Raw genomic sequence first — 72,089 nt, forward strand, 5'->3', positions numbered from 1 at the left:
AAATAATAGCAACAGCAGCAACAACAACAACAAAAACTGTTATAAATTGACAGCCCCCTGAAGGCCATTCATCAGGGCTAAAAGGAAGCAGAGAAAATGCCTTTTTTATTGTAGATAGCAATTAACACACCTTTTCAGTTTGTTCCAGTTTAGGAGGATGGAGGCTGTTTGCCATGCGTGAGAGAAAAAAGGTTCATTACCTCTGTCCTGAAATTCTGGCTGAATACTGTTTATTTTTATTTTATTTTTATTTTTTGATATACAGCTTTCTAGGCATCTCAAATACTTTTCCTGAAGGCTTGGAAAAAAGGGTGACACCTCAAATAATGTACATCTAATATCATACTTCAGAAAGACTTTTTCTTTACTGTTTAGGATCACTATGCGTTTATGGGATCTTCTAGTGGTATTACATGGGGAAGACTGATTTCATGCATCTCTGGCATTTTGTTCTTATTGTCTTTAACCGCTGCTGGTTGCAAATGTTCAATTTTCAATGAAAATATTTTTAATATCTGCCGGAGTGGATGCAATGTGAAGCTGAAAATCTGTTTCTCTTCAGAGATTGTGCTCCAAAAGCTCCCTGAATCAAGCAGAAAATCTCAGTTGACTCTATGCATTTTTTTTTTTAAGACTTGTTCAAAGGTGATTTCCTTGCACTGGTACTTTCTGGGGGTTTGTATTACAGTATCAGTGAGGCAATACAGGCTGAGTGTAAGCTGAAGGAAAGTGAGTTTGCAGAGGTGTATTTTTGATGCATGTTGCAGTGTGTGAGCTATCAGCTCTAGACATGGTGTGGCACTCCGTGTAGATCATTTAGGCTTGCTGGGTACAGGTGAAGTGCTGCTAGAATCCACAGCACTGTTCCTAGGTATAAGGGGCAAGGGGGTATTTTTGAGATTTTATTCAGTAACAGAAATATTGTACCAACTCAAGTGGTAGAAAGGACATTATGCATTTTTGATACATTTTGAGACATTTCTTACTGAAAACTTGTACTCAAATTAATGAGAAAAGTGAGATATGAAAATTTGACATGGATAGATAGATATCATGGACCAGTGTAGTGAGGAGGGATAAATCTATCAAAAAATAAAGTGCAAATGCAACCTGGTTTAGATTTTTTAAATTATCATTCTTATTTATTTATTTATTTATTTATTTATTTATTTTTACTGTGCAGGTAAGAAACTGGAGAAGAGACAGACCAGATATTACATAGCTGTCTGGGTTTGGGAGGTCTGTGAAGATGCTGAGCATACTGGGTAAAAGTATTGTATTATGGAAAGCATAGGACAAAACTCAATTAAAAAGGTCACGTGTGCTGTTCATTAGCATTTTCAAGCTCTTTCTCCTGTTCAAACAACAGCTATGCAAATAGAACAGGCACATGAATTTAAAATCTGCCTATGCTGCCTATTTTCTTTGCTCCTATCCTTTTAAGTGCCTATAAATAATAATACAAACTAAGGCATTATGGTCCAATGCTGTATCTGGAACACACTTCAAATAATGAAGTTTTTGGAGAAGCTCCTACTGTTATTAGAGATAGCTTTGTAGTTTGGTCAGTACCCATTCTGGTAGATTGCATGTGAGCCACAATCACAGTCAATGATGGACTTTTACAGTTCTATAGTTAAAAGGCTATCTTTTCATGTTGACTATTTTTAAATTCATGATCAGGTTAGAGGTCCTAGTCTTAGTTCAGAAAATGACATTCTTTACAGAACTCGGCAAATAATTTTAATATAAATTAGGTAAGGCAAGCTTATTAATCATTTAAGACTGTCAGAATTTGAACTTATTTTGGAATATATTGAGTTTAACTTTAGAAAACAGCTTTATTATGTTGTAGGTTGACTAAGCCTAAAACACTATCTTGAGTTAACAACCTAGAGAGTAATGCATATAGGGCTTGCAAAGGCTCATAAACTCCTCAGCTAATTTAGCAGGAGGCTCTATCTTCCAACCTTATTAACAATAAAATATTTTAAATAAACTCCAACAAAATGATTGCAGGGTTTCTTCTACTACCTTATGGCTGTTGTCACACGGCAACTATTAAAGTAATGTTATTTTAATGGGAATATATATGTACACACATAGCAGTCAGATGCTTTATTGTACAAGCACAATTATACATGCCTTTTGGTACAGAGGTCACAATTACTGAGGCAGTATTTGCCAGCTGTTGCACACAGCATTTTCTGTGAAACTGCATGTTTGCCCAGCAATCAGAACTGGCTAAAATGCAAAAGTAAAGGTGCTTGTACATAAGGTGAACACATCCATTGTTACTGTGAGCAGTAGAGTTACTGCAGTTGCAGTCTTACTAACAGAGAGGAGAAGGATAGATGCCTGCCTGTTTCTAGGAGCTCCTGTCTGCCAGTTTAGCGACAGCACTTCTGTGGTGATTGAATGTGATACCCCACTTTAAAATCAAATCAGAACAACAGGAAGCAACTTCTGCAGGTGCCTTACTACATGTAGATAACTACCTTAGAATAGAAGCCTGACTTCTGGGTAGCTACTTTTAAATTCAACCCCACCTGTAAGAATTGTACAGGCATGACAGGGATGTTCTAGATGGGGTGTAAAAAGCAATGAGAATCCCCACCCTTGGTTTACTGACTGTGCTGGTGTTAATGCGGCCAGGATGCTCTTGGCTTTCATTGCTACCAGGCCTGAGCTGGCACACCCTTGTCTCCGTGTCCACCAGGACGTAATGGCTGGTTTCCACAGTGCTGCAGCCTGAGTCATTGCCAGGGCTTCTTCCCTTCCAGGAGTGGGACTTGGTCTTGGTCCTTGAATTTCACGAGGTTTCTGTTAGGCTTTTCCTCTAGCCTCTGCAGGTGCCTCTAAATGGAGGCCCTGCCCTTCAGTGGATCGACTGCTCCCCCCAGCACTGCCCCAATTTGGTGTCATGTACAAGCTTGATGAGAGTAGCCTCCGTGGCTTCCTTCAGGTCATTGATGAAGATGTGAAGGAGGACAGAAGCCAGGACAGGCCTCGAATGTATTCTACTTGCTACCTCCAGGTAGAGCATGACCCACCAAGACCTGCCCTCTCAGCCTGCCCACCCCACTGGTTTTCCATCCATGTAGCTGTCTATGCATCCAGCATAATGCAATGTATAAACTTAAACGTGTTGCTGCTTTGGGGGAGAGCGTCAAAAGCTGTGCTGAAGTTGAGGTCAATGCCATCCATTGCTCTCTCTGTCCATAAAATCAATTCATTTTACATTAGGAGGTGCTCAGGTTGCTCACACATGACTTAATCCTGGTAAATCTGCACTGCCTCTTCTCAGTGCCTTGTCCTTCATGCGCCCAGGAATGTGTTCCAAAAGCACTTGATCCACTAACCCTCTTTATTTTTATTTACTTCAGTTTACTTACGTTAGGTACAGTTTTTTTTAATCAATCTATTGGTACTGAACTTAGTGCACATATCAAGACAACCAAGGGTTCTTTGTATTCTTATCAGTCACTTGAACCAAACATATTCCTTCATAAAACTGAAATCAAGTCTTTTGTTGGATGCTGTGAACATGATTTGGCTTAGCAGATGATGACACTTTTATTTTCAAATTCCATTGAAGGGTTAAAGTGATTTTTGATGCATTTCAGTTGGAAATCGGGCAGTTCTGCTCAGCAATAAAAATCATTACTTTCAAAGTCTCAGATTTATTGATACCATGTTCCCTGGGGTACTCTTTCATCTGACATTTCACACTGTCATTGTGCAAATCAAATCAATCTGCATGTATTACTCAAAAAACAGTATGTTTTTGACTTTCCATACGCTGTGGTGCTCACCTGTATGTTTATATTATACATCGCATATACTATATTCATGTATACTATGTTTAGTAGTAAACTCATTCTGAATTTATGAAATTTAGAGATCCTAACGTTTTCCTGTGAATAAATCAGATGATCTCTGCTCCATGTAGTATCTCCTTGGTGTGGTACATTATCTGGAATCACATTAAAGAAAAATCCTACCTGCAGATTTATGTTATTTTTGTAGATTTTGCAGACTTCAGGGTATTTTGGATGTGCCCTGCATTACCAGGATGTCATACTGGCCAGTCCTTCTAAAGCAGGGCATTAGTAGTAATGCAGCAGAGTGTGATTTGGCAAACATATGCACTCCAAGACTCTCCAGGTCCCTGATTCATCCCCAACTCTCTACTCTCTTCTTAATGTGGGCTAAAGCAGGCAATTTATTTCTGAAATGTCTGCCCCATCAACGGGACCTTTAGTTTCCCACCTGGTGCTCTTTGTTGCTGGTAAGTTGCTGGAGGCAGTGAACTGTCAAGAGCTGTTCACATATATCTGAGGAACGTGGAAACTGGATCCTAATGACTTTGCAGTTTAATGAAATTATTATATATATATATATGTATGAGGCAAGAGAGATAGGACTTGAAAGATTTTTTTTCAGTGCTTGTATTACTGTGCAGCTAGAGGAGAAAAAACAAAAAAAAAAAACAAAACCAACAGTGATGTTGGGTTTTGGGTTTTGACTGCTAACTGCTTCTAGCTACTCGATCACCAAAGGTCCACAAGCACCTGTAACAAATGCTTTACGTGTGTGTTCAGTCATTTAATGCTAACTAAATTTTTGACTGTTTGTTTTGTCTTATCTGAATGCAGGACATATTTGTCCTTGATGACTACTGCTTATACAGTAAGTGACGATAACAAGTGCCTGAGGAGACAGATAGGAAACAAATCTCTATTATCACAGCCATTATCACAGGATGGCCATACTGCTTGTTTTCAGTGGAATGTGGAGACTCAGATGGAAGCTGCTAAGTCTCAATCATGATTTTTGTGGTTTTACTGAAAACAGATTTGTCCTGTCTTCTCTAGCACTTAATCCAATATCTGTGTCAATTGGCAAAATACCCATTGGCAAAAAATCATCATCAGGCAGTGGTTATGTGATTTGCATATAGTTCTGATCTGCTTGTTTAGTCTATAGACTCAGTAAAGAGTTGATATATTTAACATGGATTCTGCTACACTGTGTGCAACTAAAAAGAGAAGTGGAAAAAACAGATGAAAATCCTGGAAAATATTTTCTTGGAACATTGGAAGGAATAATGTGGGAGTCAAGGTGGAAAATCCCTGGTCTAACAGGATTTTCTCTCTGATTTAAATTTCTCTCTTTGTAAATTTTGTCTTTTATTTTAACTGTCTTTTTCTCATCAAAGTATTTTATCTTCTTAGATATAGAATATTCTGTCACAGTCACGAACACTTCATTTAAAAGCTCAAAGTGAAAAACAGAGGCCTGGATTAAGGAAAAATCAACTTAAACTTGGAATTGTGGAATGTCTGGGGGTGATTTTCTGGAATTAGGTAATGGCTTCTACTTGAAAATAATGAAAATATTATGATATATCACTGATTGCAATTGTTGATTATTATTTGATTATTATTATTTACGATTACACAACTTTGACTGACATTTTAGACCTTTTTCAGTGGAGTGTGTGTCAGCTAGAAGTCAAATGGCTTCTGTCAGGTATCTCTGTTTTCTCTTAGAATGTCATACAGAGCATTAATAGTTCTGCACTGGAAGGAATTTATTAATAAATATAAGGACATCTGCAATACCCAGGATCCTAGCTTAACATGACTGAAGGCTGAAATCTTTGAGCAGGAGAAACACACAAGGAGAGTGTGCACATTTTAGTATGATTAAGGTCATAAACTGAAACTGAGTAAATTCAAAAATTTTCTGTCTGCATTTGGAGTCATGCTTAAACAGGTAAATACACAGTTTAGAAAACAGATCTCCATTTGTGTGTTCCTGTGTTTGTACTGATGGATGAAGTCCAGTTTTCATTTCAATTCTGAGAATGAATTGTGATGTATATGAATTTATCTGTGAAATCAGGTTGGCTTGAGTGAACAGTCTATAGGTAGAAACATTTTCAACACTGCAGAATTTTTTTTGGAGGTGATTCTTGATTTTAAAACTGTGTAACTGCTACTCTTGGCAAGACTATTCATAAAAAAAAAATCAATTAAGCAGAAAATCAAGCTCAGTGCTTTACTAATATCTTTCATAAAACCTAAAATGATATTAACTATTGCTTATGTTCATCTACAGTGTACCTAGTTTCTGTGTCAGCATACATATATTTTAATTGTGTCCTTTTTCAAAATAGAAACTGTCACACTTAAGTATCTATTGCAGTGGTACACGCTTCTTTTTGTGACACTTCATGATACTGGATACCTAACTCCTTCATTTCAGTCATATATTTGAATATGCATTTTGTTATGTAAAATACTTTTATTTGCAAGAAACACAGAGAGAGAGCCCTGAAGAATCAGTAGTTGTGCTAGAGTACAGTAGTTTGCATCTGATGTCTTCTGCTTTAATGATGTACAAATTTGGACGTCCATCTCTACTCATGAGATGGAAAGATAATCATTGGAGTACCCAGCAGCATTTGGCTGAGAAAGGGCTCCCCATGAAGGGGTTTAGTGATCTTTATAAAGTCAAGAGCAGGAAGAATTGACAGGTTGTTGTGAGGGAAGAAAATAGAGATTTTCACTTCTTCTCATTGTTTTATGTAAAGTTTCAATAGTTCATCATTTTTGTCTTGCACAAACAAAAAGTGAAGGATAAGGGAACCTCTAAGGGTTAATTAGGGTACATATGAATAGTTCAATATTCAGGTACAGAAGCATATGCATTAGAGAGGGTGCTTAATATTAAAAGGAAAAATACCTGGAAATAGTTTGTTTTAAATATATGTAAAAACTGACTCATTGCAGCATAATTTCAGTTTTAAAGTCAATTGATTTAAATATATTTTGGTATGGGAGTAATGCAAGCGTGAATCAGTCCCATAATTATTTTGGGAAAAAAATATTATTCCAGTAGTTCTGGAGAAATAAGTTTTTATATAAAAGTCATTATTGTTTAGGGAGAAAAACCCAACATCATACATACCTTTCTTCATGCTTATAAATGAATTCCATTTTACATATGCAGAAATATTATTTTTTAGGTTTCTTTAGGGAAGGATTATTTTCCCTGTAAATAGCAGATGTCTCAAAGAAGTAACAGAGTTCTGACACGCTGTTATGTGACAATCAAAAAAAAAAAACAAAACCAAAACCAACCAACAACGCAAAACAACCCACTGATTATTGTAATAAATAAAGAGGGACTGAAGGTTTTAAAAGCTTATTTCATAGTATGTCTGAAATTAACTTATTAAAAAATGTAAGATATTTGCCACCGCCTTTGACAACTGAAACTTGATCAAAAAGAAAGACTCAAGTTCTTAGCATTTTCTTATGCCAAAGAAGACAGGGCAATACTTTGATGGGTGTAAGTTAATCTAACATGTGACACTGGATGCTAGTGAAGAAAAAAATTTAGCAGTTATATTATCTGGAATCGAATCAGTGGCTTTACTGTATCTTGTATGGAAATTGTTTGAGACTGTGAAATCAAAATATTTTAAGAACTTGTTGCCAGACTTTATGAAGGTGCATAAATATCATTAATAGATATGTGTAGTTCCTTAATTAGCTCAAGAATCTACATAAATATGTGGTAATGTATCTTAAAATCTTAAAGACTTGAAATATTTACTTATTTTTTTTGTTTATATTGTCTGAGATGGGTAAGCATTAGCCAAAGCAGAAAAGTAGAGAAGGAAATATTGCAAATATATTCACGTAGCACAGGGAAATATTGAAATACCGATGAGGTGTGACCTCTGCAGCTCTTGTCAGTTAAGTATTCTTACTGAGTATCCATGCATAAATGTACTCTTCCTCTGTTTTTATTAAAACCATCACTTAGTGTGAAAAGACAGATGTTTCAGGAAGAATGAGGAAAAATACATGACTAATTGGGACCAGAATCTATTTGAAGTTTATGTAAAACTCTACAGTACCAAAGAACTGTGTTCTGTTTGCCACAGAGAAAGTTTTTTTTTTTTTTGGCAACATTTTAAAGAGTTATCTCTGGTTGCAGGAAATACTCAATTGTAGTCAAACTTAGTACTTTTCAATATTTTTATAAACGATCTGGATGTAGGAATAGAGGGTATTTTGAGCAAGTTTGCTGATGACACCAAACTTGGAGGAGTTGTGGACTCAAATGAGGGCGTAAAGGCCTTGCAGAGGGATCTGGACAGGTTGGAGAGCTGGGCGATCACCAACCGCATGAAGTTCAATAAGAGCAAGTGCCGGGTCCTGCACCTGGGACGGGGAAACCCTGGCTGCATGTACAGACTGGGCGATGAGACGCTGGAAAGCAGCCTAGAAGAGAGGGATCTGGGGGTCGTGGTAGACAGCAAGTTGAATATGAGCCAGCAATGTGCCCTGGCAGCCAGGAGGGCCAATCGTATCCTGGGGTGCATCAAGCACGGCATCGCTAGTAGGTCAAGGGAGGTGATTGTCCCGCTCTACTCTGCGCTGGTGCGGCCTCACCTCGAGTACTGTGTGCAGTTCTGGGCACCACAGTATAAAAAGGACATGAAACTGTTGGAAAGTGTCCAGAGGAGGGCTACGAAGATGGTGAAAGGCCTTGAGGGGAAGACGTACGAGGAACGGCTGAGGTCACTGGGCCTGTTCAGCCTGGAGAAGAGGAGGCTGAGGGGGGACCTCATCACAGTCTACAACTTCCTCGTAAGGGGGTGTCAAGAGGCAGGAGACCTTTTCTCCATTAACACCAGTGACAGGACCCGCGGGAACGGGGTTAAGCTGAGGCAGGGGAAATTTAGGCTGGACGTCAGGAGGGGGTTCTTCACAGAGAGGGTGGTTGCACACTGGAACAGGCTCCCCAGGGAAGTGGTCACTGCACCGAGCCTGTCTGAATTTAAGAAGAGATTGGACTGTGAACTTAGGCACATGGTCTGAACTTTTGGGTAGACCTGTGCGGTGTCAAGAGTTGGACTTGATGATCCTTAAGGGTCCCTTCCAACTCAGGATATTCTATGATTCTATGATTCTATGATTAGTATTTACGTCTGACACATTGCTGTCCAGATATCAGCAGGTCAGGCTAAAAAAATTGGGCCACTATTGTCTGGTTCACAGGTTTTCTGAAATTCCAGTGTGAAAAGGCTTGGGAATTGATGTTCCTGATGTACCCAGAAGACTGGTAGGAGCATTAGTGTGGCATTATGTATAGTGTTGTGGTGGTTTTACCCTGCTAGGGAGCCAAACTCTATCACAACCACTCTCTCACTGCCACTCTGCAAAGAAAAAAGGGGAGAAAATACAATGGAAGGGGCTTAAGAACTTGAATTCTTTCAGGCTCAGTGCCGTGACCGCTTCCCTGGGAAGCCTGTTCCAGTGCTCAACCACCCTCTTGGTGAAGAACCCTTTCCTGATAATAAAGCAGAACTGGAGTATTAAACGGCAGGTGAAGAAATCTGAGAGCAGAAAGAGTGCCAGTGAACAGTTTTATCTAAAGGTATTCAGAGAAGAAGTATTGATAAAGGGCCTGTACAGACAAATAAGATCACTCTGAATCTTCATCTGATGTGAAGAGTCAGATCAACCGCCCCCACACCATGTTGTTAGCCTTTATGGAAGGTGGTTTTTTTTTTTTTTTTTTTTTACACAGCGATGAAAAAGATTATTAAAAAGTAACCTTGTTAGTCTCTGCCTATGCAAATATTTATTAATTCATCAAACTTGCAGACAGCTTTTCATCCCAAAGTGATGAGCATGACCCATTTATATAGCCTCTAATCTCTTTCTCCTGTGGGTCAATGAAATTTTAAACTGTAGCAAATACTTTACTAAGTGACTGTGGGAAAAGTGTAGTAAACTGTTTTTGCTATGGAAACCACTTTTTGAGGATGCTCTAACATTTGCTTGCCTTGTATGACTATGAATAATTCTTTCTGCTTGGTCATAAGTAATGTAAAGAGTGGCAGTTACAGATGAAAGGTTGAAAAAAAAAATCATTAATTCTCATCAAACCAAGAAGTTTGCCAAGGATTTTGGGAGATTTTTTTTTCTCCTCGTTAGCTGCAGTCTCTTGCTCCTTGGATGTTGTCCTTGTGTGAATGAGAGTTTAATCTGTCCTCTTCCAACCCTCTTGTGTGGATCCTGTCAGAGACCTCTTCTAACCCTTTGCCAGGGCAGCCTGATTGTGCTCCAGGGATGTCTGCCAGATTTAATTTCTAGATTTGCATGGCTCTGTGTATTTACAGAGGCTATGAATGAATATTAAATAAGATAAAATTAAGGAAAAGAGAGAAGAATGTAAAGCCAGTGGGATGTTTTATGACTAGCAAGTATAAAGAAGAATATCGAATCCTAAATACTTTTCTACCAGCACTCAACCAACTGAAAACAGGGTGAACAGTGACAGGTTTGAACTTTGTGTGTCTGATGAAAATTCGCTTTCCTTATTCCAAAATGTATTAATACCAAGACAAAAAAATCATTAAGACTCCTTGTGGATTTACACCTATGCATCCTCAGCCTCTCTATAATTCATTTCCGCCATTTAAGTGTACATTTTATGGATTTTAAATTTTGGCTTTAGAAACCTAAATTATGGATGTACCTTTGAGTAGAAAAAGGAATGACAAGATTTATATATAATGGAAAAGCAAATAACTGAGGGCCTGTCTTTCCTTCTCTTCAGCGTTGTTTCCCTGTCCCATCCACCTAAGTTCAAGGCTTTGTACTTTGTCTCATCTGACCTTCAGGTCCTCTTTGAAATCACTAGGCATCCTTCTGTTTACTCTTGTCTACCTGAATTAGTCCAGACTTTCCAGGGCCCCTGACAGAAGATGACTATACCTAAATCAGAGCCTCACAACACTAATATTATACTGAGACTGCCTTTCAAAAAGTACCTCTAATATGCCACAAGCTGTCACAAATAGCAGCAGAATTATAATATGAAGGTCTTATTGCTGTAGGAAATTAAATAAGAAAGAAAACCTGTAAGTGTACCCATTACTTAATGACAGTTTATCAGTTTGATATATACAGTAAACTCTTTTTCTTTTTCTTTTCCTTTTTTTTTTTGCTTTTTTTTTTTTTTTTTTTTTTCCCCGCATTCTATTATATTTTCATTGTCACATTTCTCTTTCTGTTTGAATCTCAGGCCTTAAGATATGTTCTCCCAAGGCTTTAGGAGTTATTGCTTCCCTTTAAAGATGTATATGTAATAATGTAATACCTTTTTGGTATTCTAGTAGGAGATCAGATGCAGTGCTACCTTGGAGAAGAGGCAGTCAGAGACTGGCACTGCTCTGATGCTCCACTCTTGCTTATTTTATTTTCTTATTTTTTATAAAGAGGTGGCTGTTGCCAGCTTTGCTTTCAGGCTGTTGAGCCAAGTATTTAGTCTGTGTTCCTGTCTCCTGTGTTACATCACTGGTAAACAGTACTTTAGATAGTTTAAATTTATGTTAAAAAGAGACTGTTGTATACCAATATAAAAACAAGCAGGAGAGCAGGGAAAGCAGAATGTGGACCCTAGTCAGCAGGTGAGATGATTCTAATGATGATTGTTCAAATGACTGTGCAAATGATCATGAAAAGAATTATCTTTTAGGAGACTTCTCCCATCTAGTGCTGAATTTTTGCTTCTGTTTTGCTTTGTCATTGTTTATTCAAGACGTTGCTCTGCTTCTTTTCTTCTTCACCTCTTGAAAGTGGAGTTTAAGGAGAGTGGACCATGTTTTGTCTGTTTTCTTTTTTTCTGTATGGTACTTGTTCAGACCATCTCTGGTTTGAGGAGTCACTCAGTATAGAACTTCAGAGTGTGGTCTTCCCTCTCCAACTTTACCTTTGTTGATGAGCACTGAAATGGAGATCATTACAGCCAGTAATGTATCATTACTGGATTCTAAGATAGTGCACGTGGAAATGATGGATATGTTTTACAATTCTTGTTATAGGTCCTTTGCAAAATCAGACAGATGTCATTGTTTCACTCATATGCTATGTTTTCAAGGTTTTCTTTTATTTTCTACTTTTAGAAGTAAACAATGGGTGCAAAGGGAAACAAGCAGAGACTCCAACTGTTTTGGTTAATCTTTCTCCTGTGTTAGCTGTCATGGCACTGGTACTAGTTTGAAAACTGTTGATAGGTATGTTGGTTGAACTTCTACAGCTTCTCCTAGATGTCTACTAGACTAGATTCCACTCTTTCCCCCTTTTCTATTGTTTATGAGAGTTCATGAGCTTTCTTCTTTTACCCTTGCAACACTGCTTTAAGAAGAGGTGGGAACCAAAGCAGAGGAGAGACTGCATCTATACCAAGGCTCCAAAACATAGACCTGTCTGACCCAGTTTGAAACTAGCATGGGCTCCTTCAGTATGGAGGTGCATGCAAATGGCACATGGCTTCTGGGTCAACACTCAGGTGAGTGACTTGTGAGCTCCAGACTGCATCAGTTTAAGGACTATAGTACCCAGTATAAAACCTGGTATTAAGCTACAGATGATCCATGGTTTAAGTTACATTCCACTCAGTCCCAAGTGTCTCATCCGTGATCACACAAATGATCATTCATGACAGATGATGTACCTGAAACCAGCTACCTCAAGTCCTAGTCTTGAGCTCTACACACTGGGCCACTGGCCACTTATCCTCTCTTGTATGACACACCCTTGAAAAGTCAATTTTGTCTCTCCAGGTATTTCATGGCATTTATGAAAAAAATAAAATGGTTCTTAATATAAGTGTAGCAATTTTGGCAGATTTGTCTTCCCTTCTAGGTCAGTTTCTTCAGTCCTCTTTGATATTTCTCCTTCCCGCCAATATTTCTAGAAATAATTTTTTTTTTTTTTTGTAAAGCTATTTAAAAAATATCTGTATCTAGTTAAATTACAGTCACATCATTGACAACATCTAAGTCTTAACATGGAAATGAATAGTTGAGGCACAGTACATCATGAATAATTCTTACAATAAACATATTTTTCACCAATTATAAACACTTAGAAAATCTCTCTCTTCTACCTTAATTTACCTGTTGGGATGTACTAGTATAACAGATTGCTTCAAGGACTTATCACTCACTAGTTACACATTAATTCACAAAAAGTTTCCGTTGTTATAAATCTATTAAATTAATTTCCTATGAAATAGCTCTTATCCGTTTCTCCTGTTTTCTCAGCCTTTCATTGTTTATAGTTATGTGAATTGTGTTTAAGTATTAAACAAGGCACTTGATTAAATACACTGAGGAGAGTGACTGAGATGTCATGGGCTAGTCTTTTAAAAAGTGTTTATAATTCAAAATTTGCATATTCATGCCTGTTTCCAAATTTGCATGCACAGATGAGTAACATCCAGATACTTAATCTAATTGTTATGTGAACAAAGAACTATTTCTATTTACACTGTGAATGTATAAAGGCTTAGCTGCAAAACATATCTCTAACTTACAGCCTAAGGTTGGATATTTTGTCCATTGTGCAAATCACAGATACTAGAAAATGTTTCCTCTTCCAGATGCAGCTATTACATTTTTAACGTGATATAGATGTTTGTGGGCTGTGTTAAGAGAGTTAGAGGACAGCTAAAGCCAGTAAGAATGACAAAACTGCTGCAGCTGATTACAAAGATTCTCTGTAAGAAATGAGAAACAGTGAAAGAAAAAGGGAAAACTGTTACACTGGTGAAAGCATATCTACCATACTCAGTTCACTGCATTAGGGATGGGAGTCTTCACAAAGTGAGACTGATTCAGTCTTTTGGTTATTTGAGGGAGGCTTAAGCACATCTCAAGTGCTTTACAGAATTGGGTCCTGGTACAAAGGATGGTTCACACTATAATGTTTAGTAAAATGTGCAGTTAAGAATTGCTTTCAAGAGAGATTTGAATTAATCATGTGTCTTAAATATAAATGGTTTCCTAGAGCAAGGCTCATGTTTCCCACTGAATGACCTAGCACATTTAACTAGTGCCTGGTGCTAGTGCTAGTTTAACACTCAAGTCAATAAAACGAAGATTATAGTAATGTTACCCAGTAGTTGCTTTATATTAGGTATGCAGCTCAAGAAACTTAAGTGTCTATGAGAATTGTTTTGAAAATAAGCTTCCATGTAAAATTAACCTTGGAAAAAAAAATCAAGATGAAGGAACTGCTAAAATAAAATACAAAAAAGAAAATAACCTAACACACTGTATTAAAAGAGAATTATGTCTTTACTATGTCGATTACTATAAATTTTCTAGTAATCATAATGCAATTGTACTTTAATTGCTCTATAATTATGTTCCCATATATGGTCTCAATATGAATTTCCTTTATATGTTTGACAGATTAATTTTATTCATCAAGTGTTAAAATAGTGATTCAAAGTGAAACCTATAAGAAATGATTGTAAGATGATTAAATTATAATTATAGGGATATTATTTGACATAATCAAATTATGGTATATATGCTTTCAGAAAGAGAGTGATATGTATTTGTTCTAAGTCTTATATGCAATTACTCTCTATGTGATTTTCTTGTTAAGGAAGGTGGCAGAACAAATGTTTCTAGCAGTGGAAAGTAGAAGAATAACGGTCTTATAAACAGAGCAGAAAAATTCCACTATAAATTTGATTTTAAAAGGAAGGAAATGTCTTGTCCTATATGCCATTGTATTTTACTTCTATTCCCTTTATTCTGATCACCATAGTTCCTCTAAAATTACTTCAAAGCTTTTGAGATTGATTCTCGTTTCATGAAACTTGGTTCTTACTTGAGTATAATAAGCCAGAAAGATATTTCATTGTGTTTCATATTTTAGATTGGGGGGGCTAAGGGGAAAAGAAGACAAAGATAATGAAAGAGTTGGGCTTTACAACGTAAATATTGAGATCTATTTTTCAGGTGGCATATTTGGCTAGGTGCAGATAAGGCTAAATAAGATAGAGTGTTGACCTCTTCTGTCCTGGGCAAATTATCATCAGTTTTCACACCATTGTGATTGATAGTGGTTCATAACCTCATGGGGTTCATGATGATTCTTCCCACTTTTAGAGTCAGGCTGTATGTGAAAGGGTAAATACTGCTGATCCTTACGGAAACAAAGCCAGGAATGTTATTTCCATATAAATGTTAAAATCATCATGCTATCTACTAGCTCTGTTCCAGTTAAAAAACCAACCAACCAACCAACCAAAATCTTTAATGAACAAGTGGCTCTATTTTTTTCTTCCTTTTTTTTTTTTTTTATCATTAATGCTTCACAGATGGCTGTGGTGCTGCCTGAGTTTATAACGTGTTTTTTTTTTTTTTTTTTTTTTAAATAATAAATGCTGCAAGGGCCATATGTCCCCTCATAACCTTGTCCTTCAAAATTAGAAGTGAATTAGTAATTCAAGGGAGGAGGTTTAATAAAGTGCTTTGGTAGCAAATAATCTATTTAGAGGATGTTTATAATTTAAAAACACCATGCCAGGGATTTTGATACCGCACATCAGCAGGAATAAAAATATTGGATGTGAAAGCAGAAACTGTGCTGACAGAACTGTTAAGATATATGCTTAAAAAAACCAACAAAACAAACAATAACAACAAGAATATTCATTTTCATTATCTGAAGTGCTCTAAAGAACAGAAGCAGAAGTGAGTTACTAAGTGCAATACTGCAGATTCTAGTGGGTGCTCAAATGTGAGTTCTCTGCAATACTATTGTATTCAATGAAAAGTCGCATACAATTCTAACAGCTTGCACTTACAGAAATACACAAGTAAATTTATTGAGAGGAATGAGAGAGGTTAGAAAGCTGTGAAGGACTACTAGTGTGCAACAAAACCCTCTGTCACCTCTTCTGTTGTAGATGAGAAAAAGCTCCCCACTCTCAATGGGTTTGTCCAGGCTGTGAAACCAGTGCTTGCACAAGTGAGAATTAGGTAGCTTTGAGGAGGGAGATAGAAGAGATGCTCTGAAGGTGATGGGAGGAGGTTGTCGTACCTTAAGCCTTGCTATACACTTTCCATAATTACAACTTTACTTGCAAGGCTCTGTTATTCTTTTTAGTCTCCACATGTATCACATTGTACAAACATCTCTATTATGCCTGTGAATTTCACAGGAGAGAGGAGATTGAATGCCACCTGAATGCTCAACTGAAAATTATTTCCAATTGGCTTATACAGGGTGTTGTCAAGTGGCTCGAGAACTGGAGTATCCAGTAGATATATAGGAAAGATGTCTGGTTGAGTAACTTGCATATCATACTAAATATTTTTGTTCTTGATCTGGAAAAGAAACAAAATGGAAATCCCCAGAAACTGCTAAATAATGAAAAGTGGTGAATGTTTGTGAAGAGAGACATGTTTACATTTGCAGAGGTACTTAAAAGCTGAAGAAAGGGCTGGAAAATATATTAAAAAATTAAAGTTCAGGGATGTGAACTTAATATATCTAGAAAATAATGTAGATATTCAGTGGGAGGGAAAAATCAGCAAGACATCAAGGAATGAATTTGAACAGCAATTTTCATTTTATTATGCAGATGAAAGTCTGGAAGAACTCCATTGATTCCTAAGAGTAGCAAATTATACCTTTCTGACACATGAATGTGATTCCTATTGATACATCTGCATTAAACTCTCTTTTATATCTGAGAACAGGGACTGTTGTTGCAGAAGTACAGGTGGTCTGAAATCAGGGGATGGCTGTGCACCAATTTGCAAGCTTAACTGAACCTCTATCTAGCCAAGGTCTTAATTGCGTGTTTAGCTTTAAGCTGGCTGAAGTCCATGACCTTAAATTTAATATTCTGGATGAGAGTCTGTGTGTGGTGTTCACTGTATAGGAAAAGCATGATATATTATCTTGATCTGACCATTTAACAAAGTAGTTTTCCTATCTACACCCACTGGGAAAGTCCACTTGACCTTGGGCAAGTCATTTAAACCATTTGCATCTCCACCCCCAGCATACATGTACACTTTTAAGCTTATACATCTTAATTTTATGTGCTGTTTACTTCATCTGGAAACTCAGATGTCTGTTATGTGTTTGCATGATGTAAGCAGTCTGGACATTGCTGTGCTTTAAATAATAATAACAAGATGGAAAGGACGGACATAAAACCAGAGGTGAGAAAGAAAAGCAATACTTTGGGTGTATGTTGGGCTGTCACTTAAGCAGAAGAGCTTTCATGCTTTGGCTTTGAGAGCAAGGTATTTAGCAGTGTCCATTGCTGATGTGTAATTTTATTTGCTGAGGTGTGTGCCACATAGTGTCACTAGAACGGAGCACTGGACTGCCTCTTTGAAACACCCACAGGCAGTTTGAGTGTATCACACAGCCTCAAGGGTCACTGGCAGCCTGCTGTCTTTAACTGAGCTGCAGATTAGATAGTACCCTCATTACAGTATGTTTAAATTGATATAATATATATATATATTGATATAAATATATGTTTAAATTGATATAATATATATATATATACACACACAATAATACATAATAATACAGTGTATATCACAATTTTGGGGCTGCTTACTATAATCATTTTTTTTTTTTTTTTCTTTTTTTTTTTTGAGGAGTGAAGCAAACACAGTTTGCTGTTCACGGAAAACCTCAAGCTGACAGAAACAAAATAACTGCCTGCATTCTCAGTTATTGTCTCTGAATTATGATCTAAAATGCTGGAGTGCCTTTTCTCCAACTTCCTTCAGTTTTCTTTCCTTGTCTTGGTGATGGAGAAGCTGTAAGTGCAATGCACGCACTCTCACTGATTAAAGCCTTAGAAACGCATGGGTAGCAGTGCTTCAGGGAATGGGTGATATGTTACCTAGTGAGAGATGATTGCCTTGACTTGCCCAACGCCAGCTGCTTCCTGGGTGATAAGGAAGAGGAAGGGTTACACTGATGTGCCAGTGGCATATGGGTGCTCAGAAGGTCCTTGAGAGGTTGCTCTGTTTCACCAGGTGTAAGTACAAACCTGTAGTCTTCATCTGCATATAGCAAGCCACTATCTTGTTAGGAGCTATATGAAAATGCCAGCAGTTGTTGATGTCAGTGTGTGACAGTGGCCTTTGGCACGTTATTGGTGTTCTGGCATTATCATTTCTTGACGATTCAACAGCAGGGGGATTATCAGAGCTTTCCATGATGATTTCTCAGCATGTGTTTTGTTTGGCTTGTGGTGGTGTGGTCTTCACACAACACTTCTGTGTCTTTGTGACAGAGTGAGTTTCTGTGGTTAAAAACATGTAGTACATGATTTCACTTTTCTTTTCTTTGATTTTAAATGTGCTACCTTTTCAGTACTTCATTGTATGAGCTTTAGTAGTCACAGTTCAATATAAATCATCATTGGCCCATGTACATCACACTGCTTTTTTGTATGGCTTATATAAGTCTAAGTTTTGTGGTAGAGTGGTCAAATACAAATAGGTATTGGCACTGGCATATGAAGAGGAAGAGGGCCAGATCTCTCTGTTTTACAGAAATGGATGCTTTTTACAAGGCCTGGGATTTTCCTGACGGGTAAGGAACTGTCAGCATTGAGATGCTGAGATAAGCCTCAGAAACTCTAAGGCATGAGTGTCTAAAAAAAAATAAACACTTTCTCTTTGGATTGGATGAGCTAGAATATTACCTCTCTGCCTTACTGTCATTCTGTCTATGGTTGGGTATCTTCATTCTTGCAACCTGTTGCTTTCTAGGGGCTATTGTCATTTTTTGAAGTTGTATAGATGTTTATTTCTAGTTGCTTTTTTAAATCCTAAAGTGTGTTAACTTCTGTTTTAGTTACATTAAATTTTCACTTCAACGTAAATAAACCAACAAGTTTGAAAAAAAAAAAAGAAGTGACCTGGCCTAGAAGTTCATCAGCTGCCTTTGTTTTGTTTTATTCAAATTCAAATAGAAACTTTACTTAAACAAACAAACAAACAAACAAAAACTTTTCTCAAGTCTAGAATCTCTCAGGAGACTCTAGGAAGCATAGGAAGCATCTCTTTCTTTTTTTACTTTTCCTTTCTTAAGCCCATGCTCCCGTGCCTTCTGGTCAGCACAAAGCAAGTTTATCTCACTGTGGTTTCATGCAAAATGTGTCATTTGCCAGGAACTCCACGCCTGTTGCCATTGAGCTTGCATCCTTTACTCTCCTGCTGAATTTACTCCTTGAACATCTTCTGGCAATGAGACTTTTCAACTTCGCTATTTATAGACTAAAAGTTAAAGTTAATACAATTATATTTAAAGCAAAGCAAAACAAAACAAAACCCTACTGTGTTATCTTCAATTCATATTTATTAGTTTCCCAAGTGACTACATAATCATATTGTCCTTCTGCCTTGTCCTTCTTTCTCCTTCACTTTTCTCTTAACTTAGTTTATAAGCTCTTCTGTACAAGTAGATCCATCTTTACAGACATTCCTGAAGTCTGTGTGCTACTCTATTCTCTATTACCACTAAAAATTGGCTAGGTATGAGAGAATTCCTCTGAGTGCTCCCTAAATAGCCTCCATCGCTGCAACCTTGCACGACAACTCTTCATTATTGCATACAGCCTTGCTGACTAAGCAAGTAAGTATCCTGCCCTTCATGTGTTTGCTGCTGCAGGACTTGGTGATGGCTTTTAGTATGGGCAGGGGAAGACCAGCCAAGAATTGGAGGTGAAATCAATAGAGAAAATAGAAGAGAGATTTGGTCCTGCTCTCATTTCCACAACTTTTTATTATCTGGAATCTTTTTTGCCTCAGATGTTGTTGTTCTTTTTGGCTTGTCATTGTCATTTTCCATTTTGGTCTAAAACTGTCCATGGCTGATCCAAAAGGATGTCATTGTGGTGATTAGTTACAGAGCTTCACAGTCTTGATTACCCAGAAAGACAGTGAGGGCATTTTGCCTGCCTTTTGCCTTCAGTGAAGGTTTGGGCTAGTTGTTGGGTGCTAAGGGAAATGCAAGGCGACAACCCACAGAGAAATCTGTAATTCTGTACCTTTAATGGAAAACTTTTGCTTTAAACTCTGTGCTGCTGCAGGGCTCTCTTGAAGCGTATAGCTCAAAATTCAAAGCTGAAAGTCCCTGCTTCCTCAGAGTTGTGAAAGGATGAAAAAGAAAACAAAGCTGTGGAGGTGGAGGGGATTAGCTCAGGATCACCCAGCAGGTCAGTTGCTGTGCTGGGACTGCCATTGAAATCTGCTGCCTTCTAGATCACTCACCTGCTTGATTGTGCTGCCATGCCCAAAACATCCAGCTATCTGGGTAATATGCGCTTTAAACCCCACGTTGATGGAGAAGGACTGGTTGTCAGGCACCTCTGCATTCCCTAAACTGTACAGCATTGGTTATCTCTCTGTACTGCTTATTTATCTTTGATCATGATTCTGAAAATGTGCAGATCTCAGGCTGCTGGAGAGGAGTGCTCCAAAGTGCTGTCAAGATGACTGCTTTCCATAATTCCACAAACAAAGCCGGAGCAACATAGACTATGCCTCATTCTGCTCCATGGGCCATATAAACTATTTCCATGTCAACAAGGATAGACGTACTTTTTGTTTTTTTGTCTCTAGAAGAACTAGTGCTCTGGTCTGTTGAAATCTTGGTTTTGCTTAGACAAAAATTACCTCCGGACTTAACAGGATAACATATGGTTTCTAAGGATGGTTCACTCTCTTTTATACATTCATCATAGTTTTTTTCATTTTTGGTACTATTTGGTGGCACCCAGCAAACTTCTGAAATGTCTGCACTGCAAGTATGGAAATCATAGTTTCAGGACAGAAAGTATGCTAATTCTTTTCTTCATTATAATTAAGGTAGGACTTGTAAAATACTGAAGGTGGTAGTTATTTGAAAACTGTTTGGGAGTAATTCCATTGTTAGGCTTGGTGGACAATATTCTGCATCCATGGGTACAGATGAAAATTATGTTAGAGAAACAGCTTTTCTTCACTGGATTTCTGGGTCAGGAAGCAAGTGGACGCATCTGCCACTACTCAACCTTTCTGCCATTACCATGATCTTTCTGAAGACTTGAGGGCAAAGCTGTTTGCACATGTTTAATGGAAAGAAACCTTAAATACTGAGAACTTTCAAAGAGTGAGATGCTGTAATACTTACAGACAGGAAGAAAGATCTTAATAGGGAATGTTAAACTGCATACCACCACTGCATACTGTGGAACAGCACATTCAGTTTGAACAAACCCTCATAGCTAGACAATAGATTAAAAATGTGAACATCATCTTTAGAGATTCAGGATTTCCACTCCATTAATTGTGGCCCATCAGAAGGCTGGGCTGGATAGTTTTTAGTTCTGGTGACTTACTTCACATTAATACTTTAGTTTCATTGAGATGTCCAGGACAGCAAAACTTTATAGGTCATCTGATATGTAGTCTGTCAGTGCAGAAATGCACCTGGAGAGCAGTTCAGGTGTGTGCTCTTAAAAATATTTGACACAGATGCATCATCTCAACTATACCATACATCATCTTAACTACAGTATAAGGAATACCTCTGGGACAGTAATTACCTTGCAATCCTCTGTGGTGAGATCTGCTGTAAATGAATAATTCACAGTTGCCAAACATAAGCGAACTCTTCATATTAATTTAGAACTTCTTGTGGATAGGCTTTCTTCTGGAAAGTATCACAAGGGAACAGATCAAGGATAGCTTGAACCTCAGAGAATTTCTGGCTATTAAGAGAACAATCAGGTTCCTTTTTATATTTATGCATTAAGAAACCTAATTTTCTGTTCCTTCATTTAGAGCTTCTTGCCAGACAGATTTTTTTCCCCTGCTTGGGTTATTGGCAAAATATAGTATAAACAAATTAGCACTTTTTCACAGAATCACAGAATTTCTAGGTTGGAAGAGACAAAAGCTTTAATCTTGTTGCTTTTGCCATACCTAATAGTAAAGAATAGGCAAACCAGAGCCATGCAATCTTAATTTTAAACCTCCAACTAATTTAGTCTTCTTGATATTTTTAGCCTTGAAGCAAGTATATTGCTTTTGAAATATTAAATTACATATTTGATTCTATCAATGTTATCTTTTTCATTCACTTTATGTTCTATTGGGAATGGAAGGAGTTTGGCAAAGTTGGTGTTGATTATGTGCTTATTTATAGGAGGTGTATGTATACATGTATATAAAATTTGCACTTAATCTCCAGAGACACTTTAATGGGAAATATCAGGAATCGTTGCTGAATTATATCTTTGCTTTGGAAAAGCCTCTTTATTATCAGCTATAATGCAATATCATCTAGCTCAGTGTTTTACACATTCCAAGTGATGTACAATTACTGTTCAGATTATTGCATCATAAACTTCACAAATTATTAAATTGTATATATTTTTTCCAATATCAAACTGCTTTTGCCAATGTGCATTCATTCGGGCAGGATACATTTTTAATTAAAAAGAAAACTCTCAGAAATAAATAAATAAATGTGGATCAGTTTTATCCATGGTGAGCTGTTGATATTGAATTAAATTCAAGTCAATCTCAAAAGCTAGTACTAATTTACTGAGATCTGCTGAATGATAAGTCATTATGAACGGCAAGCCTGTTGAATTGTTCTCATCTTTTCCATTCATATAGGTTATCCAGAAAACATCAAAGAATAACACACAGCCTGTGAAACAACCACAAGAATGGATGATGTGGTTCATTGGGTATGACGCACCCAAGGACCTCACTCCTGTGATGGATGCCATTCCTGCCTCAGAAAACTATGTGATCAGTTTGTCAAGGGTAAGTTTAATAGCATAGGAACAGTCCAGGTAATATTATTTTAGTTTATTTTTTGAAGGAAAAATAAAGTTGTGACTTCCTCTCTTCCCTACATTCACCTGCCAGCAACTGTGGTCAAACTATAACCACTTCAGACAGAAGATTCAGGATCTGAAAGATGATTAAGTTTCTGCAAGTTTCATGAAAACTAGTGACTTTGCTGAAGCAAGAGGTTGCGACTGTTGTCCTCAGTGCAAAAATTGCCAGGTAAGAGCAATTCTGTTTGGCCTGCCACTTGAATGTTCAACATGAACCTGTTTGCTAGTTGGCATATGTACATAGTTTTAAAATACCTACAGCCAATGCAACATCATGCCAGCTTGCAGCCAGGGAAAGGAAGCATGGGATATGAAGGGAAGGTGGAGAGGGACTAGGAAGAAGCATAGGGTAGATTGGAACTACTACTGTCGTGGCTGAGGAATGGGTGGACTTAACAGGTTTATTGGATATGAAGGGAAACTAACAGCATTGACTCTGATAAATGGGATTTTTGCTGTCAATAATGTGTAAATCCACAGGAAATGTGACACCATTTATTCTACTTGTCTTGGAACAACCTGTTTGTTACCATTAAAAGATTGGACCTTTTTGTTTCATAACTGAGCAGAACGCTTCTGGGCATCTGAGCTGGCCTAGCTGTTACAAGCTGCCTTAGCCTGCCTCTACATTTGCAGTCTGGTGGATTCTTCTTTATCCAGCCTAATTCCAGTTTCAGCTTCTCTGCTGAGTTTGCCTAGAAAGTCTACTGTTTTCCTGCCAGGTCTAAAGGTAAGAATAAGCTTGCCACAGGGAAACTTTTGTTTGAAATAGAAACACAAGAAATTTTTACCAAGATGGGGCATGGTAAATAGACAGGACAAAACATATGTTTTTCTCCTGCATTGCGTCTTGTGTCACAAGGAATTGCACTAAAAAGATTGTAGTGGTTCTGCAGTCCCTTCCTCATGAATTAGGACAGAATTGCAGCACTTCCAACATCTCTGTAATCTTCCCCAAATTCTGTAGTTGGTTGACTTGGTCTTGAAATGCTATTAGCTACTGAAGGGAGTGACTAATTCAGGTGTAACAAGTTATGTGTCTTGAGGAATGGAGCTCCCTGTAAAATACTAGGATATTTCTGGAATTCTTGGATATACTGTAACGGAAGCATGGTCTAATATCTGCTGTGTTTCTCCATCCTGTGGAAACAGGTGAGGGGTTGCAAAGCTGTCTGAATATTTCTGAAATATGTCACAGAAGATATTGATATTTGTAGAAAATGTACAGAGAAGGAATTCCTATTTTATCCCAGAGTAATGAATTCAAGCATTTTTTTTTTTACTATGCTAACTAAAATTGAGATTGTGGAAGAGGTAAATAAAAACGCTGAATGTACTAGAGTCTTTTGCTGTTTTATTTTTTATCAAGAGACTGTTTAATCTGGTCTCCTGAATAGTCCTTCATGTCTTGCCTCATCTTTCTCCAGTATAAATAATGTATTGGGCACATAGAGGTATAAGTGTATTGAACCATTTTCATTTCATGTGGGCAGCAGTGAAGCTTGTAGGCATTTCAATTGAGACATTTAAAAATTGTATGAACACGCTTCTGCTACATGTAGCTAAAACCATTTTGTTTTGCTTTCTGTTACTTCACCCAAGAAAACAATCTGAAAGCATAGTTTGTGTGCAGTCTATTGAGTTCTGATCATGCCTAATAAATAATAATAATCCTAACTGCAAAAAGTCTTTCTACCAGATACACAAATCATCCAGAAATGAGACTCCTACTTCATTGCACTTTATTTATGTCCAGTAGGAGAGAGATTGAGGGAACTTAAATAAATTCATGCTCCATATCAGCTGGTTTATACTAGATTTCTGAGGCAATTTTTGCAGGCAATTCTGCTATAAATTAATGGTTAATTTAATTTGACCTTTTTAAAATGCACATACCATAAGTAACTTTCTTAAACATCTTCCATGAGTTCCTTGATTAAAGAAATGCTACTTGCTTTCTTTTATTTATTTTATTGCTTATTGTGTATTTTCAGAGTTTTATGCAACTCCTTCCCTAATGTAATACAATCGAAATGAAAGTCAGATAACTATCAAATGACTAGGCAGCTCTGAACCCAATGAAAATGAGTAGAGCTTTGTATTATTTAAGTGCTGTAAGACAGATGTCTTCAAGCTGTTGCACGATGTTTTCATTGAGGTTATGGTACAAATCATGTTCCCTCCTATTGCACAGGTTCCTTGTGAGAACATACTGTCTCTTTGTAACTACAACAACCAGTTATATGGAAAACTAAATTTAGGAGTATACTCAATGATTGTCTCACATTTTTTTTTTAAAAGTTAACCAATTATATACCAATCCTAATTGGCAGCCTCAGCAGCCCTACTCTCTGTCTTCCTTAACCTAGCACAGTGAACCCTGCCTTACCCCATGCTAACATGGTCAAGAATTGTATCTTTAATCCTGCATCTCATCAGGGCTGGTGTGGTAGGTTAGCTTCAGCCAGCAATCAAACACCTCTCCAGCTTCTCACCACTCCCCATTCAGCGGGATGGGGGGAGAAAATGGGATGAGTAAACTCATGGTTTGAGATAAAGGACATGAGATTGCTTACAAGTTCCTGTGACAGGCAGAAGAGACTCCACTTGGGGAAAATCAATTTATTGTCAATTAAAATAGGTTCAGTAGTGAGAAGCAATAAGACAAACATTGGAAGCATTATGTACATTAAAGCAACACATTTCCTTCCCCCTTTGCCAGGCTTAACTTCACCTTAGCTTCACCTTAACTTCAAAGTCCTCCACGTTCCCAGCCCATCCCTGAACAGTACAGGACAGGTGGGGAATGTGGGGATGGAGTCAATTCATAATAGCTCCTCTCACCCACTCCCTCATTTTTTCCCTGATCCAGTGTGGTGTCTCCACACAGGCTGTTTATCCTTCAGGATAAATCTGCATCTGTGTGGGCTTTCTGCGGTCCTCAGTTTCCTTCAGGAAGCCTCCACCTGTTCCAGCCTGGGTCCTCCATGGGCTGTGGGGAATCACTGCTGTGGTGCCTGGAGCACCTTTGCCCTCTCCTTCTCTGACCTTGGTGCTCTCAGATGTTTCTCACTTTTTTCCTTCCCTCCTCCTCAATCTGTCCAGCATTTTTTTCCCTTTCTAAGTATGTTTTCCCTGAGGTAACCTTGCTTGGGGCTGATGGAGACAGCTGGAACTGGCATGGGACATACCCACAACTGGTTCAAGAGGCTATTTTTACCTTGGAAATGAGAGTTTCAGAGTCCCATGCTGCCCATGGAGCAGCCAAGCTCTTGTGTTCCTGTCCCCCATCTGTGACCCCACCTTGGGGTGGGAGGGAAAGATGTTTGCTTTCTTTCTCATCTCAGTACCATAGATACAGCTCCAAGGCCATGCAGTGTAGTAAGTAACTGATAGCTAACATTTTCAAAAGTTCTTTAGATAACAAATATCACTTTTATGCAGCCAAGTTGGCATTGAAAAAAGTTCTGAAAAGAGCTGTGGTTATAAACTGCACGTGAGGCTTCTGAATCTCCACTGATTTTTGCTAGAGGTGAGTACTAGTGCAGAGTGCTACTCTGCACGATAAGTGAAATAATCCTTTGTGGAACAAGTTATTGCAGAATTACTAAACCAGTTAACTAAAATGGCAGAGATAAAACTACCAAGTATGTACCTTTGGATAGGTCTCTGTAGTCATCAGTGTTTGTGAGGAGATAGGAAGAAATGTGGTGAGGCCAGAAAGTTGAATATTGTATCACAGCAAGGGGTAAAAAAAAGCAATATTAACCCACAAGGAAGAAACTTTTTTGTTTAAAAGAAGTTAGAAACTGCCTGAAAGAAAAAAGTTAGGATATTATATCCTAGACTCAGCATGGAGGCACTTAAAGAGCATCCTATTAGCATCACAGAAGGAACAGTACGCACACCCCAGAATGTAAAAAGGAAAAAAAAATCGAGGAAGGAGAGAGCCCCTGTAATGTGTTCAAGAGATAAGATACAATAGTTTATTAAAGCTAAAATCTATCCTTTAGAAAGAGACTAGGAGTCCAAACTATTCTAATAAAATGAAAGGGACTTTGGCAGATAAGAGAAGTCAAGCAGGAGTTTGAAGAAGTAATATTCAGATACAAAGACAAGAAATAAGTGATTTAAGGTAATCAGAAGTAATCTGCCTGTGGGGAAAAATGTTGGACTCTTAGACCAGTGGGGCAGAAAGAGGACAGACAAAAATGTGGCAACTTACAGAGTATCTTATGAGTTTTTCTTTATAGAATTAGGGTCTTTCCCCCTCTGAGCTCACAAAAAGCTAAGTGCCACTTCTTGGGAACTCTGACACATCCCATTACAGAATGCAAGGTGTGGATTCTTTTTAGGTAGAAATTTTTAAGTCACATAAGCTTTATTTTGGGGGTGTCATCTTTGGGATATCAAACAAAGATGAATGGATAATAATTTCATGGTTATTTTGCAGGATGATGGGTTGATACATCGGTGGGATGTGGGATGAATTATTTTAACCTACCACCCACCTCCTTAGCTTGAAACAATAGATCTTTTTTGTTGACTTCACTTTTTGTTGGAAATCCTTTTTGAAGCTCTTCTAATTTTTTGACCTTGTTCAATGCAGGCTGCAACAAATTAGTTTATTTTCCCCCCGCTTTGTCTTCTTTTCCTCTAGTCTAAGCAGTCACTACTCTTTTAAAAGCTCAAGGTCATTTTCATTCCTACTAAAAAAACAAAACAATACCTCTAAACATTCTGCCATTTTGTCTTGAGCCTCCTTATGCAATGGTTTTAGAGATACAACTGCCATTAAAGTTGGAAATAATTATAGGATTGATTCTGTTTGATTGAATACTGTGTGATTTTGTCAATGGGAAATGGCTTATATCCTAGATCTATGGAGGAAAAAATGAATTTTCTGCTGTTTGCTATTCAGTAGTTCTGAAGTTACCTAAATTAAATATATACCTATTCATTCTTTCTTCAAAACTCTACTTCATCAATTTTGTTCCTAGTGTTTAGTTACCAAAATATATATTTAGAATTTCTGTCTTTTAGCTTTGTTGCAGCCTTTGTAGTTTTCTCAAACAGGATCTGAAAGAAATATGAAAGGTTTTCTTGCGGGATAAGAAATGTGTAAAAGTGATCTATATCACATCTAGAGCTAAACATGTCTGATATGCTGCTCAAGTACTTCAGCAGTGATATAAGTAATCTACCAATTTATACTTTTTATATTTTGTCCAGATTTTATTTAAAATAACTGTTAATGTAAATTTCTTTTCTCTGTCATTTCCTTGTGGTTTTATATATGTTTATATATATTGTGTAATGATATTCAAATTTCTTAGTTTTCAGGAACAATTATAATAATATTTGATAACAGGAGTTGGAGCTCTATATGGCTATCTAAATTGTTTCATCCACTTGACTTTTATTGATTAAGGAAATTTTGCAGGTTCATCAGAGACAAATGATCTGTCTTACTTTATTACAGACGCAGAAAAAAACCAGGCTATTAACAAGCTCAAGCACATATTGTGTCCCTATATGCTTCTTCTGTAAGAAATTAAATCATTTCAGTTTTTGACTTATTGCTGTTGACAGACTGACTTACTATTTAAATTTTATCATATAAATAATATACTGGTGATACTGCTCATTAGTTCAAAAAAAACATATGTCAAAAATTGTCATGTTAGCAGATTTTATTCTTTTTTTTTTTTTTTTTTTTTTTTAACAAACAAACAAAAAACCTTCTTCATGCAAATTAACGTTTTTACTTTTTTAGTCCTTTCCAAGTTCTGACTACCTCATCAAAACAGCTCTGAACAGCCCTGGTTAATCAGCATCTGACAACGTTTTAGATATAATTGTAGAATGATAAAGACTGATTGAACTGAAGTTAATTTCCATTTGGCTTTTACTTTCTAATTATTTAGCAGGTGAGCATCAAAACCCCTTTACCATGACATGCCTGCAGGGCCCTTAGTAGACAGTACATAGATCGGTAGAGTTCAGTTAACTGAAAAAAAAATGTTACAGCTCAAGTGATTTTGAAATGCTTGAAAGCTGAGAGACTTTGCTGCTCATGAGACTATAATGAAAATTGGCAATTAGAATACAAATGTACTAATTAATGTATTGAAAAATTAAAACTCCAATAATCATATAACAAAAATTAACAGCCAACTGGCTGACAAACAAAGTTAAGTCTGTTCTGAACTCTGCATTTTGGGCAAGCCAGAGATGCTATCACAAAAAAGAAAATTAGTAACGTTATACTTGGTAAAAATAAGGCATTTGTAGGCTCATTATTTTTCTTCTCGTAAGATGCTGATGGTGTATTATCTTCATGGCATGGACGAGATCATAATTTTTTTTTTTTTGGGTAGAAGCCAGTCTCTTAATGCATGTGCATGATGGCATTTGCTCAGTTTAATGCCCAGAGGACTTGGGCATGTGGTTGCATAAGAAGTGAAGGTGTGGAAAGCTGTGTTATGATTCAAGTTAAAGGCTAAACTAAACTCTCTAGTGAATTCTTGGGATAACAGAATTTCTAATTAGAGAGTTTTTCATTGTTGTCAATGATATATACGAGAGAGGATTGTGAGGGGTTAAAGACAAATCTTGGGGTTATTGGGATTTATCAGAAAAACAATTATTTTCAAAAGTGAATAAATATTATTCTTGTTCATTAGGGCATGACAGCATACAAAAATTGATGTCATTGTAAAAGAAAAATAATGTAGGTGTAACTTGAAAAGGATGAGGACTATGTTTTCTTGTAAATTTATGATAGGAAATTTTCAATGTAGCTTTTTGTTTTCAGACCTAATTCGTTAGAGTTAAGAACAGTCATACTAATTTACAAATTCAGTGTGACTCTGGGGAGAATCACAAGTGATATCAGCTGTTTTGTGAGTGGCAGTCCTTTATTCTGAAGTAGATAGCAGTACCTCTGCCTTTCTCCTCCCTCTGTGTGCACACGTATGCATATACATTATGCATACACACTCATTGGCCTAAATGGCCTTTTATTGTGATGGAAAAAACAAAATGCAGGAGGTACCATCTTTCAGATGTGATGTAAAGCTCATATTCCTGTGATTTATTGTCTTTAAAACACTTTCCTATTTCTGCAGGAATTAATAATAATTTTGAGAATAAGTTGTAATTTGGATAATTACATTCTGCCTACCTGAAAATCCTCCTGTAGCTTCAGTTAATTAAATATTCCACACTATTTGTCTTGAATTGCTGTATCTATCTGCAGTTATAAAAAAGAAATGTTCTAAATTTGTGGAAAAGCAGTGTTTTAGGGGAATTATCATTGCCCTATCATTTTCTTTTCTACATTAAGGAGGCACAGCTGAGTTCTCTAACTGAAGATGAATGGAAAAGAGTAACTTCATGTTTAAATACAAATTTTCAAGTTTCTTTTCTACTATAGTTTGATTGCTCTTCATGAACCTGAAACTAAGGTAAGTTTGGAATGCCTGAAATCCAAAGAAACTTTTGTATTACAAAAATAGGATACAATAAATGTATAAATTATTTCTTCTAAGAAAAAAAAATTCTGAAGTATTCTTTACCAGAAAGATTCTCATACATTATTAATATATAAGACGCAAATGATATACCTGGTGCCTGTATCAATAAATTGTCTTTGAGTTAGATCCACAAAGAAAGTTAAGACATTTTTGTGCTGCATTTCCTCATACCTGGATGGCTCTGAACAAACTAATTCCCTTGAGCTGTGTGATGCAAAAGGTACTTCAGGACCACTTTTGTTATAGGGAGCATTACTAGGAAAAGTCAAAGTTATACGAAATAGTAATGTTCATATTAATTTTAATATATGCAGAGTACAGACAAATAAGCCTGTAAGTCCACACCTGTCAAGAGAGAGAAAAACAAAAAAGTAAATTATGGAGTTTAATATTTCTTTTGAGGGTTTCCATATTTTCTCCTGATTGGCATGCCCGTAATATTCTTCTGATGACATGAATTCCAGCACTTTTTTTGCCTTCATTTTTCTTTGCACAGTGGTAGACTTCTTCTGTGCTAAAACACTGGTGGTGCTATTGAGAATCATACCCCCAAGCAACTCAAGATAAATAGTCTGCATGTGTAATGGCAGGCTGTGTCCTCAGCATGAGTTGTGTAAATACAGAGGCCATGGCAGGTGTCAGAGCGGAAAGCAATTTGAGAGATGTCTTCAAGGACAACGGGGAACCTAAAAAAAAAAAAAAAAAAAAAAAGTAAAATCCTTCTGCCCCTCCCACACCAAGACTTTTGGTGGTGTAATAGTTCATGACTCCCTTACCTGTGAATGGAGAAGGAAAGAGAGGGACACAGAATGACTGCTGAGAGACACAGTGTAGCTTGAAGGAGTTGAAAATTTGAACATTAAATGCTCTTTTTGTTCCACCTGACAGTAAAACCTATCAAAACCCCCAATGTAACCAAGGAGAATATCCAAGGTTTCCTGCATCCAGAGACATCTCAGTGGATTTCCACAGAGAAAAGAACAAATACGCCTTTCTTAGCAGTGGAGCTGGGGATGGGGCTCATTCTCTTGGTTGTGCTTACTTCACAAACCTCATCAGAATAAAAAGTAGCAGCTGTGTGTCCCTTTTGTCATTCAAATCTACAACCCTGACATCAGTGTGATGTGAAGAAAAACACAGTTTTTCCTTTGTGGGAGATCCTTTTCCTGTATTTTAACATAATTTTCCACATTTCCTATTAAAAATAATAATAATAAAAAAGCCTTCCTGTTTGCTTAACGTATCTGGAGAACTTAGTGCTGGACGGGAGCAGATCCATGCTGTTCTGTTGTTTTTCTGTCTCTAGATTTTGTAATATTTTGCAGAAGTAAACCTAAACACAGGCTTTATGCTGCTCTTTTAGGACAAGTCCAGCCACCTGCTCCACATGCTGACAGTTTACAGAATTAATTAATTTCCTGCAGCATGGATGTTCTGCTATTACAGTTTAGCAGGCTTAAAGGGACCCCACATTAAAGATTCTCTGAAGCCCTTATTTCCTTTCAGGGAAAGAGAAAAAAGTAGAAATTACGTTTGAACACCAAGATGAGGGGTGTGCTTGACAGTGGCTATCAATTTTTTTCCCTTCTTTTTAAAAGAAATCTTATAATAACCCATCTGTTGTAACAGCTTTCCACGTATTTTCTGACACTGGGGGAATCTATATTTGTGTCTTCTGTTGCTCTTTGACAATATAAGGCATGCTAAAATTGTAGCTTAGTTTTTGAGTATTTTTTTTTTCCTTCAAGTAAGGGGAGCTTAAGTCTGAAGAGGTTTATTTTGACATTTCTGGCTTAGCAATGGAGTAGCCAACAGGCATTTCTAAGTCTTTGGGTAAGTATTTTTAAATGCAGGAGGAATCTCTAATTGAGACTTAATTGTTTAGGAAAGGACTCTCCTTAAGGAATTCTAGTTTATTTTTGTACATCTTAATATAGAAACACTCTTGACTGTCAGTTGTGATTTCTGTTTCTGAAGGCATTGGCAAAATCATGCACATCAGCCTTGTGGTGGCACTTGTCTTCCACGTAAGGTGATCCACCACTGGAGAGCCATGTCTTAAAAAAATTAGATTTTCTTGCTTTTGAATCCAACTAAAGGGTTGTGTATCCCTACTTTTCTCTCATCAGAACTCAGGAATCCAGCCTGAATTGAGTCCCTCACATCCTGCTGTTTGGAGTATTTGAGTAGTCCCTGGTGCTACAGCTGGGATTTTTTTTTTTTTTTTTTTAATGTGATGGGGTGATGTATTAAGTTGATTTTTGAAAGAACTTAGGTCAAGCGTGACATTAAATATGTCATGGCAGTCATAGTGCAGGAACCTTCTGAAGGACATGCATAACACAGGTATATTTAGTGCCTATGAGGATTCCTAAATACTATTAGATCTTTAAGCTGTAAGAACTAACACAGAAGAGAGAAAAACAGCTGTTTGAAGAAGTATGGTTGACATGCAATCTTTGCTCCCTAATGGAATTTTAAGGCCAAAAACATGATAAAAAGTACTGGGGATCACTTAAAATAAAGCTTTTATACACAGTGTGTCTTTGTCTGATGCTGCTGTGAAATGCTTTAAAACCCACATGTGCATTATTTTTAAAACTAGAAAACAGAATGCTTCAATAGCATAAATATGAAAGAACTTTCTCCTGCTAGCAAGCATTGTGGTTTGAACACTTTATTTTTATCAGATTATAGACCCAAAGACTTTCCTCCTCTGGATGCACGTCTCAGTACCCTGAGCTGGTGGAAGGGGATGGGGAGCAGGATGTGGCCCTCACTATCCATGAAGAACTGGTTGGTGACCTGCTACGGCACTTAGATGTGCACAAGTCGATGGGGCCGGATGGGATCCACCCAAGGGTACTGAGGGAACTGGCAGAGGAGCTGGCCAAGCCACTATCCATCATTTATCAACAGTCCTGGCTATCAGGGGAGGTCCCAATCGACTGGCGGCTAGCAAACGTGACGCCCATCTACAAGAAGGGCCGGAGGGCAGACCCGGGAAACTACAGGCCTGTCAGTTTGACCTCAGTGCCAGGAAAGCTCATGGAGCAGATCCTCCTGAGAGCCATCATGCAGCACTTGCAGGGGAAGCAGGCGATCAGGCCCAGTCAGCATGGCTTTATGAAAGGCAGGTCATGCCTGACGAACCTGATCTCCTTCTATGACAGAGTGACGCGCTGGGTGGATGAGGGAAAGGCTGTGGATGTGGTCTACCTTGACTTCAGCAAGGCTTTTGACACCGTCTCCCACAGCATTCTCCTCAAGAAACTGGCTGCTCTTGGCTTGGACTGGCGCACGCTTCGTTGGGTTAGAAACTGGCTGGATAGCCGGGCCCAAAGAGTCGTGGTGAATGGAGCCAAGTCCAGTTGGAGGCCAGTCACTAGTGGCGTCCCCCAGGGCTCAGTGCTGGGGCCGGTCCTCTTTAATATCTTCATCGATGATCTGGACGAGGGCATCGAGTGCACCCTCAGTAAGTTCGCAGATGACACCAAGTTAGGTGCGTGTGTCGATCTGCTTGAGGGTAGGAAAGCTCTGCAGGAGGATCTGGATAGGCTGCACCGATGGGCTGAGGTCAACTGCATGAAGTTCAACAAGGCCAAGTGCCGGGTCCTGCACCTGGGGCGCAATAACCCCAAGCAGAGCTACAGGCTGGGAGAGGAATGGTTGAAGAGCTGCCAGGCAGAGAAGGACCTGGGAGTGATGGTGGATAGTCAGCTGAATATGAGCCAGCAGTGTGCTCAGGTGGCCAAGAAGGCCAACAGCATCCTGGCTTGTATCAGGAACAGCGTGACCAGCAGGGCTAGGGAGGTGATCGTCCCCCTGTACTCGGCTCTGGTGAGGCCGCACCTCGAGTACTGTGTTCAGTTTTGGGCCCCTCGCTACAAGAAGGACATGGAGGTGCTTGAGCGGGTGCAGAGAAGGGCGACGAAGCTGGTGAGGGGCCTGGAGAACAAGTCCTACAAGGAGCGGCTGAGGGAGCTGGGCTTGTTCAGCCTGGAGAAGAGGAGGCTCAGGGGTGACCTTATCGCTCTCTATGGGTACCTCAAGGGAGGCTGTAGCGAGGTGGGGGTTGGCCTGTTCTCCCACGTGCCTGGTGACAGGACGAGGGGGAATGGGCTTAAGTTGAGCCAGGGGAGTTTTAGGTTAGATGTTAGGAAGAACTTCTTCACTGGAACAGGGTGCCCAGGGAAGTGGTGGAGTCACCATCCCTGGAAGTCTTCAAAAGACGTTTAGATGTAGAGCTTAGGGATATGGTTTAGTGGAGGGCTGTTAGCGTTAGGTCGGAGGTTGGACTCGATGACCTTGAGGTCTCTTCCAACCTAGAAATTCTGTGATTCTGTGATTAACTTCCAGTAATATCAGTAAATCTTTAATGGTAATAATCATCATGTATTCATGAGTCTTTAGCACCTCAAGAACTGTGTGTTTTGTCTAGTTTCCTTTCAATGCAAGCCTTTGTTTTAGCTGTTTGAGGCAGGCTGAAGTTCAAGACACTACTATAGCTTGGAGGATTCATGTAATAAAGAAAGGTTAGCTAGGCCAGACTATTCTACATCATTCAACGGACTTACTGGCTTGTGGTCTTCTTCATTAACTGTATACTCTCTTATCACATAGTGGTTACTGACAAAAGTCTGTCTTTACAAATTTACAGCATATGTTGTAGAATGGCTTAAACAATACCCTATCTTTTTATTTGCTTAGTGATGCTACAGTTAAATTCTGACTAGAAGCTCACACAAGAATAAGAACAGTTATAACTTAAACGTATATCTTCCCTCTTATGGAAATTAAGTTCTTATCGTCTCAGTGCCTTATTCACACAGGCCTATATTTGTAGCACTATTCATCTTCCTGAAAGGGATTGTATGAGACCCTGGAGATGAGTAATGGCTTTTCTTAATCAGCCTTTTGAAATGCTATTGTCTTGTCTGTCTTTGTTAGAACATCAGCACAGTGGTGGGTGTTTTGTGGTATAATATGAAACAAGGTGCTTGCTGCTGAGAGCTTGTAATTTAAACAAAGAAGCAGCAATCAGGAAAGGGGCTGGCATACACTGGCTCTTGATATTCAAGGGTTGAATGCATTCTGCACTGAGGGCAAGAGTGTGGGGAAGAATGAACACCAAATGGACGAGAGTCCCCTTGAGCGTGCTGGGGCAATCTGCCAGGTCCTACTAGCAAATTCTGCTGCTCTTGGTTTATATGTTCTAGGTTTATGTAGCTTCTCCTTGCCTGCTAATTTTGCTGTTAACATTTTCTTTGATAAGCACCTGCATATGCTTTTATATGCCTGATCCCTGTTATTTGTTGCTTTTTCTGCTCTAAATAAAAGATATTTCTCAAAAGCTGAAATAATCCCAAACTCTCACATAAGCCATAAGCACAAAACTTATGACTATGCAGTGCACTTTCAGCACACAGTAAAAATGTAACATGGGATTTTCCAGTTTAGGACTTACAAAAGACAGAAGGGGGTCTGCAAAGGTCATCAAATCATGTCTTAGACGTGCACAGAGAAATGTACCTACTTACCTGCTATACCCTAACTGACCTTTTCCTTAAATTCCTTAAAGCCTTCCAGTTAAAGAGCTGCCACACCAGCCCTAACCAGCCAATTTCCCTGTTTCACCATTCTAATGACTGAAATCATCTCTAAATCCACTCCAAATAAGCTGTATAATTCCCTCCTTTCACAGAAAACCTTTATATTTGCTGCCGACTCCCTCAATGTTTTCTCATAGCTTTTTTTTTTTTTTTTTTTTTTTTTTTTTTGTGTGTGTGTGTGTGTGTCTTTCTAATATTCTCATTTGGCTTCTGTCTAACTGGTCTGCTTGCTATTTTAAACACCCCATGCAAAACTGGCTACATATTGAGGTCTCATCTGAGTGAGGAAGAAATATCTCCTATGTGGTGGTTGACATTGCATTAATGTACTTAGCATCGAGGCTTGCTGTTTTGTCTGTACTACTGTGTGCTTGATCTGTATCCTCTTTGTGGTAAAAACGTAAGTCTCTCTCTCTCTTTTTTATTTTTTTTTAAATTAATTTTTATTTTTTTTATTGTGGCATCACCAGTTACTTCCCATTTTGTAGTTGTATTTTCATTTTCTCTTTACCCTGTGTAGCACGTCAAACTTGCCTTTATTGAATCGCATCCTGTTGATTTAAAACTCTCTTTCCAATTTATCTGGTTCATTTTGGATTCTGATCTTAACCCTTAGCCTGCTCGAACCCTCCTCTCTTCATCTGCTGATTTTGTAAGTACACACGCTGGTATACCATCCAAGTCACTAATGAAATATTGAATAGAATTTGGCAGCTATAGGATGATGGGTAGCCAGAGATGAGTAAGGCCAGAGATTTTGGACCCAAAAATGGGGCATGATTTTCTAACTACAGTAGAGAGCCATTACTTTGCTATTTCCTTTTATTTATTTATTTATTTTCCCCAGAGTGATGGAGACAGTGCAATCATTAGTTATGATGCAAAATGCTTTGATTTTATATGGTGCTTTGTATCCCAAGTTAATTTTAAAAAGCAATAAACACCTTTATCTCCATTTTATAGGCAGAGGACAAGGTAAAGCAACAGGCCAGAGGCAAAACCAGTGCTGGAGTGCAAATTTCCATGAGTAGTACTGGGGAATCCTGTTCTGATCTGCCTTGCTTCTCATAATGACTGCCTTCCCTGTGTTTCTGTCTACCCCACAGAAAAGTTGGTGTGGTAAAACAAACTAGCAACATCAAAATAGGCATGCTCTCCACCTTGAATAGTGTCTGTAAAATGCCAGAGAGTTGGTTAGTGATACTGATATTGTGAGCAGAAGAAAGACAAGGGTTACAAAGGAAAATCATATAGACTTACCACAGTGGTGCATATAACCCTGTAATTCCTTCTGTCTGTTCCCCAGCTGTAAATGGGTGATGTATTGCACCACTGTGGATGCAAGCTGTGTGCCCAGCTCTTCCCTGCTATTTATTGCAAATAGGTGAGTGCCCTGTACCGCTGATGTCATTACTATTGATTCAAGATAAGTGAATATGTCACAGCATGTGGATTTATCTGTTGTCTTTCAGCTCCCCCACTCATTGAAACAGGAAATATATTACGGGGTTGAGTTCAATGGGAAGTGCTAGGTTTTCAGGCATGTAGGGGGAGATACTTTCAAACCAAGTGAAATTAAAGACTTTGGTGTCTCCTCTCTGCCTAAAGCTGTTTGTGGAGTTCTGATGTTCTACTCTTGAATAAGGAGGGAAAAAAAAAAAAAAAAAAAAAAAAAGCAAGATCTATCTATCTATTCTGTTTGCTTTGCGCTAAAATTATCACCCTTTTTACCTGAAAAACAGTACTTGGAACCTCAAAGTAAAACGCACTTCAGGAATTATTTAACTGGCTGTTAAGCGAGAGTGGATGTTATTATTTAAGTCAGAATTAGAAAAGATTGAAATAGAATTGATCTTGGTGTTTTCACATACAAATACATTGCAACAGATGTTAAGATACCTCATAACTCCTAAACTCCACTGAGACACAAGTAGGCTTAGTATGAAAAAAAACAGTGATCTGGTGTAAGTCTTCCAAGATTTCTTGTTTCTTAGGCTATGAAGGGTAAAGATTAACCCTGATCCTAAAACTAATCCCAGGTATTAAAATCTGTGGCAGAGTTTGCATTCATCGATGCCAGGGAAACCTCCATAATCCCCCCCCAAAAGGTTAGAGCAGTGAGGACCTGCTTAGAAATACAGTTAAGAGAAAGAAAAATGAGTTGCCCTTCATGCAACCTCACTGCAGTAGTCTGCAGATGCTAAATTACAATTCTTGCGTTTTTCAGCCAAAGGTTCAATGCAGAGCAGTTGTTGTGGTATCCTCAGCCAGAGACCCCATGAAGGGACACTGCTCAGGATGGCGCAGCATCCACCCACTTCTCAGTGGTGGAGCCAAGCAGAGTTGCTCTATAGCTCTGATCTGCAATTTTGGGGCTGACCTTTTTCGAGGAAGATCACAACAGGATGGCTAAAACGCTGACCCTCTCTTCTTTCTCACTGTGGTTTATTTATTGGAGGACTGCTGGGAGTTTCTTCAGCCCTGGCAGAGCATACTGCTGGCAGAGTTGACCTTAACAGAGGCGTGGACCTACTTTTTATAGGGATCTGTGCACGTGCAGCTGTCAGTAAGTTCAACAGGGATTTCCAGACTTTAATGTGTATTTTGAACTGCAATATTGAGGTCAGTGATGACCTTTCTTACTGCTGTCTCTAATATAAAGTAAGTGCTTGCTATGGGGAGATGGATGCAATATCCCTACTCCCACTGAGCTGGGATCTTTATAACTATTACAGCCATTTATTGTAGGGAATGGTAGGGTGCAAAACACCTAGTCCTCCTCATTATGGAAATATTTTTCCCTTAAGATATGCTTCTATTATGGGAAATAACTTTGTGACGATGATGTTGTGGGGCTTCAGGTGGACAGAAATTGTTTCTGTTACTAGAATATAACTGCAAAATTATTTTAGCTGAGAACTTGCTAATTTACTTCAGCTTAGTTATTTGAGCCTGAAGTTGAACCACCAAATCCTTCCTATCAGCTCTACAAACAGCCTGGCACTCAGCAGACTGGCTGCTTTCTGATTTATGGATTATGGATGGTAGAAAAGGTTTGGTAAGTCAAATGTTGTCCCAAGGTGAGGCTGTCATTTCACTTCTTCCATTCTACCTGACATGCTGCTAAGAGAGAGGGGAACACTGAGGACACTGCTGCTGAGGAAGCATGTGCCAAAGGGAAAGGGAGTCTTCTGTTTATTCCCCAGTTGCTAGCATTAAATATGGCCCTGAACTGCAGGGTGGAAAATGTCACTGTTTCACTGTCCCTTCTCAGAGCTTACCAAAACTATGTTTGATAAACAACATTTTCTGCCTGCACCTAGTTTTCACAAACCTTATTATTTGGTTGTTTTACCAACCTAATTTCAACTTTCTCCTCCCAATAGAAAACAAAGCTGTTTATTTCCACACTGCCCACTGCTGCTCTCTCTGACTACCAAGGAGGCTGGTATGTTCAGCACACTTGAGGGTAGTCAGTGGCCAATCCCACCTTCTTGCTGTAGTTCTGGCCACCTTCCTTCCTAACAAGGGAAATGCCTACCATAAAACTGGAGTGTTTGGGGTATCCACATTAAATGAAAAGCAGCAACATTTGCAGGAAAATTAGAGAACTGTCCATGCTTCACTGTTCACTTTATTATTTATTGTTGTTGTTTTGGTTTTGGTAGCACTTCAGCTGCGAAGTAGCCCTGCCATGTCTTTAGAAAACAAACTTTCTTGGGTAAATATCTTAACATTCATTGCTGCTCTACTAAGCTGAATTAGTATTAAATTTTGCGTGCTCCACATTGAGGGGTAGCAAAGGATGTATGAAGCTTGGGTGAAACAAAATACTTCCTCTGTCAGCTCTTTTATTTTGGGGAACCAATGCCAATGCCATTTTCAAAGCAGTGGCCGGCAACAAAGAGGACACTCTTTATTGCCGGCAGATGCAATCTTTGATTGCATCTGTGCTAAGCTTGTCATAGTGCTGAGTGACAAGTAGGTTATGAGAATGTCCTCTATGCAATATTTGAATATTGTTAATCGAGGGGATTACACCAATCGTTGTTCCTGGTTAATGCTGCTGTTGTGTGTGGAGATCGGATATGTGATGCTGTTCAGTGTTGTAAGAAGCACAGCCCACGGAAGATCATAACACTTGGTAACGTGTTGGAGTAACTAGATGGTTACACAGCGCTATGTTTTTCACATAATGTCAGATCACAGGAAATAATAAACCACATGTAGAGCTCTGTTTGCAAAGCACTTGGTCTGTAGCTTCAAACAGGTTGCCAGAATCTAGGTCAATACATTGATGGTACTGAAGGTGGCTGTATTAGGCTGTTCAGATGAATGAGGCAAGCTGATGTCTTGCCTCAGAATATTTTGAACTGACCAAATGTGCAAGTTTTAACTCTCCTTCACATAGTCGTCCCTCACCCATTTTGTAGCAATATGTCTTGTTATCCACAGCTGCATTAGAGAGGTCATTCAGGGTGTTCAGAGAGTTAAACAGCTTTTAGACTTTTTCTCCAGCCCATTAGGCACAGGCTCTCTGCTGTCAGTGTCACATGACTGTCTTTTTGACTTTTTTCCTTTTTTTTTTTTTTTTTTTTTTTTTTTTTCTGAAAATACACTTTTTTTGTGGGTACTGCAAGGAAAATTATAGTCCCTGCTAATGTTTAAAACCTGTTTGATGGCATCACAAAATCATGACTGTTTGGTACCTGCAGTATGTCTTTTTCTTTAGGAACACTCAAACGATAAGGGGAAGATAGTGGAGTTTATGACTCTGCTCCATCAGAAGTTTCCTCTCCTCTGTCCCTCTGTGCAGTGGTAGACTTATTTTACTGTTGCTGGTGATGATTCAGAATGACACAAACAGTTTTTTCTTCTAGCCATGTAGGTCTTCCCCTTTTTATTCATGTAAATCCTCCTGATTTAACAGGAGTAGGAAAAGCTGGGGTGAGTTTATTTCTGTATTATTTGAAATGAAAACATTTTATGCAGAACAAGGACATGTGATGATAATCTTATCAGGCAACATGACTGCTGAAGGGTAGAAGTTAGTTGAAAATACAGTCTTCCAAGAATCCCTGGAGTGCCCTCATTTGCTTTTGTTTCAGCCTGTTAGAAGACTTACAGAAGCCACCTCTCTGCTCCATCTAAGAAATTTTTAAGCTTGCTAGTAGGCTGATGCCTACTGTTGCCTACTACAATTGAGGTGGGGAATACAGAGAAAATAACTTATGTAACAAGAATAATAATCTTTTAGAATAAACACATTATCGACGCTGCTTCATATAACTTAGCTGTAATTTTTTTCATCTCAGTGGCTGTTTTACCTGTGTGCACTCTTCTGTGTATCAGTGGAACGTTGTGTCCTGTTGGACACTGGGTAATGTGAAATTCCCTGGTGAAGTTTAATTTCTTCCACCATTGCTACTATGGTTGTTTAACAGTGTACATCATGTTCACGTTGTGTGGCTGGCATGGTCACTGTTAGCTTCCCAAGTTATCGCTCTACAATCTGATTTTAATTCAGTTCTCCCTACTGAGAATGATTTCAAAAATAATTAAGTGTAGGAGCTAATAAAAGTCATGAGAAGCCAAATTCCTTTAATTTCAGTACTGTTCATTCTCACTTTTAATAATTCCCTAAATAGGAGATTGCTTACATAAGAGGGAATGAGAATAAATCCCTTTATAAAAAAAAATAGTAGAAAAAAATGTATTTTTCAGAGGCTGAGTATAGTGTGATTCTTTTTTTTCACACTATACGATTTTTTTTCGTCATTTTTTCTTTGCTCTATTACCACTTCGGAGTTTTGTCTTTGTGCTTTTCTTGGAGAACAGTGGCTTTTATTATGCAGTTCTCCTTGTTCTGACTGGCAGCGATTTGAAGTTCTCAGAAATATAAAGATCTGTGGGCTATCCAGCTCTTTTATTTCTTCCAGAGGTGATAATATCCACTGCTGAAGTACAGCGTGCTCTGTCTTGATGCTGTTCTTATTCACCAGGACTCATCTGTATCTTCATGCTATTGTGTTTCCCCAGAACCTCTGGGAGGGGGTTTGTCTGCAGATGAAAGTCTCTGAGGGGGGAGATTTCACTTCACTCCAATATTTTTAGACATGCTTCTTCAACTCATCTATTGATGCCTGATGGGTTGGAGTGGGGTGGAATATATGGTCTCCCAGTGGCAGTCATTAGGTTTCCCTGATCTTCTGCAAGCAACCTGAACTGCTATTTGCCAAAAATAATCCCAAGTGCCAAGTCGAAATCTAACACTGAGTTAGGGTTAGTGCACTTAACTGAAAGAAAGCCTACAATAGGCTAAATGTGCCCTTCTAACAGTATTCCTCCTCTTCCCCACTCCAAAATTAATTTGCAGTTATTTTCTATAGTGGATGACACTTCTGTAGCACATAAAATAGCTTTGATGCTTGTATGCTAAGGTATTTTGCAAAATAATGAATTAAAGCACCTTTGTAGGTAGGAGTGAGATTTAGCAAACAAGTCATTGAAGTAACTTTTGACTGATGACACATCACAGCATAATTTCCCATGGATTCTGCCAAGCTAGGCAACAACTGGCCTCAACAAGAATCACATATTTTTACTTAATTACATTAATGCTTTATGGGTCCAAGGGATATTTTTCCAGCACTAAAATATTAACTCTCAGATTCAGGCACACATGTATTTTTGGTGAAACTCTATTAGCATATGTAGAAATTCAGGCAAGTGTGCTACATGCAGCTCTGCACTGAGGACTGACATTCTGTACTAAACTATATTTTTCCTTCTGAATCTGACTATAAACAAATTTTCTGTTTTTCAGTGAAGAAAGAAGGATTCTTTTAGTATTTTTTTATTTTTATTAAACTATATGTTTAATTTTACTTGACTAGGTTTATAATAGCGATGGCAATATAGCACAAAATCAGTTTCAAATGAAAAACAGTATTGAAATGAGACACGTGATTTTTTTCAATGTAAAAACAAGCCATTACAGGATTTTTTTTTGGTGACTAAAGTCCTATTTTGTAGAATATAAATTTGTTGAATTTATCTCCATAACCTGATTAAAAACAATCAACGACAAACATTCTTTTGAAAACTCCTTGACCAATGCCTGTTCAGCATGCCAAAACAGAAGCATATGCTCCTTTTGTTCAGAGCTTGGTTCTTAAATTTTAAGAAGGAAGAGATCCAGTGGGATCTATTAGGTTTTCTCATATTGGATAAACTCTTTTAAATCTGACCCTCATTTGTAGGAGCTGAGTGCCTAGAATTGTGGCTCTGAGCTAAGCTCCTTCAGGTTATAATTCTTGCTTCATCTTCTGTCACTTCATACAGAAACATCTGCTCCTTTTTGGCAAGTTTCCATGTAATTTTCCTTCATTTCATAAAAGAGAATTTGATAAGGTTCTCCAGATTTTTACATATTTCCATTTTCTTTTGGGGTTAAAACATTATTTAACTTCTGAAACCTTCTGTATGTTAGAAAATACTCCATACATAAACACATTTAATCATTTAATTGCTCTTGAAAATTGTTGTATCTTCTTTACTCCTTAATTTTTCCAGGCATATTACTCCAAAATCATCATTATTCTCCAGCTCCATTTTTGTGATATTGAAGCACAGTTTAGAGTTGTATATAGATGATTTGTATAGATGAACTGTTGGAGAGTGTCCAGAGGAGGGCTACGAAGATGGTGAAAGGCCTGGAGGGGAAGACGTACGAAGAACGGCTGAGGTCCCTGGGCCTGTTCAGCCTGGAGAAGAGGAGGCTGAGGGGAGACCTCATCACAGTCTACAACTTCCTCGTAAGGGGGTGTCGAGAGGCAGGAGACCTTTTCTCCATTAACACCAGTGACAGGACCCGCGGGAACGGGGTTAAGCTGAGGCAGGGGAAATTTAGGCTTGACATCAGGAGGGGGTTCTTCACAGAGAGGGTGGTTGCACACTGGAACAGGCTCCCCAGGGAAGTGGTCACTGCACCGAGCCTGTCTGAATTTAAGAAGAGATTGGACTGTGCACTTAGTCACATGGTCTGAACTTTTGGGTAGACCTGTGCGGTGTAAAGAGTTGGACTTGATGATCCCTAAGGGTCCCTTCCAACTCAGGATATTCTATGATTCTATGATTTCAGTTTCAAACCAATGTATCTCATTTAAAGGCAGTAGTCAGTAGAAACTTCTTTGTTCTGATTAATGGTGTGCAGATCTGGATTGGTGTCTTTATCTTGTCAATGTCCATGTGGAGATCACTGACAAGTGGTGTCCCTCGGGGGTCCATACTGGGACCAGTACTGTTTAATATCTTTGTTGGCGACGTGGACTATCAGCAGGTTTGTGGATGATGCCAAGATGAGTGGTGTAGTTAACGCTTCAGAGGGAAAGGGATGCCATCCAGAGGGACCTGGACAGGTATGAGAGGTGGGCCCTTGTGAACCTCATGAAGTTCAACAAGGCCAAGTATGAGGCCCTGCACCTGGTTCAGGGTGATCCCAAACATCTGTACAGACTGGGTAACAAATCAACTGAAAACATCACTGCAGAAAAGGACTTAGGGTTACTGGTGGATAAAAAATCGGACGAGCCAACAGTGTGTGCTTGCAGCCCAGAAGGTCAAGTGCATTCTGGGCTGCATCAAAGAAGGATGGCAAACAGGCTGAGGACTTGATTGTCCATCTCTGTTCCACCCTTGTGAGACCCCACCTGGGGTCTGCATCAAGGTCTGGGCCCCCAGCTTTATAGAGACATGGACCTGTTAGAGTGGGTCCAGAGGAGGGCCACAAAAATGAACAGAAGTCTGGAAGAGTTATCCTGTGAAGAAAGGCTGAGACAGCTAGGGTTGTTTAGCCTAGAGAAGAAAGGGGTTTGAGAGGACCTTATAGTGGCCTTCTAATACTTAGTAAGGGTCTACAGTAGAGCTGGAGAGGGACTCTTTATCAGGGATTGTAGTGACAGGAAAAGGGGTACTGGTTTTAAACTAACAGAAGGTAGGTTTAGATTAGATATAAGGAAGAAATTTCTCATTATGAGGGTAGTGAGTCACTGGCACAGGCTGCCCAGAGAAGCTATGGATGCCCCCTCCCTGGAAGTGTTCAAGGCCAGGCTGGATGGGGCTTTGGGCAGCCTGGTCTGGTGGTAGGTGTCCCTGCCCATGGCAGGGGGTTGGAACTAGGTAGTCTTTAAGGTCTCTTCCAACTCAAATTGTATGATTTTATGATATACCTTATGCTGCTGCATGTGCAGAAAACTTTTTCAGCATTTTGGTCTAGGTTCTAGTCACAAACACTAGTTGTGTATAGAATACAGAGCACAAAAGAATTCTTTGCCCCAAAGCATCCTGAATCGGACAGATGCATTTTCTAGGGGTGCAAAACATTAACCTAAGTAATGGCTCTGTGGTGGAGGCCGGCCACCTCGGAGCCGGGGCAGCCGCAGCGCCCGAACCCGCGTTACGGGAGGATTGGGGCCGTGCCTCGCCAGGGGCGGCCCCGGAGAGCGGCGCGACCAGGCCGAGGCCGCCCGCTCTCGCGCGAGAGGCTGACAGGAGGGGGCGCTGCCAGAGCCACGGGGGCACAGGGTTCTGTCCCTCCTCCCTTCCGAGTCTGCCCTGTTTGCTGGCGGTCCCTGTGACCGCAGTTTTTATCATGGTCTCCCCCAGGCAGAGAGCTTGCCCCAAAAAGGCTGTGGCGACCCAAAGGGAGGGGCTGTCCAGAATCACATAATTGTCGGGGTGGAAGGGACCTCAAGAGATCATCGGGTCCAACTCCCCTGCCAAAGCAGGTTCCCTAGAGCAGGCTGCCTAGGTAGGCGTCCAGATGGGCCTTGAGTATCTCAGAAGGAGACTCCACAACTTCCCTGGGCAGCCTGTTCCAGTGCTCCATCACCCTCACCGTGAAGGAAGTTCTTTCACATGTTGGTGTGGAACTTCCTGTGCTCCATTTTGTGGCCACTGCCCCTTTTCCGGTCAGCACGACCCCTTGAAAAGAGGTTGCCCAAATCCCTCTGTCTCCTACACTTAAGATACTTGTAATCATCAGTAAGATCCCCTTTCAGTCTTCTTTTCTCAAGGCTGAATGGACCCAGGTCTCTCAGCCTTTCTTCATAGGGAAAATGCTCCAGGCCCCGTATCATCTTTGTGGCCCTCCACTGGACTCTTTCGAGGAGATCCCTGTCTTTTTTGTGCTGGGGAGCCCAGAACTGTACACAGTACTCCAGCTGAGGCCTGACCAGGGCAGAGTAGAGGGGGAGGATCACCTCCCTTGACTGCTGGCCATGCTCCTTTTAATGCATGCCAGAATCCCATTAGTCCTCTTGGCCACGGGGACACAAAGTCAACCTGTCGTCCACCAGGACCCCAAGTTCCTTCTCCGCAGAGCTCCTCTCCAGGAGTTCGTCCCCCAGCCTGTACTCATACACAGGGTTGTTCCTTCCCCGGTGCAGGACTCTAGACTTGCCCTTGTTAAACTTTGTTTGGTTTCTTGACTATGAAATTGTACAGTTTTCTATCCTTTGTGATGTCAGAAGGGTAACTAGCAAAACTGTTGTCTTGAACTTCCTGAGGGCAGACTCCAACCTATTCAGGGCACTTGTTGCAGGGGTCCCTTGGGAGTCATTCCTGAAGAGCAAAGGAGCCCAGGAAGCCTTGACACTCCTCAAGAAGGAAATCCCGAAGGCACAGGAGCAGGCTGTTCCCAAGTCCCATAAGGCAAGCCGGAGAGGAAGAACACTGGTGTGGATGAACTGGGAACATTTGTTGAGACTCTGGGAGAAAAAGAGAGTGTACGTCTGCTGGAAGAAGAGACTGGCTACTTGGGACAACTACAAGGAAGTTGCTAAGAGATGCAGAGAGGAAGTTAGAAAGGCAAAAAGCTCAGCTTAAACTCAGATTGGCCACTGCAGTAAAAGAGAACAAGAAATTCTTTTACAAATATATTAACAGCAAGAGAAGAACCAAGGAAAATTTCCATCCTTTACTTGATGCAGCAGGGAATGTGATCACTGAGGATAAGGCTGAGGTTCTCAATGCCTTCTTTACATCTGTCTTTAGTAGTCAGATCAGTTATCCTCAGGGCACTTTACTCCCTGACCTGACACCCGCTGTGATTCAGGTAGAGAATCACCCCCTGTGACCCATGAACAGTTAGAAACCTGCTCCTCCACCTGGAATGTCACAAGTCCGTGGGACCAGACAAACTCCACCCTTGGGTGCTGAGAGAGCTGGCAGAGGTAATTGCCAAGCCGCTTTCCACCACCTATCAGCATTCCCGGTTATCTGGAGAGGTCCCAGAGGTTTGGAGGCTTGCCAATGTGACTCCCATCTACAAGAAGGGCCATGAGGAGGACCTGGGGAACTACAGGCCTGTCAGCCCGAACTTGGTTCCAGGGAAAGTTATGGAGCAAATCATCTTGGGTGAAATCACCCAGCACTTGCATGGCATCCAGGGGATCAGGCCCAGCCAGCATGGGTTCACAAAATGCAGGTTGTGCTTGTCCAACCTCATCTCCTTCTATGATTGTGTGACCAGACTGGTAGATGAGGGAAAGGCTGTTGATGTAGTCTACTTAGACTTCAGCAAAGCCTTTGAGACAGTCTCCTACAGTATTCTCCCGGGGAAACTGGCTGCCTGTGGCCTGGACAGGTACACTCTTCTCTGGATAAAGGACTGGCCAGAGGGCCATGCCCAGTGGGTAGTGGTTAGTGGAGTTAAGTCCAGCTGGTTGGTACTGGGGCCTATCTTGTTCAATATCTTTATTGATGACCTGGACGAGGGGATTGAGTGTTCCCTCAGTAAGTTTGCAGACAACACCAAGGTGGGAGGTAGTGTTGATCTGAGGGTAGGGTGGCCCTTCAGAGGGATCTGGATAGGCTGGACTGCTGGGCTGAGGTGAATGGGATGAGGGTTAACAAGGCCAAGTGCTGGGTCCTGCACTTTGGCCACATCCCATGCAACGCTATAGGCTTGGGGCAGAGTGGCTAGAAGATTTTGAAAAGGAAAGGGACCTGGGAGTGTTGATGGATGCTTGACTGAACGTGAGCCTGCAGTGTGCCCAGGTGGCCGAGATGGCCAATGGCACCTTATTAGAAATAGTGTAGCCAGTAGGAGCAGGAAGGTGATTGTCACCCTGTACTTGGCTCTGGTGAGGCCGCACCTCGAGTACTGTGTTCAGTTTTGGGCCTCTCACTACAAGAAGGACATTGAAGCCCTGGAGCATGTCCAGAGCTGGTCAACAGAACTGGTGAGGGGTCTGGAGCACAACTCTTATGGGGAGCAGCTGAGGGAGATGGGGTTGTTTAGTCTGGAGAAGAGGAGACTCAGGGGAGACCTCATTGCACTCTACAACATCCTGAAGGGAAGTTGTGATGAGGAGGGGAGCGGTCTCTTCTCTCAGACAACTAATGATAAGACTCAGGGAAATGGCCGCAAGATGAGCCTGGGGAGATTTAGATTAGATACCAGGAAAAACTTTTTCTCTTAAAGAGTGGTCAGGCACTGGGATGGCCTGCCCAGGGAGGTGGTGGAGTCATCATCCCTCGCAGTGTTCAAGAAGCACCTGGACAAGGTGCTACAAGATCTGATTTAGTAGGGTAGTATTGGTGATAGGAGGATGGTTGGACTAGATGATCTTGTAGGTCCTTTCCAACCTTTTGTTTCTATGATTCTATGATTCTAATAAGCCTGAGTTTTCAAGATACCAAATATTATAAAAACTTCTGCACGATAAATACACTAAGTAGGAATTTAAATCCGGAAAGGTCACTTGATTTAAACAATTAAAACAATTTTATCCCATGCAAATTCTAAATTAAAACAGAAGGCATTTGTAAGGAGACTGAAGCTGTCCTAATTTCCACTGTATTATCCAACTATGTAATCTCTAACTATGTAACTAAAAATATAGAAGTGTACTTTCAGGCAATTCTTGATTTTTTTATTATTTTTATTTTTGGTGTTTTGCCCATTCAGACTGTCTGTTTATTGGTTTATGGTGTAGTCTGCAACCTCAACAAATTGAGAATGATACTCAGATTTAAATGAATACCCTTCACTGGTTTTAAGGGGTAATACTCCTAGGATTTGAAGACTTGTGCTATGCATATTAAGGAAATTAATATTTTGGTCTTGGTGTGTTATTACAATTGAAAGTGTTTCTAGATTACAGCTGAAGGCACACATGATACTTGAAACCTGCAGTTAGAGACCCCTTGTGATCCACTGGAATTTTATTTTCGATGAAAAAATAAAACAATGCCACCACAATCAAAATCCTACTATTTATAGATAGTAAAACAGTCTCATTGAGAGGAGAAAATACTACCTTTACTCCTTAATCCTGCCATAGCCTGATCATTTGCTTCCCTTGGTGTCTCAAGAAGCATGCACAGCTTTTTGAGATTTCAGCTGAGATCGGTTAGTTTTCAGAGGCTGCCTTTATACCTGTTGCCTGGATAAATTGCTATTGAATTATAAAGAAGACAGACATTGCTGCAGTATATCTGCCAGGAGATGTAATTTTCTGGCAGGACTTTCTGCCTGTCCGCTAACTCTATATGGTAGTGTGCTTTGATACTTGTCAAAGATGTATGGTTGATCATAGTTCAGGGGCAACATCAAAAGGCTACTTCAGTCAGGATGAGACATTGTTCTCTGGGAGGGAATTTTCATAAACATATTGCTCTAAGCTATGTGAGCCTCATATCTGTTTTCCTATGGCCCCCCAGTCTCTCCCTCGGCTGCTATTAAAACATACAGGCTGTATGTATCCAGACATGTTCAAGGGAATGAATCTCGGGTAAAGGGATAAATGTTTCCATGGCAATACATTCAGGGTGCAGGGAGTAGGAGCAAAGATTGGTCTTATTGTTACTGTCACATCAAGTGCTATCAAGTCAGATTCAGTGTTTTGTATAGTAATTGAAAAAGTCAATTAAACCAGCAGAAACCTTTATTCACATGCCAAGGCTAATCAAAAGACTGCTATTTAAGTCATCACTTAATGAACGCTTGCATCATAGACCCATTGCCGGTTGATCTTATTTATTTGCTAATGGCTTTTTTAGGAATTCCTTGAAGGAAAAGATAAAAGTGTTTAATCACTGCTACCCTTAATTTTCTTATCAAATAAAACGGTATTCTGTCATAGGATCTAGCAACGACCACACTGGAGACCTTCACATACTTCAGTACCAAAGGTGAAGAGGGATTCTCTCCTGAAATTTAAAGTAGAAAAAAAAAACAAAAAACCTAGTCAAGAAAGAAAGTGGAAAAGAATCTTTGACGAGTACGATGCCTTTAGCTTGATTTATATTTACATGAAAAATATTGTTTTGGAGAGGGTCCAGGAGTTATTATTTATCCCAGTGCCTTTTCTGTGCTAGTAGCTAGTATTGGATGCTTATGGCAATAATGTAAGTACTAACAAGTGCAGTCTCGTATTTGTTTGCGGTTTACACATTCAGTCTGAAGTGCCAGAACTTCATAGAGTTATACATGCTCTTTTAATAGACCTTGACAGACTTCCATTAATTTATCTGATCAGTTTTTAAGCTTACATATTTTTTACATAAATCCATGCTTTATAATTTATCCCTTTATGCTTCCATCATCTTATGGCAATGAATTCCATGATATAATTATGTCTTTTCTGAAAAAAAATCCTACCTACTGAAGTCAGGATACAGTGTTGGCATAAATGCAAGTGGTTGTAAATTCACATGAGTATATTTAGGTTAGAAATAAGAATAACAGTCAGACTGTCAGGGGCAAAAAGTCAAACTGGTCCAAAGAAGGAACATGAAAAGATCATCAGAACAGTTATAAAAACACATTTGTAGGTGACCGAACTTAATCACCCAAGTACTTTCTTACTGTGAGATCCTCTTTTTCTTTAACTTTTAAATCACCGATGGTACATCTTTCTTCCGGCAAAGCATGAAAAATTAGGGAGCACAGCTCCTGTCAACATTAATTACAGTTGTTATGAAGTCAGAAGACTGTTGGGAAAAAGGCTCTTAAAAAGCATTTGTAACTTGTAAAACAAGGACTGATCTATTGTTGCCACTATGAGCCTCAAATTTCAGAAGGCACCATAAATCTTATGACTTGTGGAGCCCTGTTCTATACAAAACATCATTTTGGCACCCTGGAAAATCACCATGCCTTTCAGTCTTCAGCTGTGGGCACCAGAATAGAGTCATAAATTATCTTCGGGCATTTTTATTTCCTGCCTCATCAGGATGAGTCCTCTGCTGTATTTAGCCTTTCGATTGCCTAATTTGTAAACACTTTTCATGAACTCTGTAATTAATTGGCAGGCAAGATTACACACTGGCTGGAAGTAATTGTAGATTGCTCTTAATTGTAAGAGCATACTTTTGGTGGCTCGTTTAAAATACATATGCAGATTAAAGACAAATATAAACAGTAATTAAGGTCTGAATGCAAACAGTGTGCTGGTTTGGAAGGTGTGCCATCAGAGTTCATCCTGTTTTCCTGAGCCTCCTTACTCCCTGCCTGCCTTCAGGCTGGGCTACAGCAGCATGGCTGCTGCACCCAAGCACAGGCTCAGAGCACCGAGGAGGGAGAGGAAGGGGAGACTTAAGAACAAGGTAACCCACACACTAAGGGCATTCCCCACCTGACAGCTACCCAGTCAAGTTGCACCTCTCACAGAACAGTCCGTCTCCTCTTATCGCCAGCTGAAATAAATCAAATGCTGGAATGAGTCAGCAGAGCTAAGTTAATGCTTCTTTGCAGGTTTGCAGCAACTGTTCATCTGTCTGGGTGCGCAAAGGCACCCAGCCTCCTTGTCAGGAAGATGGATTATTATGTAGATATAATGAGATTCTGACTTAAACTTGTATAAATGAAATCAGAATTGGTCTCTCTAAAGTTGGCTGGTTGAAACTGTCGCTTTTTATGTTCTATTACTTTACATGTTTTCCTGCTGCATTTCCTGTGTTAGATAGGTGATTATATTAGGCTAGGAATTGGAGGATTTTTACATCTTCTTAGTCGAGCAAGCAGGCCTAAGACTGAAACTATAAATCTGACATGCTGATGCTAGTCAAACAATTGACTATGGAAAATGTAATTTTCCTGTACAAATATGAATATTGCACAGGTACCTTCAGAGATAGGTTTGAATATTTGATTCTTGCTGCTGGAGCCATTATTATTTTAGCAGGCTGCAGATGCTTATGCTGAAGCAGTCTGATTTTTGATGTTTTGCCCATTCAGACTGTTTATTTATTGGTTTATGGAGTTGTCTGCAACCTCAACAAATTGCTTTGATTAAAAATCCTAGATAGCTTCTTTCTATTTGAAAATCTTAATAGGGCTAAAAATGATTCATGCTGTGCATTAAATTCAGCATTTCTGCAAGCATACAAGCATGGACACAGTGCTGTAGTCGTTTCTTTTTTTTTGGTCATAATTCTTTTTTTTTTTTTTTTTTTTTTTTTGTAAGTTTGGTTCCCCCTGGAATTGCTTATATAAATGATTGAAATATTATCTAAGTAATCATATTTTAAATATTTAAATGATACCTACTTGAGTCAAATCATCTTGTCAATACATTGAAAGATATTTCTGTGCAAGCTCAGCAAAAATGAGCATCAGGATATTCTGGTTATTGTGTGTGATATTTGATGCAGATAAATTGGTAGATTTTTGGCTTAATTCTTTCTATAAAATTCCTTACATGTTCTCTATTCTGTTTGAATCAAAGCTTGCATTGATTTTTTATGATTTACTTTCTTTATTTGTTAAGAATGAGAATCAAAATCAGAACTCTGGAAAAACTGGAAAAACTTTCTGGAAAAATATTGCAAGAGTACATACATTGGGTAAAATTTCCCAACTTGTTCGATGTAAATAAAAGCTTTATTTTTGATTTCTGTGAGATAATAGGTGCTATGTAAGGAGAATGTATTTTCAAGGTTCTTGCAGTTTTTATGTTCTGGTAGAAGAGAAGGGATGAAGGAATATTAATTGTTTCTGCAACTTAATGAACAAAAAGTATGTGTTCGGACTAGAAAAGAAAGCAGGACACCCAAATAAAAACAGGGAGCTATGCCTGGCGTTATGTATATGACGATAAATTCTGCAAAAATAAAGTAATTTGAAGAGTCTTTGAAGTAACTTTCTCTCCACTATCAACACTGAAATGAATTCTGGTTTCAAACAAAGAGAGGAAAAATGTAGCTCTTCACTTCCAATTCGGTGGAAATTTTAAAATTGATCAGAATTATTTGGATTACTGCAGTACAGTAGTCTGTTTATTGGAGTCGTAAAATTTGAAAATATGTATTTTTTCCTATTTTTTTTTCCTAACTCTTACTTTCCCATGAAAATTTTATTGCCAGGCAGAAGTTACATATCTGTATACCAATGGATATTTTTATAGAGTTGTGCTTGTATTAAAAACTGCTTTAATTACAGAAGTATTCTGATTTTACCAAATCAGGAAGGATGTAGTTAAGCTGGAGACAGGTTGAAAAGAAGAAAACTTTACAGCATGTTGAACCCAAAATATGAATTCCATAAACCAACTTTTTTTTTCCTATTTTTTTCTTTTTACTTTTTTATTTTTTTTTTATTTTTAACAGAAAGATATATGTTTTGTGGATTACCACTTTTTCCCCCGCTCATGTAATGTTTTATATATAAAATGACTTCATAAGTAATTAACTGACCAAACCATACTGAGATCAAACAATTAGAAACCAGATGTATTAAAGAACATGAGTCACATTTAAATGGCAGCACTTCAACAGTTTTGGTAGAGTAGTCGTTTGTGCTTGAAAACATTTTAGAATACAAAAAATGTGTGATATCGCCTTGTCTCCAGCTACCCTGTTGCTGTGGAGCCTTAATGGCAAAGTGAATTTTTAGATTTGTATTCGATTTTGGGCCACTGTTACTAGATTATAAAAAATTACAACTCGTTCCATTAAAAACTTGGATCGCCATCAACAAGGTGCTCATTAAAAACTGTTTTGTTAGGAAATTTAATAAGAAGACATTTGAAAATCTATAGTGGTGTTTAGATACAAAATATGAGGACTGAAAGATAAATTGCCTGAGTTACTTGTTCACTGAACTAAATGTAGTAATTGACTATTTTTTAATTGGCTCTTGCCCTGTCTTTTGCTCAGATATATAAAGAGCTTGATTCTAATCACATTTATGGATGTTTTGTCAGTTAGAGTATAATTTTACGGCACCTGTCACATTGGATAATCTATTAAAATATATTTTACTTAAACACATTTCCTCTCTGGACTGGCTGTGAAATACTTGTTGTGAGTACTCCTTTGAGTATATTATATCTGAAATTCAAAACCCAGGTTATTTGCATGAACTGGACTACTTCATTTCTCTGATCTTGTGTCGTGGTTCTGCTCGAGTGGGCAACCGAGCTCCACCACAGCCGCTCTCTCACTCCCCCTCCTCAAAGAGGAATGGGGAGAAAATATGTGAAAAGGGCTCAAGGATTGAGATAAGGACGAGAAAATCACGCAATAATTATTGTAACGGGCAAAACAGACTCGGCATAAGGAGATAGTAAGATTTATTGCCTACAACTAACAAGCGAGAGAAGTGAGAAAACAAAGGAAAAAAAAACCAAAAGCACCTTCCCCCCCCATCCACCCTTTTCCACCTCCTCCCCCCGAGCGGCGCAGGGGAACGGGGAATGGGGGTTATGGTCAGTCTACAGCACTTCTCTGCCGCTCCTTCTCGGTCACTCTCGTCCCCTGTGCTGTGGGGTCCCACCCACGGGATGCAGTCCTTGATGAACTGATCCGGCGTGGGCTTCCCACAGGCAGCAGCTCTTCCAGAACTGCTCCAGATATGGGTCCGTACCACGGGGTCCATCCCTCAGGAGAAAACTGCTCCAACCTGGCTCCCCTACGGGCAGCAGCTCCTGCCAGATCACCTGCTCCTGCGTGGTCTCCTCTCCACGGGCTACAGGTCCGGCCCGGAATCTGCTCCGGCAGGGGTCTTCCACAGGCGGCAGCCTCCGTCGGTGCAGGGCCACCTGCTCCACCGTGGTCTCCTCCACGGGCTGCAGCGTGGAACCCTGCTCCACCGTGGTACTCCATGGGCTGCAGGGGGACATCCTGCTTCACCATGGTCCTCACCACAGGCCGCAGGGGACTTCTGCTCCGGCGCCTGGAGCACCTCTCCCCCTCCTTCTACACTGACCTTGGTGCAAGGCTGTTCTCCCACTCCCTTGACTCTCCCGGCTGCTGTGTGGCGCAGCGTTTTTTCCCTGTCTTAAATATGCTCTCACAGAGGCGCAAAACAACATCGCTTATTGGCTCGGATCTGGAAAACAATGGGGCCCTTCCCAAACATGGGGCAGCTTCTAGATCTTTCTCACAGAAACCACCCCTATGGCTCCCTGCTACCAAAACCTTGCCACGTAAACCCACTACATCTTGTTGCCACAACTCTTTAAATTTAGTAGTGGTGTATGGATGTATTTATTTACAAATATCCAGGACTCAAAATACATGTACGTATGGTACTCAATGGAGTTTGAAACTAAGATGTCATCTGAGTGAAGTCACATGAGTAAGGCAAGGCTCGAACAGGCTTCGTTCGAATCCTGGAATGCAAAAGCTTTCAACAAAAATGCACATACACCAATCCAATAGCTTTTAGGTAACTTTTCATTACCACAGTCCTTCTCACCTCCTTGTTCCCCAGTTTCTGAAGGAAGGAAACCTACATTGTAAAGGTCTGTGTATGTCAAATACTGTACCTGTCTTATTCAAAGTGCTTTATTTGAAGCATCTGTTTTTTTCTACATGCAAGTGTCATAGCTCTAGTGGCTTTATGTGTTATCCTCACAGGCTGCACAGAGACAGAGGGCTGCTTTTCCTACACAGGATGTCTAATGCTGCACCATTTGCTGGAGACTCGTATTTATCTCTTGATATATTTGCTTTCCAAATGCAGAAATAACTTGTAGCTGCACGCATTGGTTTGGTTTGAAATGATGTTCAGTAAGTAGCGATATTAATGGATAGGAATACTTCTGCAAGTTCGCTAAGATGACAATATTGGGCATTAGTGTGCAAGTTAGGATGCCTGGACCCTATTTGCAGGTCTGTCACTCACCAGCACTGGGGAATTGAGAATGTTACTTATTGCCAATTTTTTTTTTTTCATTCTTCTCCCTTTTCTCATTATTTTGCTATCCAGCCAGAGATCTCTGTGTTACATTTGGGCAGTCTTAAATTCTCTGGCATCTTGTCCCCTGAGTCATGAGGTGCAAATAATGGTCCTTGCTCTTGTTTGAAGATGCTTTAGCATTCAGAATTAGCCAGATTCCTTTCTAATACTATTTCATTTTTAGTTTTTGGTAATGCACAAAATACTCTATCAAGGTTGAGAATTTTTGCAGAAATAGGTAAGACACTAATAAGATTTTGGATTCCAAACCTGCTTGTCTGCAGGAAATGAACAACATTCTTGGCTTACTCAGACCATTTGCGTCAATAAGAAATTAAACAATCCATCAGCAGTGAAGTTGGCACAAGACTGTCCCAGTTCCAAAAGAGTGTTCCAACACTTTATTTTAACAGTATAAAAGAGCTATCTTATTCCTACTTGTGTACTACACAGGCATATAATTTAGTACACTCACTTCTGAGAAGCTCAAAGTAGATGTTTTATTTTATTTTATTGATTTTTTTGTCTTTTGTAAATTATAGAAAAGCAATATTGCTTCCCACAATTATAAATTATTTGAAAATTTCAAGTTTTCATTTGTAGTGCTGGGAGAGGGGAATTTAATCTCATGATTTAACTTTGAAGTCTCTGTTTTTCTCTTGAGGTTGCATTAGCGCTGCTAGTATTTTCAAAATTCGCAGAACGTATTTTGACAGCTTCAGAGATTCTGACAAATTTTTTCTTGGACTGCCCAGCACACCATGATCTGCACACCATAGATGTCAGTCTCACTCTCCTCCCATTTCAAAGTTAGAAGTAAAACCGATGGCATGCAAATTACAGACCGTTTGAAAATGTTTCTGTATACATCACTTCTCTGGTCAATGTTCATATAAAATGAAAGCCAGAAAATACATGAGCTTAATTTAGAGGATTACATGGCTTTCATGGAATAATTTGTTACGTGGATTTCATTCTCTGTCCTATGATTTTCTTTTTTCCTCCTTCCCCTCTGACCAGGGGCTGCAAACAGCTTTCTCTTAGTCTTGATTGCAGTTCAAAATGCCAGGCTGATTATGTTTTTCATTTTAAAGAAAGAGCTGAAATGAATGGTGATTATGGGTCAGATCCACATATTCTGGAAAGCTGAAGTTCATAAAAATAGGGTTAACCTATGACTGCTGTTTCAAATTATTGTGATGACTGACTATATCTGATAGATCAGCCTGCTCCTGGATCAGGTGAGCAGATGTCTAGTTACAGCCAGTTACCTACAGCATCTTGAGTTAAAAAGTTCATTGGATAGAGGGCAAGAGGAAAACAGAAGAATGTAGCTTAAGCAAGTTCATTGTCATTAAGATCATAAACATTTTTTAGGGAAAGGCTATCATTTTTGTAAATACTTCACTGTTTTTAAAATATTAGCACTGGAAATCAGCCCTATCACTGGAGATCACTGAAAAACAAAAATGATTAACCCTAAAAAGCTGCACATTTAAAAAAAATGTAGTAATCATTACTGTGACACTGAATACTGTCTACCTATAGAGACCCCATTCAAAATTGCAATTAGTCAAACCTTTTTGTCATCAGTCTTTGTTTCTGAAGCTATTTTTATAACCAGAAGGATTAAATCAGAATAAAATATAGTTATTAAAAAAAAAAAAAAAAAGAAAAAAAGCTGGGAATCCAAAACACAGAATATTATTTTGGCAATGTTTGTTGGCAGAACTGTCAACAGCTCTTCCCAATCCTTTTCTAGGCTACTGATATTTAAATTTTTTTTTTGCTGACTGATTCTGCTAGTGACCAAAAAAATTTATTAAGTTTTTCAAAGAAGACTTAGTTTCTTATGCACACGTTTAGGGCTTCTAGCAAATGGACAAACAAGATTGCAGTTCAGCCCTTTCCACAGAACTCTGATGTTATCATGGTACTGGGAAATGTTTTGGGTTAAAATCAAAATAAACTGAAAATGCTCACTGTGTTAGATTCTCTTTCCTGAATTATCCGGAACATTGAATGTGTATTTCCTGGACAGCAGATGATTAGCTGTGGATGGTGCTTGAACTCTCAGAAGCAACTTTACTATTTCTTCCCATTTCCATTTTGAGTTGCACCTTTAAACTGTAAAAACAAGGGATTTAGGCATTTTTCTTGTGTATATTAAGGTAGGTGAAATACAACAAACATGCAGCCACATCCTTCAGCTGCTCCTGCCCGGGACTGTGCCTATGTGTCTGCTGGAGCCCAGCCTGGTGCCCAGGGCCCTGGGGTCTGGTTTGGGAACACACATCGCACCAGCCCCAGTGTTTGGGAGGTCTGCTCTTGTGATACTCTCCCGCATGAGAAGTCCTCCATTAGTCAACCCTGCTCATTCTCGTCTGCTCTCATAAATTAGTGTGAGTGACTTGGTTCCCATCACTGCCTCCCATTCTTCTTATCCCTGCTGCCTCGGAAAAGGTCCTTGACCAGATACACTTGCAGGAACATCCACTGTCCTTCTACATACCCTTCCAGCATATAATGTATTTCTTGTGATGAAGTCGATACCTTAGGATGAAGTCTTACCTGGTAGATGCTCTACAGATGGTATAGAATGCATGGGTGTGATTTTTGCCGTACTGCTTTCATTGATCCCTGCAAAAGTTACCTGTTATCACCATCAGATGCCATGTGAACTGCTCTCAACTCCAAACCACTTTTCTTTTGTACTTTTAAAGCATCTCAATTCCAGGCTTTTCTTATTCAAGAATGGGCAACCTGTCCTCTTAATCAATGTGATTACCTTCACCATTCCCATGTAGGAAATTTCTACTGAGGTGCATTTCTGAAATTGAATTTGAAAGATAGCGACACCCCCCTTTTTTAGTGGTTTGACCTTATCGCAGCTTTCAATTTAATGAAAACCCAATTAATTTTAATCTACATAGGCCTATACTCCCACGTAATAGATCACTCACATTCCAGAGCACATTGTAGAGTTAACATTAATGAAAGTATACTTTAAGTGTGTATGTAGGGAAGCAATCAATTAAATCTCTTTTGACTTGAGGTTTTCCATTTCTTGTGCTATGGTGCTGAATTCAAATACCCAGACTTTCTTCTTCCTACTGGGCCAAAGGAAGGAATGAAATCAGGCTTTCTACATAGAATACAGATTGATAAACCAATGACATGGTGGTATAAAATAAATTGCCTATAATTCATGGAATTTTTAGTTATTCCTTGCTTCCATTCTCCTTCCTTCTTTGTTTTAAAATAAAGAGGCTAACACAGGATGCTATTCAGATCCTCATCTGACGTTCACACAAACCAGAAAGGGTCTTTCCAGTGGACTCTGTATTATACATGCAAATACCTGCAGCACAAATTTGACTAAGATATATGGTACAGAATATACATGTACAAAATACATGTGAAAGACTGCTTTTGAACTTTGTAGCAAAAGTACCAAGTTCAGTAGGGCCAGGCTTTCAACACAGATTTTTGTTATATTTAACACTTTCACTATCCTTCCTGTCAAAAAAAACTTGTTGTGTTAAAATCACATTTTTGATAAAATATTAAGGTTAACAATACATTGAATAAATTTTATTTTATTTATTTATTTGTTCTTCTTGTCATGAAAGGGAGAGAATTCAGTTCTTGATCACTAATTATTATTTCTAAGGCAACTCCAGATTTTTCTTTATTTAATTGCCAGACTGTATTTTTGAACTAATAAGACCCAAGTGTGATGTGAACACACCTCTAAGAAGCTTTTGTTATTTAAGGATTTGTGTTTCTCTTCTGATTGGAGAGATCTGTAGCTGACAGCAAAGTTAGAAAGAAGTTCATTGGTGGATTTCTCTACTTAGTAGTAACTGGAATCAGTGAAGTTTATGTTGACTTGAAGTTGTTTGCTTTGTATCTTGAATATCCAAATGCATCTTCCCATATAGAGATTTTGGTACTGAGCAATATGTTCAGTACTGAAATTTCCTAGAAACTTGCTCCTCCCAGCACCTTATAAAATAATTGAAAGACAAAAGATTTAAAGTCTTATCTATGACTACCAATTTACCGTTCAGTATCTAGTTGGTGTATATGAGTATAAATAGTGTATTGCATGATGATAAACTGAATGGAGTATTGTATGACAACGAACTGTCTCTATTCTAATGTTATTCTTCATGTCCTGTTTTTGTGTTTCTGTTTCTATAGGGTGATTTCTTTCTTCTTTATATCTTGTTTAAAGTTTGTCTTTATTGTAAGTTCATATTTTTACATCCTCGTGTTTTGTGTAAAATGAAAGAAAAAAAGTAAAAGGCTGCAGTTAGGCAACTTTTTTTTTTTTTTTAAGTTTCCCTCTTTTCTAATGATATTAGAGCTATCCATTTAATTGTCTGCTATTCATTTTCATTCTCCGTATCTGTACTCTCATGCAGCATATAAAGATTTTCATCACAATCCTCTCTTTTAGATTGATGATTTTAGGAAACTATCTAGTCTTCTCATCTTCTATTTTAATCTGTGTAGAAAGACATTTTGACATCAGTCTTTTCAGTCTTTTTCACACTCTTTTCCTAAGTGTGGAAAATTAGAACAATGTTTCATAACTATCTGAATTTCTTCAAATTTGAAGTTAAGCACTAGTTTTCCTCAACAAGTGATGTGGTTCGAAATGAAGGAGGGAAAGACTGGACAGAGGTTTCTGGAAAGGATATACTTTTTTCGTTTCACTTGGCATTCGTTGTAGATAACCACTGAAATTAAGTTTTATGCACTAGTGATATTGCTTGACTTGTATTATGAATGGGTGTGATAAACTGTGTAACTTGAACTGTAGCTATGAGCATCAGTAAAAATACAAGGATAGATGGAAGACATAGCAAAATTAAAGGTTTGGCAATAAACAGGCACGGGGGGAGTAGATAGGATTTGAAATCTGTGGCATAGGATAGCAAAAAGACCCCTTTTTTCTCTGAATTCTCCTTAAAGTGCATGCAAGGCATCCTTTTGTCTGTGATGTACACTTGCAGCGGAGAATTAATCATACTGGGCCAAGAAGCTGTGCTGATGGAGGAGAATCTAGAGCTAATTATATCCATGGAAACTGATCTTAGACACCACAGATCTGACAGCTGCTGCAGAATCTTTCTGCTTAAAAAAAAAAAAAGAAAGAAAAGAAGGGAGGGTGGGCAGGGTGTCTTATACTGCATGTTGCTCATGTTGCTGTTAAATATAAAAATTCAGACCTCAACATTAGGCATTAGGTTTTAAATTAGCTTTGGAATAGATAAGTAGTTAGTATGAAACAATCGAATTAGTGATGTGAATGAGAAGTCTCTTGCAGTTCAGTATGGTATATTTAAGGTAATTTGTATGGTCTATTTTGTTCCTTTTTTTTTTTTTTTTTTTTTTTTAACAGTTGTAGTGTTCAAGATGGGGGAAAGAAATAAAAAGGGGGGGGGGACTGCAAGATTTACATTGATCTAATTCACTACTTGGACCCAATTTAAAGTGATGAACAAAATTAATGACATTTGTCTTTCAGGTTTTAGATGAAAAGCTTGTAGCAGCTATTATCTGGATATGTAATTCATCTTTTAAACTGAGAGAAGTCAGGCGAGATTCTGAAAGGTTGCAAATTCCCCATCCCACAAAAATAAAACCAAGCAAACAAATATAAAATAAAACAACAAACCACAACCTTACTCAATGAGAGCCTTTATTTCCTTCAGCTGCATCTTAACCACTTCCCTCCCTCCTCAGCTTCCTTTCCTCTCCTCCCATTCCCCCCAGGCATTTTCCTTTGAGCATGAAAATGTTGGAAGTGGTGCAGGCTCTTTCTCAAACATGTTTCACAGCTCTTTCTCTCCATTTGGCACGAGTGATCAAAACTGGTAGGTCTCATTTTTCTGAGTACTTTGTAAAGATTTCTTCTGGATTAAACTGAGTTGTGACTGATGCAAATTGAAGGACAGTGTTTTTCCTGCACTCTTGTCACACCCAGAAGTGTCCCTACAGGTGCAACTCCATTGCTAAATGAAAGAAGGCAGACAGTAGTTCTTGGTTTCAGGGCTGAGCGGTGTTGACAGGCTTAGGATAATGCAGCTTAGAGCATTCTTCCTGGATAGCAAACTCTAGAGACCTCTTTGGTGCATTTTAAAACATATCTAAAATTGAACTAACAATGAAACAATGCAAATAGGCAAAGGTCTGGTACTCAAATTTGCTCTGTGTCTGCCTTTTTATTTAGCGCTACAGACATGCCTTAAGAGTTCACAAGCCCCTGTTATGGTGTGTATGGCCAACAGACCCTAAAGGGGATCCCATGCTTCCATTATACCATAGCCTGAATAGCAGGAAGAAATGGACTTGTCTTTTGTCTGAGATTAAAACACCAAGGGGAACTGTTAATGAGCTCTGCAGGGATAAATGATGCTATTTCCAAAAGAGTAGTTTAATAATATCTGCACTAGAATTGAGTATTTTGAAATGTTTGGAAATGTCTATTTTCTCAAGGATCGAAAACTATTTATTCAAAAAGTTTGTTGAGTGAAACCAAACCTCTCACTGATGGTGGTGGTGATGATGATAGCTGTGCAGGAATCTCTGCGCATCACCACTCATCTGTGAGCAGCCTGCGCTGTGACTCACTGCTGCCCGAGATGATGGGCTGTTGAAAATTGCTTGGAAAATAGATGAAATGGTGTCTTTGATGTTCATTGATGTGTCCTATGTATGCAGTCTAGCCAAACCACCATGATTAAAATGGCCTTATAACCCAAGCACCACGAGGCACGTTAAACAGTTTCATTCTTCACAGAAAGCAGAATTTTGGGGATTGTTAGATCCCAGACAAGGGAACATTTGGTACAGTGCACAATTTGTATTAACTGTGTTACCATCTAAGTCTTTGTGAGTCATTCTATTCATCCCCAATGACTCAGCAGCGTATTTTTGAGATTTTCTTCTTTAAATTATAAATAAAGTTTATAAATATTAATATACTGAAAAGAAGGTTAAGAAGTAACTACTGATGCCTAAACTCTCTTGTGCGAGGGAAAGCTACCTGACTCTGGAAATTTCTTTATGAAACAAAGACCTACAAAGATCAGCCAGATGAGAAAAAAAAAACAGAAAAGTGTATACAGTTCCCTGGGCAAAATCCTGAAATGGAACTGGATACTTTTGGACAGATACACGTACCAGTTCATGTGTGAATTATTTTGAGTCAACATGGAAACAAGTGGTGACTTTCTATGGTTGTTGGTGTTCTGCAGCTCAGCTAGATCATTTTGGTTCCTTCTATCTTTAGAATCTAGAAGGAGAAGCTTGTCCTCATGAAGCCAATGAGAGAATTATTGACAGTCTCAGTATAGCTGGGAATGTGCCACATGAGTGGGTGATAACATATATGTGACTAGTGCATAAATGTACTATTTTGATGGGAAACAGTTTTTGTTGCATGCTGGAACTTTAAGATTTTTAACATTCACCATTTTTTCCCTAGAAAGCTTTGTAAATGTTTCTGTTGCATTTACTTCCTGAGAAAACTTAGTGACTTGGTTGTTTTTGTCAAAAGACAGAACATTGCATTAACTAGCTGTGCTGGTTTGGAGAACATTTTGCATAAGGAAGTTTTCTCTATAATGCTGAGTTCCAGAGGTAAAGAGAGAAATTGCAGGAGAGAAAAACCTGTGTGTATACTTGCAGGAGGAAGTGAAATATAATACTAAATAGGAAACACAAACTACTACAAACGTGACACCCCTTAAAATGTTGTTTTTACAGTTTGCTGGAGAGTGTTGATGTAGAGAATTTGAGTGTCAGAAACAGTGTTTGAAAGAACATCTCTTGCAAGTGTTGTCTTTGATCATTGTGAAGCTTTATATGTGTTTGGACTGCAGTATGTTAGCATGACTCTTTATGGTTTGTAGATCCTACTTGAATCAGAAACCTCTTCAGGAGACAGATCTGATGTGTCTGAGGGGGAAAAGTTGAAGGATCTTAACAGCAGTATTTATTATTGAGCTCACTGAAGCTAGCATTTTATAAATTGTTTTATAGCTAATTTTGAATGTCTTTTGGAAAAATATAGCTGGATTTTATTTTTAGTTCCTTCTCTAGACCTCAAGGGTGTCTGAGTAGTGAGAAGATGGAAATCTATGGAAAAATGTGTAGAGGCTATAGATAGGATGAATGCCTTCCAAGGGAAAGAGAAAAGAAAAAACCAAGCAGAGAGAGGCTTTGGAAGAGCTCTCGGTATGATTAAGAGATGTCTTGTGCTGTTGTTATATGTACCTTATGTACCTTTTGGTGTTCTGTTTTACAAACTGAAGTCATCGTGCTGTGTATGTGTAAGCAGCCACATTTGCCTTTACCAATTTCATGCCATCACAGTACTTCAAACACATGCTAAATGGAGTGAGAATTTGCTGGCTGAAGGTTGATAAAATTGCAACTTTTTTGAGGATTATTGTTTCTTCATAAATTTACCTCACAGCTGCCTCCCTACACCCCTGGCAGGGATGGAGGAACAGCCTGCTACCATGTAAAATGTAGATTAAAGTCAGCAACATTCAGAAAAGAATTGGGACTATCCAATAACCAGCTTCAGCTGCAGTGATACCTGCCACTCTCTTCACCATAATTTATTGATTCCTCAGCACTTTGGCAAAGCAATTACTTGGAGAGAGCAGTTTACAAATGAAAGAATGAGTTTCTGGGCTAACGGAGTCATTGTGGCAAAACGTGAGCAACTAGGCTTCAAGTTGCTGGGGGTGGTTATTGCCTGTTTTTTTAATTTGTTACACCTATTTTACTCCCAATTAAACAGCTCATGGACTGGTTTGTATGTGGGCATGGTCACATTAAACACTGAGACTTAGCTCTATGAGTCACCAAGGTTTCCATGTTATTTATGGTCTAGCAAAAAGAGGTGTTAAAGCATAGGACTGACTTTAGTTTATCTTATTTCTGCAGATCAGGTGTGTGGTTGATAGTATGGTGTCAACACCTCCTTTCACAATTTTGTCATCCATAAACTTTTGTAGCAGATCAACTTTACCCAGGTCTTTGCAGTGGCTTTTGAGTTATCAGGGTTGAAGGGATAATTGCTACATCAAAGAGATCCTGGAAGATGCCCAGTATTCTCCTAATGTGGCATTTTGATGTAAGGGACATATCAGTCACCAGCCCAGCAGTGAGGGGAGAAGGCATTTGTTGGGCTTGTCCTGCCTAAGGAGGCAATTATATTGGATGATGACTTTCATGATATTTTTTTGGCAGAAAAAAAAAAATAAAAAAATTATATCTTCATACGAGAAAAGTTTGAAATTTTGTGAGTGGATAAATATTTATCTGATCACAGAGGGAGCTGTGGCCAATCTAGTATTTTCTCATCCAGCTGACTATATGCTAACTAAAATGCTCCATTGCAATGACCTGTGCTCTTGGTGGCTGATGAGGACAGCTGGTAGTTGGTTGCAGTTGGGTATGAGCAGAGAAGACTGACAATACTTCCTAGGTAGCACTGAATAACCAGGATTTGATGGAGTATCCTGGCATGGCCAGGAAGATGGTGCTTTGTTGTGGGGTATCGGGGTGGGAACTGGCATCAGCCTGGCATCAAATAGCAATTAATTAATTAATAGTTATGTCTTGTAGGCACTTATTCTATAGAGGGGTCTGATGACCTAACAGTTCAAACATTTGAGGAGGTGCCTCCTTATATGACTTGTGAGAATGTTTGCAGGGGGACAGAGGGGTCCTAGCAGAAGGCTTGATTGGGCCTGAGGTAGGATGGGAGGAATGACAACAGTTCAAACAGCTGGAAATTATAAAAGAGGAATAATTGCCACCTTCTGCATGGTATATTTATTGCCAGGTGGTTCCCAAAGGAGTTATTAACATTGCAGTCTCATTAGGGAATGTCCCTTACATCTTCTCTGTCTTACAGGGTGGACAAGATAGCAGGTTAAGTTTGTGCTGTAGGGCTGTGAAGAGACTGAAAAATAATTCATCCATTTCATGAATTGTTCAGAGCTAAAGCCAATGATCAAGAATTGCAATGTTAACATAGCAGATGGCATGACTTCTTAAAAGCCCGTTTGACACATTTTTGGCACAACTACATTTCTAGCTGAGAAATTTTTGAAGCTCTGGAAGCGTTAGAGCTGTCAGATGGATTAAATCGCTGTTTAATATTTTTTTATAGAATAGAGCTTTATCATAGAGATGCCTTTCCCTCCCTCTGCTTAATGATAAGCGATTTGTGTTTCTATAATAGTTTGCTCATATTCCTTGCAGTTTCAAAATATTCATCAATGAGTTTTGGTTGAAAATTAGGTGATGTGCTCTGTCTTTTAACTTAACCTCTATATTAGGAAAAACTTCTTTACCAAAAAGGTTGCTAGGCATTGGATGGTCTGCCCAGGGAAGTGGTTGAGTCACCATCCCTGGAGGACTTTAAAAGACATTTAGAGTTTAGTGATACGGTTTAGTGGAGGACTTGTTAGTGTTAGGTCAGGGGTTGGACTTGGTGATCCTGGAGGTCTTTTCCAACGTAGATGATTCTGTGATTCTATAGTGTTCAAGGATGTGATAACCAAATTATATGTTCAAACACTCTTTGAATCTGTAATTTTTGCTCCTTTGGTCATCTCAGTCTACCTTTAGTTACCATCATATTCTGAATTGTCACTCAGCTGGCACCTACATCCATAACCAGTGTCCTGTGTAGCAGCAGCGTCTCCTCCATCTCCATTTATTTCTGGTTAGACCTTGATGTAGTTGATATTTCCAGGCTTTCAAAATAATATTAAGCCCTTCGTAAATATAATTATTTGTCCTTAGTTGCTATGATTTGAAGTAAGATCTCATGTATGCTGGGTGAATGATGTAACTAGTAGGCTACCGGTTATTCTGTAGTGTTTTTCCTTCTTTTGGTCTTTTCTTAGCTTTTCAGATGGACTATGCAAATTGATCTGGGTGGCCTAAGCAACTGAGTTATATATGCAACCAACTTCAGGAAAGCGCTCATACCAAGCCTGCTTGTCATATGCCAAATTAGGCTCTCCATGCCACCTATTTTCTGTATCTTTCCCAGCTGGTTAGGTCATGAAGTTTCCCAGCTCCATCCTGACACTACTTTTTGTCTTCCCATGCAATATGTGAAGAGGTTGGGCACCCATTTTGGATCTGAAGGTAACATAGGTAGGATGCCTGCACGTTAGATATTACATGCCCAGGTAAAGCATAAGCTTATGGTCATGATAGCACATGCATCAAGGATTCATAAGTGGGTACCCAAAGTTTATAAATGAAATAATTTGGTTTACAATAATTCATGAGTCATCTTCTGCAGATTTTTCTATATTTTGCATTTGATTTTGAGGGAGAGAACGCATCATATGTAGGACCTGTTACTGCTTTTTCTTTCCAGGAAATTTTCAAAAGCTTTCTTTCTCCAGTTTCAGTGAGGTCTGTTTCTCATGCAGTTTTTTTTCCCTCCCTCTCCTGCTGCCACCTCCTGTAAGCTTTAAGACACCCAATCTTGTGGCTGCTCTGAATCCTGTGAGGTGTGCAGTGGACTTCTCTGTTGTCCTTCGACTGCTAGTATCTTCTTTCTTTGGTATTGACTGCTAGTTTCTCCTTTATTTTAGATGCTGTTTTTTTTTTTTTTTTTTGGGGGGGGGGGGGGGGGGGGAAGACCTAACAGGCCTCCTCTTACAGTCAGTCAGTGCTGGGGCTGGATGGTCATCTGTATCCCCAAAAGTACTACATACTTGTGCCATCAGGATGATCAGGCATCTCAGCTGTGTGTGCCTTCTCTTATCTCAGCATATGGAAGGGTGATCTGAAAGGGCTTGACCCTGCAGTGCCAAAATTGTTTTCTGTTAATGACATGAAGTACTTCAGCTTTAAAGAAAGACATTTCAGTTAACAATGACAAGAGGGAAAAAAAAAAAAAAAGTAAAGAAAAAGGCCATGGAAGTAGAACTGCTGAATGGAATTAGTATTGTTAAAATCTTATTACAACTGCTGCTGAAAAGCAGGTCCAAGTTTTCAAATGTGCTTGATATGCTCTAGGAGCATGCTCAAGTTGGTCAATTTAGATTTGGAGGATTTTAACAGTCTGCTTTGAAAAAAGGGGAAAAATCCATGGTTGAGAAAACTTGGAAGGATTTAACACTGTTAGGAAGCTGGCGACGCTCCCACTCTGATCAGGAGCTGTGCTTTCAGTGAAACGAGCAAAAGAGGATGCCAGCCTATGTACGTATTATTTCTGACTACACTGTGAAAGTACTTGGAGTCTTTGTTTTTTTTGGCTTCAGTGTGAGGGTGGAAAAAAAAAAAAAAAGAAGGTAGCAGATGAGCATGCCAAAGGGCTTGGGACTCATTTTTCAGTGTAAGCTAGGTTCAATACTCTGTAGCTTGCCTCAGACTGAGGCACTGAATTCTTGCATGGTCTGCTCATCTTTCAAGATTATAGATGATTTCATATTATCAATTTCCATGCCGTTGATACTGAAAGGAAAAAAGCCTCTTCTGTGAGCTTTAACGATATGCCTTTTAATAGCACTTCAAGCTGAATCATTCCAGTAGATGTCACTGTGGACTCCTGAGTTACAGCCATCCCACTTTTAGCTGTTTGCTTTGGTGTCATACACCTGCTATCAGCAACACTCAAACATCTTTGTAACGATGGTTCAGAATTACAGCTGTCTCGGCATTGCTAATTTCAGTTCTTTACTGGGCAATGTGAGGACACATCATCTCTTGATCTTGGCAAAAACTGTGAAGCCTGGAGGCAACATAAGTAGTGAACGCCTGTGCAAGAACGTGTGAGGATGAGCATCTTTGTGCAATGTGGGAGATAGGTGTAGGCTATTTTAAGCTGGGTTATAAACAGTCCTGAGCAAATTCATCGAGTCTTATGGTAACAGAAGAGAAAAACAGATTTGCTGAATATAACTAGCAGAGCCTAGAAGCCTAAATATAGAACTTAAACAGTAGGGTTAGGCTGATGTTCAGACCCTCATTAGGGCCCTCTTTATCCTTTTTAAATATCTATAAGAGATATATACTCTGTCCTCTATCCTGGGACTAATGCAGAAGCGAGAGAGCTCTGCATAGCCCAAGGAGAAGCTGTAACCTTTGGTGGACTTTTCATCTATGATTTCTTTCATTTGTTGGTCCACAAAGTAATGCTCTGAAAGGTGTTTTTATTAATAATCTTAGTTGCAAAGAGTCTGTCTGAAGGAAAGAGTTTGAAGGTTAAGGTGTAGGGCTCTGGTCTAGATATGGTATATTTGCCATAAACAACTGGTAATTACAACTTCAGAATCTAGGGCCAGAATGAAGCTGAAGTTGTGTTACTTCAGCACACCCTTTGTTGCAGACCTGCCCTTTTGGTATGAGATGAAAACATCTGGGTGGCTAATAAGATTATCTTCAGTCTTTCAGGATAGCACTTATTTTCACTTTCTGGAGGTTTAGATCACTTTAAGGACAAGCAGCAAAAAAGATAAAAACTTAAAAGGCACTGACACAGGAAATCATATATTGTGTATTTCTCCAGATGTAACAAATGGCTATCCTGTTCTTGATATCTAATTGTTATCACAAAAATTAACATTGAGATCTGCAGTTGTTAGATAGAGATAGGTTGTGTACTTGCAAATTAACTGGAGATAGTTTCAGAATTACCTGTTTTTGCCTACATAGATATACTTTTTTATTATTATTATTATTTTTTAGCTTTTGCTAGGTTTGTATTGAGACTCTTTTGTAGAAATTGGTATATTATGTAGCTGAAAACAAAGGATTTGATTTTTGTGCTCTCTTGCTTTCAGCAGCACTTGTACGTGGTCCTCCTCAACCTGCTGGCCACTCCTCTGTTGATGGAGTCTGGGATGCAGATTGGCCTTCTGGACTGCAGGTGCAAACTGCTAGTTCCTGTTGAAATTTTTGTCCACCAGAACCCCAAGTCCTTCTCAGCAGGGCTGCTATCGATGAAGTCTGAACCCAGTCTGTCCTCACGTCTGGGATTGCCTCAACCTATGTGAACACTTTGCCTTGGCCTTGTTGAATCTCATTAGGTTCACATGGGACCACTTTTCCAGTTTGTCTAGGTCCCTCTGGATGGCATCCATTCCTTCTCGTGTATCAACTGCACCACTCAGCTTGGTGTCATCTGCAAACCTGTTGAGGGTGCACTCAATCCCACTTCTATGTCATTAATGAAGATGTTAAACATCACTGGTCCCCAGATGGACCCCTGAGAGACACCACTCGTCACCAGCCTCCACCTGGACATACAACTGTTGACCGCAACTCTCTGGCTGCAGCCATCCAGCCGCTCCCGTGTCCACTGAATTTTCCACCTTTCAAATCCTTCTCTCTCCAAGTCACAGACAAGGATGTTGTGTGGGACTGTGTCAAAGGCCTTTGAAAAGTCCAGGTGGTTGATATCTGTTGGTCTTCCCTTGTTGATTCATGCAGTTATTCCATGATAGAAGGCCACTGAATTGGTCAGGCATGATTTACCTTTGGTGAAGCCATGCCAGCTGTCTCAAATCACCTCCTTGTCTTGCATGTGCCTTAACTTGGTTTCCAGGAGGATCTTTTCCATGATATTGCCAGGCACAGAGGTGAGGCTCACCGATCTATAGCTCCCCAGGTCCTTCTTAAAAATGGGAGTGATATTTCCTTTTTTTTTTTTTTTTTTTTTTTTTTTTTTTTTTTCAGTCACTGGGGACTTCACCTGACTGCCAGGACTTCTCAAATATGATGGAGAGAGGCTTGGCAGCTACATCAGCCTGTTCCCTCAGGACCCTGGGATGCATGGCATCAGGCCCCATAGACTTATACCTTCCATTAGATCATGATTATTGTCACTAAGAGCATGAGAAAACAAGGCTTGTTTCATCCTTAGCAGTGTTAGCCATTGTATTTTGTTAATGTTTTCTTCTACCTTTTAAAAACATTCCCAGATTTGATTACACTGCTTCCCTGCACACACCCCTCTGAGATAAGCAAGAAAAAGAAAGCTTCAGGCTTTGACTTTCCTGGCCTGCTTCTGCACCTTCTAACTCATCCACTTAATGACTATAGTAACATATTGTCTATTACACCAGATTTTCAGCTGATCTAAATCAGCAAAGCTGCAGTGACTTTAATGGTGATAGGACATTTTGTAGCAGCTGGAGATGAGGCTCAGTGTATTACCTAGACCAGACTTCCATCATAATTATCTAATTTATGCCATTGAAAGTGTGCTATAAGCAAGGTGTCTGAGCTAATGGTGAAGAAGTAATCATAACACTTGAATTTAATGTTTTTGAATACTACCAGTCTCATCTAGCTGTTTTATGGCTCCCATTGCCAGTATCTCAGAACTCTAGCCTGTCTTGTGTTATTGCTGGACTTAGCTTGCTCTAGAAGTGATCAGGGCTCCCATAGGATGCCAGATTTTCATTTTGAAAAACACTGAGCTATGCTGATTTAGACAGTGCAATTCTAGGAGCTTTACTCATACACTTTGTCATAGAAAGCTTTTGCAGGAGGTTCTCAAACAGAAAGCCCTTGAGTAAAGCTATAATCCTGCCTTGGAGCAAGAGGCAATAGACCTGTCAGTAATACGGTGGCATGGGAAATGATGCTGTAATTAAAGTTTGCTCAGCTTTTTCTTAATAAATTTCTAAAATAGAGGCTTTTTATGCTAATATAGCTGTTTTAATTTATGTTGTTATGAAACTACACAATCAGATTGTCAGCTTTACTATGATCATTTCTCCATAAATGTATTTTGCAAAAGTATTCTTATGTGATGTTGTAAAATAAGAAGGATTTTTAAATCTGCCAAACAATTTCTTTGGGAAGCCTCTAAGCTCAGGTGCAAAACTATGGAGACTGCACATAACCACCTGTATGTTTGCAGGTTGTTATTCTTTAAAATGCATAAAAGACCTTTAAGTT

This window comes from Aythya marila (genome assembly GCF_965140915.1).
Source record: "Aythya marila genome assembly, chromosome: 3".
In the NCBI taxonomy this organism is placed as follows: domain Eukaryota; kingdom Metazoa; phylum Chordata; class Aves; order Anseriformes; family Anatidae; genus Aythya; species Aythya marila.